The sequence below is a fragment of the Ambystoma mexicanum genome, chromosome 3p (genome assembly GCF_040938575.1).
Source record: "Ambystoma mexicanum isolate Mex_15411 chromosome 3p, UKY_AmexF1_1, whole genome shotgun sequence".
Classification (NCBI taxonomy): Eukaryota; Metazoa; Chordata; class Amphibia; order Caudata; family Ambystomatidae; genus Ambystoma; species Ambystoma mexicanum.
The window spans coordinates 567,879,836-567,951,924 of record NC_090925.1 but is presented as its reverse complement, the minus strand read 5'-3'; the positions used below and the strand labels follow the sequence as shown (position 1 = coordinate 567,951,924).

At 47.6% G+C, this 72,089-nt stretch overlaps 1 long non-coding RNA gene across 1 annotated transcript; it reads left to right on the top strand.

The window, feature by feature from the left end:
- The first annotated feature begins 59,351 nt into the window (after window positions 1-59,351).
- Window positions 59,352-71,116, top strand: LOC138579569 (uncharacterized). The gene is made up of 4 exons (XR_011304078.1): window positions 59,352-59,428; window positions 67,027-67,323; window positions 70,287-70,472; window positions 70,738-71,116. It is a non-coding gene; the product is annotated as an uncharacterized lncRNA (long non-coding RNA).
- The last annotated feature ends 973 nt before the right edge of the window (window positions 71,117-72,089 follow it).

Below are 72,089 nucleotides of genomic sequence, written 5' to 3'. Positions count from 1 at the left end.
ATCTAATCCAGTGGGTATTCCGGCACCCTGCAGCCGCTCCGAACTCGTACCAGCAAAATAAAAAGACAGTTAGAGCGCATCGTGAAGCAGGCAACAAGCGCTTACTCACGTGCTTCCAGGCGCTTCTATTCATCACACGGGCTCCATCTTCAACTCACTTCAGCCCGTCATCCGCCATCGCCGGAACCCTGCAAAACAAGAAACATAATTACTAAAGACTTTAAAAAGACATTTGAATGACTCGAAACTTACCGTTCGTGCAGTAAATGACGGACAGCAGTCCTCTGAAGTCAAGAGGCCTGCGCTACCTATCCAGTGAAGAAACTGGCTACAGCACCCTGCCCCGAGGCAGATGGAGAGCTCGGCATTCACTTACCTAAGACATCTTACTCTACACGTCAGGCATACAGTGCACAGAGGTCCAGCCCAAAGAGCCAACCGGGTGCTACACATCACCTTTGAAGATACGGTAGTCGCCCAGTCAAGACCGGCGCCTCTGCGAGAATCAGGTGAGCGTTACAGTTATAATGACCGTGAGCCTCATTACGCGGTAGGAGGTAGCCATGGTGCTATTAGCACCATGGCTACCCCTTACCGCATACCGGGTCCGGGTTCTCAGAATGGGTACTTACTGGGTCATTCCAACCTTGGAGGACCCGGTAAGTCCCCATTCTGAGAACCATTCCCCATTCCCATTTGAGCCCGCATAGGGCTCAATGGGAATGAGGGAGTAGCAATTTGCGGTACCGTTATCAGCTCTGAAGTCCCTTAGCGGGTCCCGTCCTTAACACCTGGTCAGACCAGTCGTTAAGGAAGGGACCCGCTAAGGGACCTCGGAATATGGAGCTAAGGGATTACCGGCACCAGCACCCTTACCGGTGCCAGTAATCCCTTACCTCCTACCGCGTAATGAGGCCCCTTATCTCCATCTCCTTGAATGTCCCTATTCCTTCTCTCAAGTTTCTGTTTCTTCCCCACTTCATGTTGTGTTCATTGTTTGTCTCTCACCTACCTCCCATCAGAAAATGATCTCCCCCTTCACAAAAAATGTACATGGTCTATGTTACTTTTTCAATATTATAATTTGGGTAAAACATCCCAGAATCTTTCCCTTGACAAAGGGAAGCCTTTTCTCTACTGTCTGGGAATCGGCAATATACACATGTATGGAGAAAGGAAACATTGTTACTTGTCTCCATCTCTTCTTTTCTTGCTCGCCCCATCTCTACACTACTTTTCTGTCTCATCCAACACTTTCACATCCTCATTCATTTTATAGTGTATATCATTTTTGCTCCATTACCTGCCACCATACTTGTTCTATACCACCTATTCTTTTCTTTTTCTTATTTCCTACATTTACCCCCACAATCTTTTTCTACCTGTCATTACTGCCTGTCACTCTTTTGTTGTCTCTTTAGATGTCTGATAGTCCAAAACAAAAGTCTGTCTGTGTCTAAACCTATTCTTGCTCTTACTCTTTGCAAAATGTGACAGAATTAGGCAACAAGCCTGTACTGCAAAGCGCGGAAGTGGGCAAGCAACAGATGCACATGAGAACGATGCGAAACACCTGACCCCCAAAACATGTCACCTCTCCACATCTACAATACACCACATACGTTCATCAGACATGGATGCAACATACCAAACATCACAATTACATGAAGCATGCAGACATGTCCCCCAGAAAACAGCACAGTACCAACATGACCCACAGAGTGTGCCCAAAACCCACATGACAGGCATAGGACATACTCACTTGGAGAACATGTTCAACGAAAAGGTGCACATAGACAGTGAGACAGCAACTGGTGTGGTTGAATGATAACATCAAAATGTATTGAATATAAACAATGTGTTTTGGTGTTTTGTCCACACTGGTTTTCATGTAGGGTGTTTAATTTGAATCTGTCTTCACAGCAGAGCTGAAAATTGACCAGTAAATTTGTGAGACAATGGGCCCAATTCATAGAAAGTTTTGTGTGGCGCAAAGGGAAAAGGTACACTTTGCGCAGCGCAAAACTTATGTTGCCGATTCATGTATCGGATTTTGCACTGGTCTTTACTTACTTTGCGTTGTGCTGAATGCTTTGCGCGGCACACAGCGCAAAGCGTGGGAATGGCCAGCACAAAGAAATAAATAGGGGCAGAACATGTATAGTCCCCATTGTTTGCTCAAAATGAGGAAGGATGAGGAATAATGTGGGCATGTTGTGGGACGCACTACGCAAGCACCAAACACGCCTAATCAAGCGCAAGGAAAGCCCTATTCATGGATTTAATTACTCAAATGCCTGGAGCTTAAAGGAGAGCGCACATCTTGCAATCTCCACATGATACGTGTCGCAAAGAGAAAATGGCGAAGAAAACGTAAGTATAAAAGCATGCAATGCAATCCCATTCAAAATAGGGCTACCACGGATGTCATACCACGCTTTGGTGGCACTGATCATACATCATGGAAGAAGGAGGAGGAGGATGTTGAGGAGGGCCCAAATCTTTCACCCTCGAACATCATTATTTGGAATGCCAGACAAGGAGGTGTATGGAAGATACAGATTTCCTCCCCATGTCATCCTCAACATGGTCAGGGAGTGGAAGAATGATCTTGCATCACCCACCATCTGCTCTCATGCACTGACACCCCTGCAGAAGTTGCTCTCAGCCCTACATTTCCTGACAACAGGATTAGTCCAGCGCACCTCAGCTAATGTCGGTGACATGTCGCAGACCACGCAATCCCAGTGCCTACACCAGGTATTGTGCTGCATAATAGCACATGTGCGTAGGCACATATACATGCCATGCACACTGAAAGCAAGGCAAAGAGTGTACCAGTCTTTCTATGCCATTGCACAGTTTCCAAAGATCCTGGGAGCCATCGACTGCACCCAGGTAGCACTCCAGCCCCCCAAGAGATCAAGCACATCTTCTGCCACAGTAAACATTGGCGCTCCATTAATGTGCAGGTCATCTGTGATGCCAAAGGCCACATCATGCATGTGAATGCCAACTTCCCAGAAAGCATGCATGATAGCTACATTTACTGCTATTCTTCCCTATACAAAGCTCTGGCATTGAGAATCTTTGGGAACACCTGGCTCATCAGTGAGTATTAAGTATCACACGCATACAAGCAGTCACATGGCGCACAGAAAAACAGGCCATGACAATCAATACTAATAAGAACCATTTCCACATTTGCAGGGGACAGTGCCTACCCGCTCTCACCATCCATTCCTGCTCACACCCTTCAGGATTCCTGTCACCCCAGGTGAGGTAATGTACACCGAAGCACACAAAGCCACTAGGGGCATAGTGGAGCATACTTTCAGGATGCACACATCACGCTTCCGCTCCCTTGGCCACTCCAGTGGCGTACTGCTGTATGCCCCATCAGTAGAATGCCAGATCATCATGGCATGTTGTGTCCTGCACAATATTGCCACACGTTGTGGCATAGCAGTAGAGCTGCATGAGGGACAAAGCCCTCATCCAGTGGCACAACCCATCCCCTGGGCAGGCCAAAGGGCACAGAGACAAGAGACACACAATCAGGTTGTACAAATATACTTCACCTGAATTACAGCCCTTATAGAACACACACAGAGAAGCGACATCCCTTCAATGATGAAATAGGGCTAATCCACCTTGCCCATAACAACACCCTGAGAATGTGCATCTGGGAGAGGAATTCTTTGTGTGTCCAAATCCATCAAATCAAGTGCACAAACCACTGACACAGACATTGTAAGTGGAAACAACTGTATCCTTGTTGCTGACACAAAATCACACAACACAATCAAAACATCCTGTTGCCAGTTTGTCCTGCTCCCCACCAATAATTGTGCACTTAGGCACCCAATAAGACACAGGAGACCAGAAGTAAAAATGCACAGCATACAATGTAACCAGGAACCAACGCCTGGGAGGACTGCTTTGCCCACTCTAGGTATGTCTCACCTAATATACAGGTGGAGTGGCTACTCTATTCTCTGACAATAATACATCTAATAAAACATAAATCCATATAAAGAGAGATACAGACAGAAAAAAGTGAAAGTTGCATTGAACAAGAATGTCCTTGTCATGTGCCAGCTTTTGCCCTTGAAAGGCTTCTCCAGCTGCCATGTAGAAATGTACTTCTCTGGAGGGGCCAAAACTAACCCAGACTGCCAGAGGCATGGTATGCAGGCATTCCACAGCTCTGTGGCTTTGCTCAGCAGCAACCGTCTCCCCTTGTAGAATGCCTCAGAAGAAAGGGAAACACAAGGTTAGAGCATGATATACATCCCTGTACTCAGTAACCCCATACTGTGTGCTCCCCTGAGTGTCATGCAACAAGACCACGAAATGACAACTGACTCACATCTTCATCTGGGTTTGCTAAATAGCCTTGTCAGTAAGACATGTAGTGCATGAAACAAAAACAACTGGACAGCCTTGAGGTGTCTCGTACGGAACAAGGAATCTTGACAGCTATGGTCTACCAGCAATGGTGGGGTTGAATCCCTGGCTATCAGGGGCCCTGCCGTTGATGCTTTTCAGTTTTGTTCTCCAGAGCAAGCTGCGTCCCCCATGAGGAACAACGCTGAGTAATGTGGCTGGTGCACTGCTTCCGAGTCTGGTGCACAATGGCGGTGGTCAGTCATAATGTAGAAAGCAATAATGTAGAAAGTCAAAATGTCTAAAATTTTTTTTTAGAAAACAATAATGTCGAAAAACAATAATGTCGAATTTTTTCTACATTTTTTCGAATTTTTCAAAAAAATAAAATAAATATATATATAATTAAAATGTGTTGAGTATGAGGTGTGAGAGGGTGGTGGAGGGGTGGAGGGTGGCCGGGGGGTGTTGGGTGAGGTGGGTTGCGGGGGGACCCCCCTAGTAAATGATACTCTTCTTGTTTATTTATTTATTGATAGTGCTAATTGTCATTTTTTTCGACCTTTTTTTTCTAAAAATTGACTCTTTTCATTATATGTATAGGTTTTCGACATTATTGTTTTCTACATTTTTTTTTCTACATTTTTGTAAGTCGACATTCTTTTTTCTACATTATGACTATAAACCCACAATGGCTGGATCAGCACCCATGGACGCCTGGGGCACTGGCTGGAACACCGATGAGCCATGCCCTCTGGATAGGCCTGGGCCCCCTGACTGCCTGGCCCAGCCCCAGTAGCACTTCCTTGAGATACCTATCAGATCCTGGCACCCACCTCGGCATTCAGCTTCTGGGCCTGCTTAGCCTTTCCTTCTGTGGCCAGGTCTATTGGTCAACACCTGCACTGTAGACCCAGTCTGAGCATGGAGGAGCCTGTCCAGCTCCCGTGAAATATATCTGTTCCAGAGGGAGAACATACCCATCTACTCTGGTCCGCCTGCTGCAGCCATATGGCAAGTTGGGCACAGCCAAAAGCCCAGATAGCCCGGGATAGTCCTCTTCGAACACATGGCTGTGTAGCTATGAGGTCATGCCTGCCATAAGGCCACCGTCTAGGGTCTGGGGCTTAAGCTGCCATCCGCAACCAAGGTCCAGCCTCTCTTCCCTGATTCCCACGGGCTGGATCCTGCCACTCTGCCGCTGGCTGGGCTCAGCGGAAAGAGAGAAGAGGGTTTATCACTCAGCCTGCATCACCGCAGGTGCGCCCAGGGTGTGTGGGAGTTTCCCGTGCACACTGTGGTGCAGCAGGAGGAGCAAGTATACAGGCCCTTGTAGCACGGTGTCTCAGCGGATGACTCCCAAAAGTTGCCATCACAGTTAACGGGGGCATACAGACTTAAAGACATTCAGTCATAATCCCACATATGGCTGCTTCATACAATTGGCTCCTCAGCCATATAAAGACTGATAATAGTTTTAGATTGGTTTGGCCACAAGACCTCTCATCCTTTGACTCACCACATTAAATTGGGCTATCCGAGAACCAGCTATCCTGAGTGAAATGTCAGAGGCAACAAGACACTATATAGTGTGATTGGTCGTCTGCCCTCATACATAGATAAGACAAATGATTAGCATGGCAGAACCGCTATGGACCTCCACCACAGTACCCTCTGGTTTCACCCTGCCCAGGCGTACTGTACCATATCTCAGGAACTATCCCACACGCTCATGCAACACCTCCCCTACAGAGTGGACGAAAGTTGCTTGTGGTGTTCACGGTGCAATGTGATCACATCTCTGCTGGTGTTTGTCGGCTCTCATCCCCCATAGTGCCGCAGGCTTTGGTTTGGCTCTTCAACTCGTACACATTGGTTTGTATCACAAGATAGGTTGGTTGGGTAACTGACACCACCGTAGACCCCTGGCACCCTTTGTGGGCCTCCCCACCTGGCAGTGCATGGGTAAACGGTGGGCAGTCCATCCCAGTTCACAGTTGCACTGGGAGCAGGTGGCTCTGTCCCCTGTCTCTGCCTCAATGACCCCCGAGAGATGCTGGGATGGTTGTCAGAGGAGGGTGCTCAATATCCCTTGGCCACATGAACATGTTGAAACTGTAGCTGCGGGGTCAGTAACACTCTTCACCAGAGTGTAGAGTTACCTACCCCATGGAGCATTCCCAGCTGACCTGGAGCCAGTTGTGGTGCACCACTACATAGGGAATGCACCCTTTGTGGGGTGGATGTTCTTGCGTGGCAGTCCTGTAGGGGATCCACTTTTTGGGCTGACCAAACTGCCCACAGTGTAAAATCCCTACCGGTTTACCTCTCGATGCTATCATGCTCTCTTTAACTCACTATTCAAAGTGCACTTCATCTTTCACTTACGGTACTTGTTGCCTATCAGTCTCACCAACTTACTCATCCTTGGATGGAGTCCGCTTTGTGTTGCATTCCCAAGTACCTGACTCAGGGAAGACCTGATCCCACAATGCTGTGGGATGCTACCAGCCTGGCACCATCCATTTGGTCTGCACGGAAAAGGACTCAGGCCCCCTTTGTGATGTTGAGGATTAATTCTATGGTACGCCACATTTCCTTCACCCGTCACTGGACATGGATGCAGCGCTGGGTTTTCCTCTCTACATGTGCTGTTACTGAATCCTGGCTAGTTACTTCACCTCCGCTTAGTGAAATTATATAATTCAGCGGCTCGCCACATCTGATCTGAGGCCATATTGAGAAGGCCAAACTCTGGTGGCTGGGCTTGGGCCCGGACCAGTTAGGGTGTTTACCCAGTATGGCACCTCTGGTGTAGTCAAGTGTGCGCTGTCTGATCTGCAACAAAGACCACCTGTGGAGTGGTTGCCTGATGGACGTTGTTGCGAGGCATGTGCCCCAGGCCCACCCCGTGCTGGCAGCTATGGAACACCATGGACAGCCACTCGTGGCACAGCCAGCTGCCCTGCGGCAGGGGAATGTGCATGGGGTGTTCATCCTACCAGCACCACCACCACAAGTTGAATGCTATGTGCCTGGCTCACCTGACCCCACGAGGTGTGAAACGGGGAGGCCAGGAGGCATCTTAAAAAAGTAATTGCATCAGGTCCATAGATCTAGCAATGGTCCTGATTGAGGTCTGACCTTAAGTGGACAAAGGGAACGGGGACCCTATGACAGCCCCAGTTGCACTCCAGGAAGGGTCCTGGGGAATTGATGTTAAAGCGACCCTCAGACAGGCATAGCCTCAGGAGGAGGCCAGAGCTGCAACCTGAGATTGAAGTGATGATGATCAATGTGTACCACAAATCACACCAATAAATTGCAGCTAGCTGCGTTCTTCATTGACGTGTGAGCTGAGTGATCCATCGACAAGAGTCACAGACAACTGTCATCCATTCAGATGTCGACCTGAACCTGCTGGTGCAGAAGAGGCTGGGGGAGGCAGCACCACCTGTCCTTCCCACATGGCGAAATGGACCCATGCCCCTTTTGGCATCCCAACATTGGAGTTGACAAGACCACTGCGGAGTATAACAAATGGGTTTCCGGTGCAGAGTCCATTAGGTCTGCCTGATGTCCTCAGTGGCAGCATGACAGGCCTTCACATGGTGACAGTGGCAAGGGCTGGTACAGGCTTTTGCGTGCCTCATGCCAGACCACCAGCTCGATCACAAAATCCAACTATGAGAAATTCTAAGTGCAGCAACTATGACATACGCATTTGGAGCTGGAATTACTATGGGTGTTTCCACCAGACTTGCCCTGTGATCATTCCTACTTAAAGGATGTGAAGTGTACACATTCCAATCACAGTGCCTCGAAAGAGTCCTGTGACATAATGTAGGTCACTACCTCCCCAAATTGGGAATGTGTAATTTGCATGCCTGCTGCTTTCCATGGATGGTGTAGCTGTTTCTATGGCTCACTCTCTGGATTTGAATCCTGATTCACCCTTACCTGTGATCACCATGGTAGTCACAGGAATTTGGCAGGGCAGACATCACAATGTATGTTTGCTGTCAGAGGGAGGTAAAAACTGAGCAAGTGTAGCTATAATCACCAAAGTGGCAGTGCTACACCATGATACGATATGATATATTTTATTTGTATCATGCTCATACACACGTGTTTCAGAGCGCGACAAGGCAAGGGAGGGGAACAGTGGAAAACAAAACAACGATCTTACTAGGCCCAGTGACATTGAGAACTCGCAAGTGCATGGGAAAGGGAAAGGGGAAAAGTGCATGGAAGGGGGAGAGTGGAGAGTGCGTGGCAGAGGAGAAACAGATAAATAATAATACATAAATAAAAATAAATAGATAGATAATTGAGGCACTAAACAGTGGTAGTGCAGGCAGCAAGTGGCAAGTGCTGTGTTTATGGTAGCAGACTGGGTAAGTCTGATAAGTGCAGAAAAAGAAGAAATGGGGGGGTGGGGGACTGTATGGGTACAGATACAGACCCCAGTGCGAGGGGTGGCCAGGAGGCAGTGCATGAAGATGGTAGGGTGAGCAGGTACCTGGGCCCAGGGGGCAGAGGGTGGCCTGGCCCACAGTGCCAAGAGAACAGATCCGCAGGGGAGAAGGGGAGTGAAGGCAGAAGCAAAGAGGAGAGTCTTGAGATGCTTCCAGAACCGGAGATGGTCAGCCTCAAATTGTAGAGTGGCAAGGAGGCTATTCCAGAGGGAGGCCCCAGCCGAGGACAGAGATCTGCCCCCTGCTTGTTTCTTTGAAAAATGACTGACCCTGAGGGAGCTACGGGTAGAGGAGCAAAGAGCTCGCAAGGGGAGGTATTTGTGGAGGGATAGCTGAAGATATTTTGGACCCAGGACCCAGTATGCCTTGTGGACAATGCAGAGGGTTTTGAATGTAATCCTTGCATGCACTGGGAGCCAATGGAAAGATTTCAGAGCTGGAGAGATACAATCCCAGGGCTTGAGGCCAAGGACAAGTTTTGCAGTCCTGTTCTGGATTAGTTGCAGAAGGTGGAGAGTAGAGGCAGGTAGATTTAGAAAGAGGCTGTTACAATAGTCCAACCTAGAGAGAACCAAAGCTTGGAAGACAGTGAGCTTCTGGGGGAAGGAGAGGAAAGGCAGAGTACCTCTGAGGAGGTGCAGTAGGAAGTTTGACTTTTTAGAGACCTCAGAGATGTGGGCAGAGAAGGAAAGTATGGAGTCAAAGATGACCCTGAGGTTCTTAGCCTCGCAGGTGGGGTTAGGAGGAGGGCCAAGGTAGGCTGGCCGGAGAGTGAGGGGAAAGGATGGTCAAGGTGTGCCGTTGAGAAGGATCTCTGTCTTGCTGGCATTCAGACAAAGATCATTGGCGGCACACCAATCTTGAATGGCAGTAAGGCAATCAGAGATGAGAGAGGGTGAGGAGGTGGCCGAGGGCAGCCTGAATATGAGTTGAGTGTCGTCACATAGCACTGGAAATTTCAGCAGAAAATGGCAATGCAGTGGGCGAGAGTTGCCAGGTATTGGTTAAAAAGCCAGGGCGAGAGGTTAGACCTATGGGGAACACCACAGGTAGAGAGGAAAATAGATGGTAGGAAGGACCCAAGTTGGACCTGGGAGGGTCGATCAGAGAGGAAAGAGGTTAGCCAGGCCAGAGCCTGATCAATGATATCCAGGTTATCACAGAGACGGTTGAGCAGATGGTATGGTTGACTGTGTCGAAGGCAGACGAAAGATCGAGTAGGATGAGGACAGAGGGAACGTAAAAGTCAAGGTTGGAGAGCAGATCTTCATGGATGTTCAGGAGAGCTGTTTCTGTGCTTCTGGCAGCTCTGAAGCCAGACTGATGGTCATGGAGACAGACAGCCAACAGAATCGGAATTAAGGTTAACCTGAGAGATGGCTAGCTTTTCCAGGAGTTTGCCCATAAAGGGAGTAATGGAAATTGGGCGATAGTTACTTGAGAAGAGGATGCACAAGGCAGTGCTTCAGAGGGGAGGGGAAGGATCCTGAGGCAAAGGAATGGTTGCAAAAATCGACAAGGGTTGGAACGAGGGTGTCAATGTGGTCCTTGATGGTTTTAGAGGAACATGGATGAGCCTGTTTTGACCAGGCTTCCATAGATCGGAATTGTCTAGTGACCTCATCAGGGGAGAAAAGAGGAAAAGTGGAGAAGGAGGTTCGAGGGGTGGTGAAGGGGGCTCAGCTAGCACAGACTGAGAGGGAATAGGAGAGGTAAGGGGAGGGGAGGAGAGGGTTGACTGGCTGTCCTGGGTTTTTTAGATAAATTGAGATGCAAGGGCATTGCAGAGAGCCTGGGAGGCAATAGGAGGGGTAGAGACTGCAGCAGGTTTAGCCAGCTCCTTGCAGATTTTATAGAGTTCAGCCGAGTTGTTAGATGCCGCAGAGACACAGGCTTGAATGTGTAGTCTCTTCTTGGTGCGGGCAGAGAGTCGGTATTGCCTTTGGAGCAGGCGACAGGTCAGTTTGTCAGAGGATGAGCAAGAAGCCCTCCATTTCTTCTCAGCCACCCTACACTTACGTTTAAGTGTAGCTAGGTCTGAGTCATACCAGGAATTGCACTTGGTTTTGGACTTCAAGCAAATCCTCATGACAGGGGCAAGAGCATCAAGAGTATCAGAAATAGGGCAGGGCATGGCCAACAACGAAATTCGGTAGACATGCGCTGCTGGAGCTCCCGCTGCCGCGGCCTAACATCCTGTTATAAACGACTACTTAAGACCATCTGGTGACTCCCAAAATACGATCTCCGCTGTGTGATATCCCAGGGCACGTCTGGGGCGAATTCCAGCCTGAAACGTGCCGGGGCGGCAGAGGTGGGAGCCCGGGAAGGAGACGCCGGTGAAGCCTGACGATGAACCAAGATGGCCACCGGAGCAGTGGGCGCGCTTTGAGTGGGGACCGGACCACCCATGCACTCTGAGGTGGCTGCCAGTCGGAGTCGGGGACGGAGCTCCGGAAGACCCCCAGGGGCCAGGAGTCACGGCGTGGCCCCGTGGGATCCCAACTGGATGAATCGGCTGGCCGGACTCTGAACGCTTCGCCCGGACGAGGAAAGACAGGCACGGCCAGTTGGTCGTCGTGACGAAGACCCGCATACAGCAGTGAGTGCCCGGCCACGGACATGGGGAAAGACAAAGCTAGACAACCCACCATGCAAAACAGAATCGAACAGTACACAATCCCTCCAACGCAGTCCCCCGACTCCCAACCGCTGCCGTCGGTAGAGGAGGACTCAGCACCGGGACTCTTCCTGAGGGACGTTATGGCAGCCGTAGCAGACTCCCACACATCGATGGAGCAGAAGATGGATGGAATCAGCCTGGACGTGTCCCTCCTCCGACACGACCTACAGAAATTGTCAGCACGAACGGGCGAGGCGGAACAGCGTATTTTCAACACGGAGGATGGCCTGCACACAGTGCAGCAACAGCTTCAAGGGGTCACCGCCAAACTCAAAACTCTGGAAGCCAGAGTCGAAGAAGGAGAGGGCAGGTCCAGGCGCAACAACATTCGGATTTTAGATATAAAGGGAAAGTTATAGGGAGTTTTTTGTTACCCTGGGAGCAACGCGTCACTGCAAACTCCAGGGTTTGTTGAGGTTCATGGGAAGACGAGGCCACAGATGGAACAAACAGTACAAAACCATTTACCCTGGGTAGGCACTGCAATACACCACCACTGACGGGGACAACCTCCTCAGGAATCACCCGTCCAATCTCTTATCCTGATTATCGGATGGCATCCATACAACCCCAGTCGAGCCCGACTGAACGCCCCAAATCTTTTAAGGTACTCACCTGGAACGTAAATGGGATGGGCTCCGCGATCAAAAGGCGCCTGATTAAGCAACTACTTAGCAGACACTCTCCCAACGTGGCCCAGGTATCCGAAGCACACCTTGCGGGGTCACACTGTGCCCATTTCCAACGCACAAACTACAGGGTGGCCTTCCATGCGGGTTACACAATGTGATCCAGGGGCACCCTCATTCTTGTACACAAGCGCATTCCTTTTTCTATTCAGAGCCTTGAACAGGACCCTAGGGGCCGCTATGTGCTGATTCTGGGAACACTTTGGGAGGAGAGGGTCACTTTTGCTTCAGTGTACTCCCCAACTGGGTTGGGGCAGGAGCTGCTGGAGGACTTGACGGCCCTCATTGGAAAATATCAACCTGATAAGCTGTTTCTGGGGGGAAATTTTAATGATGTCATGTGCAATCCCACTGACCGTACGCACCTCAGACACTGCAACCCAGATACCCCTATGACATTGTATAACTTTGCATCTGCTTTGGGTTTGGGTGATGTATAGCGAGTGTTACACCCGGACACCAGAGGGTACTCCTTTCATTCTCCAGGATCGAATATCGGAGCCCACGGCTCCCTCTCCAGGATCAACTATCTCTTTTTCCCATGCACAGATCTTTACAGGGCACGAGCGGCCGAATTCCTTCCCCGGGGATCTCAGACCACTCACCCCTACTTGTGGAAATTCGCACACAGGGTCCCCCCTCCCAGAACATGGAGATTGAACAATTGGATTTCCCCGAGCTAGTTGACCACCTTACGGAAGTCTCCACCGAATACTTTGAGTTTAATGATACCGGAGAACAGGACCCAGTTGTCATGATCTCTGCTTCCAAAAGATCAGGACTTGCCCGACTCCCTTGGAAGCAGACCCATAACCCCGGTTCCGAGTGCCAGCCAGTCCCAATTGGGACCTTTTGGACCCTGTCCTGGCGCCAGTGGCACCAGGCTCATAAAGATGCCCAGTCCCAGCGCTGGAAGCGCCGGGCTCATAATGCTTGGGTGGACTTACCTGCAGCAGACCATGCTGCTTACTTACCTGCCAGTTGAACCCCTGATCCTCTTCTGTTTGGGACTACTTTTCCTGTTGGGTGGGGCAGGAGCCACTCCCTAGGTTCAGAACACTGGAACTCTTCTGGAAAGCAGGAACTCTTTTCTTACCTAGGCGTGGATGTGGAAGGAGACATCAAAGCACTACAGGAGGCTATTTAAACCACACCCGATGGATGAATCTTGCTTTGCGTTATTCTGCATTCTCTGCAGCAGAACGCTCATCGTGTCTTCTGCTTCTGATCCTGGGCCTAAGGGAACAAAGGCTTACCATCCTGGAATCCAGTCTTCAGCGGCACCTGTAAAGACAAAGAAAGAACAGGTTAGCACTACGGTCTTCAGTGGCAGCGCATCTCTTACCTGGTCCTTCGGCTGTCACCAACGCCTCGCGCTGCATTCCGGCATCTGAAAGACAAAGGCTTACCTACTCTTCGCATGCTCCGGAGGTCTTCGCACTGCATTCCGGCATCTGAAAGACAAAAGCTTACCAGCTCTTTGCACGCTCCGGAGGCCTTCGGCGCTGCATCCTGAATCTGAAAGACAAAAGAAGGTGCGTTTAAAGACATTGGGCAACTTTATTACTCACGTGCCATTACTCCTTCCCACGCCGAATCCAGTGGGTATTCCAGCACCCTTCAGCTTCTCTAAAGCTCCGAACTTGTACCTGCAAGATAAAAGGGACAGTTAGTGCGCATCGTGAAGCAGCCTACAAGCGCTTATTTACGTGCTTCCAGGCGCTTCTATTCCTCACGCGGGTTCGATCCTCAACTCTCATCAGCCCACCATCCACCATCGCCGGAACCCTGCAAAACAAGAGATATCATTACAAAAGACTTTTAAGACATTTGAAGTGCCCAGAACTTACCATTCGCGCAGTTAACGACGGACAGCAGTCCTCTGAGGTCAAGAGGCCTGCACCCTTATCCAGTGAAGAAACTGGTTACGGCACCCTGCCCCGAGGCAGATGGAGAGCTCGGCGTTCACTTACCTAAGGTGAGGGCGTTAACCTTTGGGGTGCTACAGGAGAAGAGAAAGGGAAGAGGAGAGAGGCACCCAATAACCCCAGTTCATTAATCCCATATTTTCTATCTGCAGACATCTTACTATTCGAGTCAGACATACAGTGCACAGAGGTCCAGCCCAAAGAGCCAACCCTGTGTTACACATCACCTTTGAAGATACGGCATTCACCCAGTCAAGACCAGCGCCTCTGCGGGAATCAGGTGAGCGTTACACCAGTGGTGGTATGGGAGGCCTATAAAACAGTCTTGCGGGGTGCCATAATCTCCTGGGTGGCAAATAGGAGGCGGGTGAGACTCCAAGACATAGCAACAACAGAGGGCGAATAGGCCCGACGCGAGAGCAAACACATTCTTGACCCATCCCCACAGACCCAACTCTCCCTTAAACGAGCCACTGAGCGGCTCTGAAACCTCTTATTGGATAATGCTAAACAAGCCCATTGGGACTCTCGAGCCACAATTTATGAACAAGGGGACAAGGCCGGCAGAATGCTAGCTTGGCTGGAGAAAAGGGATGAGGGACAATGTTGCGTTCGTGAGATAGTCACCTCAAGGGGTGAAAGGTGCACATCGGACGCTGAGATAGCCGAGGCCTTCGCCCAATTCTATGAAACACTCTATCAGGCCCGACCCTGCAGATGGACCCAACTCTCCTTAGTGACATACCACTCCCAACTCTCTCAGCACAGCAAAGGGCGAGTCTCGACTCTGTCCTCTCGGAGACCGAGGTTGCCGAAGCACTAGCGCAATTGCAAACCGGGAAGACACCGGGACCGAATGGGTTTCCAGCTGAAACCTGGCGGAAGCTGGGGGAGGGCAACATTACATCTTCCTTCCATAAAACGTTTTTGACAGTCCGGGAACAGGGCACCCTCCCGCAGGACCTCTGCAAGGCCACCATTGTGGTCATCCCTAAACCTGACAAGCCCCAGGATCAGTGCACCTCCTATAGGCCAATCTCGCTAATCAATGGCGAGGCTAAGGTCCTTGCCAAACTCCTAGCCAACAGGTTACAACCGGTGGCTGAGGCCCTAATACACCCGGATCAATGTGGCTTTATGCCACACAACTCGACCCGTATGAACCTGCGCCGACTCCACTTGGTGTTAGAGAGGGCTCCCACCATTAACAACCCGCTTGCTCTTCTAGCGATTGATTTTGAGAAGGCCTTTGATTCGGTCCGATGGGATGGCCTCTGGGAGATCATGGAAGGCATGGGCTTCGGTGAGGGATTCCTGGGATGGGTGAAACTGCTGTACACAAATGTCCGGGTGGAGGTCAGGATGAATGGGTGGACCTCTCGCTCTTTCCGACTGGGCAGGGGTACAAGACAGGGGTACCCCCTTTACTCCCTTCTCTTCGCTCTCGCGATAGAACCATTGGCCATATGGCTTTCTCCAGAGCACATCCTGGATAGGATTCAGGTGGCCAGATGGACACGAAGACCGGATATCCCTATACGCAGACGACCTCCTGATTTACCTGGGAGATCCTGTCCGAACCTGCCCCGTGGTGACCCGGATGCTTGTCCAATACGGGGAATTTAGCAGTATAAGGATCAATTGGAAGAAATCGGTCTTATTCCCGGTGAAGGGTAGGGGTCAGCCTGATCCACCTGACTGTCCATACCACATAGAACAATTTGGCTTTCGATACCTCGGAATCTGGATAACAACAGATCTTACCAGTCATACCATGCACAATATCAAACCGATCATGGACCGATTCTCCAACGATGTACAACACTGGAAGCTTCTCCCCCTGACCCTCATGGGTAGAGCCGCCCTTTTTAAAATGTTAGCCCTCCCGCGGTTCCTTTACGTCCTTCAAAACACCCCGCTGCAGATCTCGGGGGCGGAATTTGGCCGGGTGGAGACCCACCTCAGCGAGCTCCTGTGGGGCGGAGGACAAGCACGTATAGCCCTGGCCACACTCCAGAGGTCGGTCTGGGAGGGTGGGATCGGAGTGCCCCGCCTTCAGACCTACTATTGGGCCTCCCAATTGGTGGTGGTAAATGACCTTCTGCACGGAGACCGGGAATTACCCCATATAAAAGCCGAGGTGGGAACTATGCTCAACACCGACCCATTGCAACTACTGTACCAAACCCCTCCCAGAACTTCCCCACTAACAATGAAGGCACAGATCATTACCACCTGGAGGAGCGTCCACAAGTTTGTGGGGTGGGAGAACAAACTATCACCGGTGCAACCCCTGTGGCGTAACGCCAACCTGAAAGAAATTGCAAAGCTCAAGCCCTGGCCGTGCTGGGTGAGGGCTGGGAATCTTGCCCCATTTGTGGACCTACAATGCAGGTTCCAGCTCCCAGACAATGAGAGATATCATCATATGCAAATGTCCCATGCCCTGAGAGTCCATATATCCACAGAGGACAATATCCCGGAATGTTCGCCTCTAGGACGCAACATTTTACCCGAATATATCCCCTCCAAATGCATATCCATTCTCTTCAACGCCATCACCTCCTTCGCAACCCCTGGCTAAAGGCCAAGTGGGAAATAGATGTAGGGGAGATTGACCCTGAGGAATGTATCCGGGTACTAATGCACCCACGGGAAGCTGCCATTTCCTCGAGACTTAGACTGGTGCAACTGAAAATACTGCATAGAGTGTATTATCCCAGAACTGCTATGTTTGGGTGGGGGAAAGCAACAAAATCGAACTGCCTCAGGTGCGGGGAGGAGGAGGGGACCTTCTTTCATATCCTCTGGTCCTGTCCCCGGAACCGTACTTTCTGGGAAGCCTGCTGTCAGGAACTGACCCGGATACTCTCCAAAACTATAGACATGGACCCGAAGGTCCTAATCCTGGGAGCACCGGAAGAGCACGAACTGAACAAATGGGAAGAATTGCTATTGCATACAGCAGCAGCCCTAATCAAGCGCAATATTGCACAGAAACGCTTCATATGTCGGATGTCCGAGAAGGTAGGTGGCAGTGTTGGGGTGGGCTTGGCTAGGTGGGAAGAGAGTGAGAGATGAGAGGAGAGAAGGCAATGGTCACTCCACGAGAGAGGAGTGGTAAGAGGGATAGAGAGAGGGAGGCCAGAGGAGATCAATACATCACACTGCATGAAAATCATGGTTTACAAATTTGGTAAACTGCATGCAAACCTATGCAAACTATAAGTTTACAAAGGTTTACGAGTGTTTGAAACCTTTTCTGTAAACCTTTGGTTTACATTGCGTTTACACATAAGTAAACCAATGTAGTTATGCAAGTCCATTTGGACTTTATGTTCCAGCGATTTGTAAACCCTAAGTTTGCCCTGGTTTACAAATTATGAATACTTTGTAAACCCTAAGTTTGCCATGGTTTGCACATCATGAATACTTTGTAAACCCTAAGTTCTGCCATGGTTTACAAATCATGAATACTTTGTAAACTCTAAGTTTTACCATGATTTACAAAGCATGAAAGTCTCTGAAATTGGCTGGAAATGAAGACAATTCTCAGACATTTCGCTCTGGCCACCCACCGAAACACACCGCCAACAATACATGGCCTACCTTCCCGCGTCCCCACACGTGTCCCAATAAAAACGGTACCTCACATGTGTGGGTGCACCTACCGGGGGCGCAAAAGGAAAAGGGTAACCCGCTGGTAACCCCAAGCCTTTCGCCACTTACCATTTTGTTCCTGTGGGCAACCGACAAATTTGGGCCTAGGGTGTCGAAGCCAGCAAGGAATACAGGGAACCCCATGCATTTCCCAAAAGAGGATAACCGTGGGAATCCACACATGGCCAAATTGGAGGGGCGGCCCATCTCATGTAGCCCTTCCCAGGGGCAGATAAGGGGGGGGCTGTCCTGCATTCCTCCCTGGGCTCAGGCGTCCGTTCCTAGGAGCAGATATCTGGTCCCAGGGAGGGCTGCATGACATGGCACCCACTCCATTGCTGCTGGGGGGAGGGTTCAACGCCCCATCCCATTAGAAAATTTCCAGACCCTTTGGGGTGCCCTACAGCCCCCCCCCCTAAAATGCGTTCCACCATTTTCACTTTTTTCCTTTGGTAACCCAACTCCCCTTGGTGCAGAGAGGCACATTGATGTGCCATTCTGGCGCCGGGGTGCCCAAACCTTACTGCCCCATCTATTGGGGGGCCTGTCCCACCATTTGTGGTGGCCCTCTCTTCACCCATTACGAACGGAGGGGGGGCACATCATGCAGCCCTTCCTAGGAGACTCAGGGAGGGCTGCATGAGGTGTCCCCCCCAGCCATTTGGGGTGGGGGGGAGAGGGCCACCACAAAAGGTGGGGCAGGACTCCCAATAGATGGGGCAGTAGGGTTTGTGCACCCTGGGGGCAGATTGGCACAATAATGTGGCCATCTGCGCCAAGCGAAGTTGGGTAAACAAAAAAAAAATAATACAAAATCGTAGGCTGCTTTTTAGGGGGGCTGAGGGCACCCTACATTGCCGGCAAATGTTCTACTGGAAAGGGAGGTGACCCTCCCCCCACCCCAAATGGAGGGCCCCACCTCATGCATCCCTCCCTGGTGTCAGATAGGGGGGCCCCACCTCATGCATCCCTCCCTGGGGTCATATGCCCCTTCCTAGGAGCAGATATCTGTCCCCAGGGAGGGTTACAAGGGGTGCCCCCCTTTCTACCTTGGTTGGGGGGGCCACCCCCCCTTTCATTCAGTAAAAAATCCATGGTGGCTAGTGGCCCCCCACCCCTACCCCTACCCCTATCATTTCATTTTTTTACATTCCCTGGGGGCAGATGGTCAGCCATCTTCCCCAGGGTTCACATGCATGTGCCCCCATGCTTTGGGGGCTGGGAGGGGGGAGAGGGCTGCTTACTTGAAGCAGCCCCACTCACCCCAACTCACAAACAGTCCATGGTGGTCCAGTGGGTTGCTGGTTACGGATCAGCGCCCTGTTCTGATCCGTGACCAGCAATGCCTCATGTAGATGGTGTCCTTGGAAAGGGGAGAACCTCCCCTTTCCAAGGACACCACTTTTTGCCATTTCCCTGGTGGTCTAGCGGGCCCCAGGGTCCCAAACCCCCTCCCACCTCCCCCCTTCCCTCGATTTTTTTTTTTCACCCCTGGGGGCAGTGATCATCTGCCCTCAGGGGTCTCTGGCACTGTGGCCCCATGCTTTGGGGCCACGGGGGGAAGGGGTCCGCTTGCCTAGTAAGCAGCCCCTCCTCCTCCCGCATCACAAACGGATCTGTATTGATCCGGTGACATTGCTGCCCGCGGATCGCGCGCCCTGCGCCCGATCCGCGGGCAGCAATGCCACACAATGGGTATCGTTGCAAAGGGGAGAATCTCCCCTTTCCAACGATACCCGCCTCGATCTCCGGCTTGAAATACAGCCGGAGATCGAGGCGGAGCAAGAAGGTCTCTTACCTTCTCTCTTCACCGCAGAAGCCGAAAATGGCTGCTGCGGTGAATTTTACTTTCAGTTTCACGCCGACGTGCTTTACGCATGCCGACGTGAAACTGAAGGTAATCCAGCCCCCTGGCAGTGAGGCGTTGCAGGGATCGAGCAAAACAGAGTGCCAAAACAGACGAGCCGGCTCGTCGGTGGCAACCTGAAGCGCTTTCCACTGACGATCCGGCTCGTCAGTGGCACTTAAACAAACCATTGTAAACAAAAGGTTTTGCACATAGTTTATATTGTTGTAAAATGTTTGCAAACATAGTGTCCGCTCATTCAAATGTTGTGTAAACTGCAAGTAGACATTATGTTTGCAAATCGTTTACAATAGCTGTGTAAACTGTTGCAAAGTGGAGGTTACGCAATGGTTTACCAATCTGAGAACATTTGTAAACTATCATGTTCATGCAGTGTCAAGTGTGTTTCCTGCAGAGTGTGTCGGGTCAGAGGGGAGGATAGAGAGGGAAAGGGGAATCGCAGAGGTCGCGAAAGAGCAGAGATGAAAGACAGGGAGAATCGAAGTGGATGTTGAGGTCACCAAGGAGGAGGAGTTTAGTGGTTGAGGCCAGTAGGGAGGAGGAGAGGTCAGCCCACTCAGAAAGAAAAGAGGTGATTTGACCAGGGGGCCGGTAGAGAGTGGCAACAGTAATAGAGTGACGAGGAGAGATTGAGAGCCTGCAGGCAAGGCATTCGAAAGAGGAGTAGATCTGAGTGGGAATGATAGTGGCAGGAATCCACTCAGGAAAGATCCGGGCTACACTCCCTCCAGGCTGAGTGGATCTGGGTGCGGAGAGGATCTTGTAGCCATCAGGGAGGAGAGTGTCAAAGCTTGTGACAGAGCTGGCCATGAACCATGTCTCCGTAAGACCATTTGTGAGCTGCCCTTAGTACAACTTGTTGTTTCTCTATTTGTGTATAGTCGGGCTCCTGTGCCTTTATGAATTTTTGAATTTTCTTATTGTGGCGGGTGCCTTTCCCGCAATCAATTGTCTCAAATTAGGTCCCGCTTGTCCGGGTTGTCTCTCTAATTATCACTGCAACTCGTGTGACTCAGGATTGCCTTACAAGGCCATCTTTGTGATTTTTTCCCCCCCTCTCTTTTATTTACATAGAGAACGTGAGAGCTGTGGTGGTTTTTTCGACTCCCAAAAGACCATCGTGTTAATGAACAGAACCATTGGAGGACTGACATCTTCCTTCAAAAATTCTCTCTATTCTGCAGCGAGTCAGTCACTGTAGGGTAAGATTGATTGGGTTCTTTAGGCAATTTAGGATAAATCAAGACCTAGATGCGATAGAGATCAAAATACTCTATCTAATACATTTTTTTCAATTGTTACAGATTGGACAATCACCATAATTTGGCTGACAGCCATGCAGGCCAGATTTTTCGGGACACTGCATATTGGTGCAGCAGTTCTTCCTGTTACTTATATCAGGAACTTCCAGCTGTTTTTCTTTGCTTTGAAGGTTAGTGATCTAAATTAGGCCCACGGTTTGCTCACTTTATAGAGCATACTGCTCTAATCCGGACCAATCCCTCCTGGTTCAAAGACATAGGTTGTGTCTTCCACCTTGTTTACAGGACCTTAATGCACTGGCACTTTAAACTAAATAGGCCTTCACGTCGACTATGATGGGTGGGTTCTCTCTTGCACTATGGGACACCAATTATAATGGTAGCACTTTTTGAAGCATGCAAAGACCCCCCTTGTAGTCACGGAACAAGGATGGGGGCAGGCTGTTTTTCTTGTTGTTCTTTTTTTAAATTATTTTTAGTAAATATCAATTGGTTGACAATTGGGGGTTCTCCCCACTTGGTGACTCTATGATGGGGTCTCATGCATGTATGTCTCCCTGTCTTTTCAGAGTGTAATTGCTTATCTCCTGATGAAGACGCAACTCAATTAAAGTTAAATACGTCGAAACCGGTTGAGAAACCAGAGATGAGGTCGAATTTGGACACCGACGTGACCCATCCCAACCCATGACCACCTGGGCAATTTGTTGTGGTCTCTTATATATTGATTATATATTTCTCTTCTTTTTAATGAAGACAATAAGTAATCGATTGTTATGACTATTTTAGGATAAAGTTTTAGCTTATATTTGTCATTGTTGTGTATGTATGAATGGCTAATGGACGCTTGTGTATGAATGAGATGAATTGTATGTAAAATCATGTGTTCTTAAATTCTTTCCTGCGATGTAAAATTGTTATGAGTGCTATGATTAAATCATGATTAAAATTCTGATATCTAAATAATGGATCAGGTCTAATTAAATTCCTTGATTCCCTTGTTTTCAAAATTGTATCCTCTGGATCCTTTTTTCCGAGATTAGTAGTATACTAATACCCTGACCCAGAGAGTGGGGTCCCCTGTGACTTTCAGATAAATATATCCGTAAGACCAAGGACATCAAGGTCCAGTTCTCCAAGCAGGTGGCAGATATCAGAAGAGTGTTTGACGGCAGAGCGGGAGTTGAGAGTGGCAAGATGAAGAAGGTTGCAGGCCTTAAAGACTTTCCCGGGAGGGTTACAAATCAGAGGTACGCCCTGCGGAGTACTGGCGGTAGCCTGAAGAGGGGCAGAAGAAGGAAGAGTGGGCAAGCTAGCCGAGGAATGAGAGCAGGGAACAGCCGGAGAAGAAAGGAAGTTGATGAGGCGAGGGAACCGCCTATCGAAGCAGAGGAGTTTGGCCTGAGGACCTTGGACCATGACGGTGCAATTTAGGTAGACATTAAGGATGATTCTGGAAAAGTCGAAAGAAGCCATTAGGACATCCCAATGAGTGCCACCATTTATGAGAGAGGAGGAGACAGGACAGAGCCCAGAGATCATATGGGGGTGTCCATAGATCCGGCGAAAGAACAAAAAAGAGGATGTTGGTAAGGGTCTGTCTGGAAGAGGCGCTGGTATAGGTATCAGCAATAGGGAGATCAGGTTTGAAAGCCAAGATATCCTTTTTAAATTTCTTCTTTCCAGACTTAGTGAGAAGGGAAGGATAGTTGATAGAGAAGCAGTTGGAATAGATGGGAGAAACAGAAAGTGCCATGAGTGTGGAGAGAGGCGACAGAGGGAGGAGAAAGCAAGTACAGCGGTACAGAACAGTCACTGGTCTGGCAGGTTACAATCAATGGACAAAGTTAAATGCAAGATACACCCATGTTTGACTTATTGGTATAGGTCTGATTAATGCAAGCATCCAAGGAGGTCAGCGTTTGCCGGCATGTATTTGCTCTACATTGACCTCAGTAATCCAAGTAACAGATGCAGCAATCAAATGGAACATCACTAACTCAATGAGCCAGTGTCAGTTTACTGGCCATGTTTACAAACACGTGTATGGCTCAATCTTTCAGACAAGCACATGCCACTGGCAGGATCTACCTGGTAGCTGCACCTCCTGGAGAGTAGAAATGGGGGAGACTTGCACCTGCCTCGGCCTGATCTTCATGTACTGGTGGGTCATCTGTGGGGTGGGACAGAAGCAACAGAATGTGTACACTTGGGTGGTGAACAGGCTACCCACACAGGCACCTGCAGGTCAGCCTGCTCTGGGGGTGGTGGTGGAAGGGGATAGGCTGGGCTCAGGCACAACTAAAAGCGTGAGGAGTTATTGCATACCTCACCCCCTGTGTGGTGACAGTTGAGGTAGGCATCTCACAGAATGGTTGTTCTGAACCACCGCACGTACATGCTCAGTGGAAAAGGGTGAACAGCATGGCAGAAGGAGCCCACACTGGGGCTAGCACCACCCAACCACGTCCGGTCTGATCTGAGCACCAGTGAGCTGGCAGGATGCTCAGCCTTTGCTCTGCTTGGAGGGTGGAGCCACCCACGTAGGGAGGCCCATCCGAAGGGGGCTGTGAGACATCAAGAGTAAGACTCAGAGACAGTGGCATTTTAGGTGATTTGAATTACTTTTCTTAACGGAAAATGAGGGGTTGGGGAAATCCTATCTGTCCCTAACTCTATGAGGGGTTTCCATACCTGAACAAAGATAATGAATGTCTGTGTCAGGATGTCAAAATACTAAGAGTTCTCTGTCCTGTGTCCAGAATCATGAGGTGACCCTCACACACTAAACACAATATAACATGACAGGGGAGTGTCTTTGAGCTGTACACCAACAGCTTCTTCCCAAGGTTCCGAACATGAAGACTTGAGGGTGAAGTAACAAAAAGAATGAGAAGGAAGAGGACTCAGCCTGTGAATCCTCCCGTCCCCTGCACACTTTCAAATGTTTGGACAAGTCCACTACTGTTATGTAAATCAAGGTATAAGGAGATAATGTAAATACTATTTGTAACAAATATAAACAGACACAGTTCTATAAGACCAAAGATATTTATATCAAAGCAATGCAGTTCAATTCTTTCCAAAAAATTATTTACAAAACAAAGAAGCAAGAAAGCAAGATAGTATCAATAGATGACACCAAATTTGAAGAAATAGTGAAGTCCAATTCAATTGGCGACGGGTTTCGAGGTTGTTTTCCTCTTCTTCATATGGCCAGAGTTGGACTCTTAATGCAAAGAAAATACATAGATTCAGAAACTTATTTTTGTGTGTTGACACAAACTGTAATCTATATACAACATCTTCTACATGTTCAATTTAAATATCGGTTTCCCATTTGTGTTTAAACAGTTCCTCCTACCCTCTGATATAAGGACACAGGTTCAACATACTTTCATGTATATTGTCATCAATTTATGGATGTATGCCTTTTGGACAACCAAAGCATCTATTTTCAAAGATATGCAAAGTTACCAGGTAGTTCCCACTCTGTAGGTTTGACAACGTAAGGTCCCAATTGCTGCTCTTTAGTTCACAGGCTCAATTTATCTAATAGACAAGTAAATTGCAAATGCTAATTGCAAACATTAGATCTAAAGGATTCTTATTAGTACAAAGACTCTACTACTCTAGTGCGCAAGTAGGGGACAATATGAATAAATATAGTTACCATTAAGGATATATAATCTAAGTCACGTGGTGCAGAAGAGGTGAGAAAAAGTAGCAAGCTTTTCAATAAACACCCGGAGGTGCATTCCTCAATGCTGAAAGCATACGTACATAGTTTCTATAAAATCAAATGAAACATGTCCTAAGAAAGATGAAGGCACTCAACTTAATAAATAATGATTATTGCAGGTAGTGAAATACATAAATAAAATCAGAGTAACGTACCTAACGTGCATCTATATAATTGTAGATGGTGGGGTGATCATATCAAAGTGATGGATGGAGACTTTTAGTTCCCGTCTCAAGCCTGCTATAGGTGATAGCACTCGTTAATCCAGCATGGGGGCAGAGACTGATATAGAAACAAAAGTTGGATCGGAGTGTAAGCAATGATCTGAAGCCGTACAATGTTACACGCACAGCAAGATGGCAAAAGGCCAGTCAAAGTCAGTGGTTGTGTTGCAAATACAATCAGACACGCGAACACAAGAACGCCGGTCTTCGTGTCATTACAACTGTGAAGTGAAAAGAAGAGAAAGAACGGCTTAGAATAGGATACTATCTACCAAGTTCCTACCAAAGGGGTGATGCGAACTTGCAAGCGCTTACCTGCAGCGTGAGGGGACAGCTCTTCACAGGGTCTGTTACATGGCTCTGCGTCTTCCACTGAAACCATGGAAACGCCACGCGCCCTATTGAGTCTAATTATAGAATAGAGTCCAGGAAACAAAATAGAAAAAGGACTTAGGAACAAGGGCCGAAAATCAGCCATCTTTCAGTGGTTTATGCAAACATAGCCGTGATATATAATTGGAGCCATGAGAGGAGGTAGTTTAAGAATGAAGTACAAAAATTAAAGGAGGATCAAAATGAATCAAATATATAGATTAGGGGCAGTCTAGATAGATCTAGATGATGCATAATATTCCCATTGGTTTAAAAAATGATCATCAATGGTAACTGAAAGGCTATAGCATATTGAGTCAAGGAGTAAGCAAGAACATCTGTATGTCTGTGTTGTCAAACCGTCAGAGTGGAGAACACTGAGGCTACTAGTTAGCCACAATTATGGCAGCATTAAGCTTCAGAATTCTTATTAAGCAAGATTCAGTAAGTCTTGTTGTAAAACATACAGTAACAGTGACTCTGAGTCATACACATCTTATATGTAACATAGTGCAACGGTTCTTTTTAAGTATATACATATGATTAAACATATAGTGAATTGATATCAGGGGAAGTACTGTTGTTACATTCATTTCATAAGGCGACATACAGATGTACACATTTTGAAGGAAACTTAATCATACAAGGAAACATTTAACTCTCCCTAACATTACAAGTCTGACACTAGCATTGTGTTTTACATTCTATTCTTTTGACATCAGATGATCCCTGTTGAATACTTCACGATCACAAGAAGCAATTTAAGGTAAAGTCCTCATTTAGCCCTAAGGCTGTAGAGAGCCCATTTTGTCAATCCAGTCTGCCTCTCTTTATAGTAGGAGGGATTGGTAATCACCTCCTCTTGTGGGTCATTTGACAACTTCAAGTACCTGGAATTTTAATTGTGCATTTGAATGCTTCTGAGAGTTAAAGTGGCCAGCCACTGGTGAATATTGGTTGTTGCATCTTCTGTTTGACTTGTGTTCAGTCAATCTCAATTTTATGGGTCTTTTCGTCTGACCTACATATACTTTACTACAGGGGCACTTCAACAGATAAATTACTCCCATGCACCACCTGACGTGATGCCCGGATCTCCTCCCGAGTTGCCTGCATCTCAGCTGAGAGCGAACGTGTGAGCCGCTCCAGCTACTGTTCTGTCCTCAAGTTAGTGGAAGCCTCAAGGTCAACAAGAGTCTCCCTGAGGTGATGGAGTTCTACCCTCAGGGCTTCCCTGTGGCCCTGGCACTCTATTGATATCGATTGGCGTAGAGTCTCCAGTGCCGCCCGTCTGTCCCTGTTGGACGCCAACATGTCCTCCCTGTGTGATTGGCAAATGGAGTCTGTTGCCTGCTGTAGTTGCTCCATCTACCTTTCAGGGGGGACAATGGCAGTGGCCACCTTCTCCATTGCTTGAGCCATCATCTCAACTGATGCTGCCTGTTGGGTTGCCATACCGTACATGGATTGTTCCCATGTGGTATTGCCTGGTGGCGTATGGCCACAGCGTCGGCGGGCACCACACCTGTTTGGGGCAAGGCGATCTGCGCCTTGCTGTGCCGGCACTGCCTGAGGCTGCAGGACTGCATTCCCCCTCTGATCTGCTGGCCCAGGAACAGGATCAGATGTTGTGGAGTGTGACCCTGCATCCGTAACCGCCAAAGGCGGACTTACCAACACTGACATGCCCATAGAGGGTTCTACCCCTGGTGCAGGTGGGTTGGACAGAACAGAATCCCTGCCAGAAACACTTACCTGCAACGGCACATAGGTCTCATCATCCGAATCAGCACCTGAATGGAGGTCTGGGGAGGTGGACCAAGAGACACCCCTGGACAGAATGGTCTGCATCAAGATTGGGTTCTCACCCACCACCAATGTTCCCTCTAATTATTTTTCCCTAAGTGCAGAAATGATAAGCTTTTGTGCGCACATTATTTTCCATGTGCGCAACTGAATACCGATGTAAGCCACTTTGTGAGCATGTGTAGTTAGTGAGTGAACGGGCCTCATTCCAAATTGGGCGGTAAGGATTAACGGTCACCGTTAAGGAGACCGGTGCCGTTGAACCCTTACCGCCCAAGTTCGAGGTCCAGCCGTTCTTAGTGGGACCCGTTAAGGGACCTTGGAGCTAATAACGGCCCCGCGATTTGCGGGACCGTTATTAGCGCCTTCCCCAATCCCATTGAGCCCTATAGGGGCTCAAATGGGAATGGGGAATGGTCCGCACAGGTCGGAATGTCCCGGTAAGTCTCCATTCAACCAGACTGGACCCGGAGCCGGGTTTGGAGGCAGCCATGGCGCTAATAGCCCCATGGCTGCCTCCAAACTCGTAGTGACCCCCAACATCTCAAAGAGTTTGGAAGGAAATGTCACCTTCCCAAACACTGCAATTCTTTACAAATCAGTGTAAAAGGAGCATCTTAAAACTATTTTCCCAAACATATAGGCTAAAAAATCAAATATTTGATATGTGATTAAGTAGAGCTCATAAACCAGTCCAGGATTTCAAGATATGCCATGTACCTGCCAAAAGTAATCCTGCGCAGAGAGAAAAACGTGTATGCACAAAAAACTGCATGCTCAGGATAAACAGTAGGTTTAGTTGTGGCTATTCATTTGTCAACACTATTCAGAGACAATGCAGAAAGTGTTTAGTGCCATTGGGAAAAAAAACTGCATTTTTTGCAAATGGAATAATTGCAACTGAAAGGAATGTGTCAGATAACATGCCAATAGGAGTTCATGTGCCACTTTAATGGAGTAATTCAAGGGCCAGGAGAAAATACCTCTCACAATTTATGTATAGTTGCATCAGAATAACTGCATCACAGAATATGATGATATGAATTCCTGGTCTTCTGCTTACTATCCACATTATGTTCTGCGAGTTGTGACATTTACTCAAAATCAGCTTTACAGCAGGGAGACATATACTATTTTACTAAAACAGGGCAATGTACCCAACAAAAATGGGAAACCATGAACATATAGGAATCTACCCCCTGCTTCTAACCACAAAGGTCCACTGATCTATTTTCGAATCAGTGACCAGCAGAGCAGTGTCATTGGTAGGAACTTGAATAATATTACTTCCGATCTCAAGATGAATTTTAAGGGGAAAGAACATATTTCAATAAGCGTGAAATATCCCTACAGGCAAAGCCAATTACTATCTTACTCCCTGAAAAACTCTTTTGATTCCAAGTATGGAGTAAAATCCTATCGGAGCCCTGATTGTAACACTGACATAGGAAGTGAAATTACAGGGCACATAATGCAGCCTATGGTTGTGCCCACCCTTGATCACCACAGTGTAGACAAATATCAAAAAGGATTCTTTTGGCACCCCGTTGAATATAATCACATATATTTGCCCTTTAAGTCAACAGCAGAAATGCTCAGTTACAACATATTGAGTACCTTCTTCTTTAACTAGGGTCCCCTCTTCTGAAATTCAATGATATTAGTTGAACAAGATGCATGGGGATGCTAGAAGCAATAATCACAAACCAATTAACATATTGAAAAGTCCTGAGCATCAGAGCATACAAAGAAATAGAGGGTGCCATTTCCTAGGCTATTACTATAGTTTCCTAGCCTTGAGCAAACACTTTTACTTCACTGTACAGTAGTGCCAAAACCTCTGATTTGTTTTGTGAAAGTTGCTGATTTGTTCTTTACCCCGAAGGAGTGTTCCCCTGTTCCCTTCCACCAGTTCCCCTCGGCTCCTGTGCTAGCCTCCAATATTAGTTGACAGGGCTCTGTAAAAAGCGAGGGACTGTAGAAGTAAAACTAACTGGCATATGTGCATGCCGACAGTACTTTGCAAGCAAACACAATTTAAAGCCTCATGACGATATTATGTGCAGTTTAAGAAAATGTCATAAATCTGCATGTGCACAATTACTTTGAAGTGCATACAAGATTGTTTGCAACATACCCCACCTTTTAATTGTTGAGTAGGTTTCGACAAGTGCTCAGTGAAACCATTTTTGCATAGCTGATGGTTAACATATAATTTGTTAAGGTCTATGCCCCATGAAACTGAACATTTTGAAAGGTTGCAGATTGTGTGAAAAGCATTTTAGTTATCTCGATATTGTTGCCCTAATTTTATACATGAATAATGCCAGGCAGAGTCCCCACCAATTATCCCCTGCAGGCCAACTAAATGATATTGCAAAGTTGCTCTCCACTCATAGGGTAATGTTAGCAATGCTAAAGTAGGAGACGCTGAGCATGACATTTGCCTACTCAAAATCTTTAGAGGGCAAATTTATATTTTTGTTTTATAATGCGTTAATGTGCAATGTGGGATCTTCAAAGTGCTTGTGTGACACATGTACAAATAATAGGAAGTATGGGATGAAGTTAAACATCCCAGTAGTTTGCTTAATTACAGTCCGTACCCGATATTAGAGTTGACAATCTGGTTTCATAATGTGGGTAATGCTTTTACTAAGGCACCAGGAGTACCAGATATTTTTGTGCTTGAACGTCATTCATATTATAATTTAAACCAACACTTCTATGGCAACTTTTTGCTGAGCTAAGGTAGGCAGAGTCAAGGTTGTCTGGTAATATCTAAATGTGACCTGGAGCGGGGTTCGAGTCAGACAGTATAAGTGTGGTAGAGTCAAGAATATTTTTGATTTTGATAGGTTTTTTATAACGCGCTTAATACCCATAGGTTTTTAAGCACCGACCCGGGGATCAAACATATGTTGCTCCGTGTCGTCTTGCTTTCAAGGCGAGCACATTGCCGCTAGGCTATCCTCCCGGGACAGGGTAGGGAGGGAAGATCATTTAGTTCATGTGTGCAGGCATATCTTACTTATATCTTCTGTTCATGGAGCCACTTTTCATATTCATTTTTAACCATGTGCGGGTGTATTCTATTTTTAGAGATGTTAGGTTTTTAAGATCAAGCTTGCACAGTGGGGCAATGTCAATAGGTTACACCAGAATATCAAGAATAGTTAATATAATTTAGCTTCATTTTGAGAGAAAGCAAATATTAGGTACCTGTTGTGCCTTGTGCCTTATTAAATCTTATTTGAATAGGTGGGAATTGTCTGTGTGCGCTGCTACAATTCTTCTGAGCGGCATCCAGAAGGAAGCTGGTCAAGCGCCCATGTGCACAGCTTAGGGGGAACATTGCCCACCACCACACCACATCCCCCACTGGTGCCCGGTCGTGCCTGAGATCCCTCCTGGGTCTGCACCATCTCCTCAAACTCAACAGCATCAAGTGCGTCATCCCCTGCAAAAACATGAAAGACAGAAAATGGAAACAGGCATTAGCACCATAGCACACAAATAGGCCTGACAAGCTATAGAACCAGTACATGATTTACACATGTCCCACATGACTATAACCCTCCCATGCATGCACTGTCACTGAGTTGGAAGGGGAGGCAAAAGGCAGACACTGATGACACCAAGATGGAAGAGCAACACATTTGCTGCATGCTGGGTAGCACTGCCATCACACATTGGCCTGTGAGTGGCATGTCCAATACACATACATGACACATGCCATCACACAGATGGCATGTACCATAGCCATGGTACATTCCACAAGTACATCCATATGTCAGTGAATGAATACTGTCAGCCATCCATGTGATATGTACATGATGAGATGAAAAATGCTACATAGTGTGACAAAATAGGCATGTGCCACACACTGCAAGACATCCAGTGTACAAAAATACAGTGATTGCAGGCCGATGTACACATCAATGGTTGTGCACTTCAACATGACAGGAAACAACTAACATGTTCCACATTCAAACAGGCCCCAAAAATGTATGTGATCAGGCCAATACTCAATCAGCCTGAATGGTCAAATCATTCACCTAACAAGGTAACACATGTGGGCCAATGTGGGGTTCATCAATGACAGAAGCATGTCACAAATGTGACAATAGGGCTGAGGAATGCATAGCAAAAATCGGAGAACTGAAACAATCATCCTGAACGAACACTGAAAAATACAAGCAATGTTGTTGCAAGATGCCACTTCAAGGGCAACTGCCGTAATGTTGTGCTAAATTACTACTGTGGGCAGAAGGGATACTGTCACACCCAAATCCAAGGCCGCTGAATGTTTTGGATGAAGCACATGGGTGACCCATACCACTCAGGCACACACCTGGCACTCAATCAGAACCCGTCACCCAAACAACACACACATGCATCATAATCAGGTAGTTCTCCCACACCTTGGACCTGTTCCTCTGTGACGAAGGCCCCAGCAACAGACTCATGTTCAGTGAGTTCGTTGTCCTCTTGTGGAGACCCACCGCCAGTCACCAGAGTAGCGGCATGATTTGAGGCCAGCTTGTTCTTTGCTCTGCGTTTCAGGTCATTCCACCGCTTGTAGCAATCATCAGCTGTGCACCTCACAAATCCAAGGGCACTTATGCGGTCCGCGATGGTCTGCCAGTGTGCCCTACGTTGACCAGGTGTGGTCTTGCACCCTGCAGTCACCACCATTTCGAGCTATGTGCTGACACATAGGCCACAAGTGCATCAAGTTCCAGATCATTAAAGCTAGGCTTCCTTGAGGTAACGGAGTGTGTAGCCGTGTCTGGGGTCTCAGCCTGTCGTGCTAGAGCACCCTTCTTCCTCTTCTTTAAAGGTGGAGCAGAGCCAGAGTGGCTTACGCCGCTCTGGTCAGTAGGGGCAGAATCACCGGTGGACTGGGTAGTAGGAGTGTGGGAATGTACAATGACCATAGGTCTTGATGCAGGCATTGGTTTCAGGGTAATGTTGACAGGGGGAACGTCAGTTTGATGGACCTGGACTGACACTGTCCTGGCTGGGAGAGTCAGAGCAGGGGCGGATGGAGCTGCAGCTGCCCCTGCAGCCTCCCCACCCTGCATACTTGGGGCAGCAGATGACATAGCTGCCCCAGATCCACGTGGCTTGGTGACAACAACTTGCACCGCCACACGTGGCCTAGACTTGCTGACCTGGAAGTCAGCCAGGGAGTCATCCTGTGACAGGTCAGGTGCCACAATGGGCTGGTCCAACAGGGGCTGAGCTGGGATGGTGTCAGCCAAGTTTCCCTCAACCATGGGGGGGCATGGGTGTCCCTGATTGTTCCTCCACACATGGGGGTATAGGGGCACCCTGCAAATCCCGGCCACGTCCCCTACCGCGCCCACCACACCCACCTTTTGAAGGTCGGCCACCTTTGCCTCCCTTACCGCTTGGTCGCCTCCCAACCATGGCACTGATGTTGTTGTGCGTATGGGAGTTGCAGTAAACTATTGTCCTGGGCAATTGGGGGTCAAAGGGGTAGGATACTAGATGGAATTCGTACCCTAGTGCTCTAACAAGGCTGTCTGTGACCCCTGGGGGAAGATGACGGGTCACGCAACACACAGGCAGCCCAAAATCAAAAATTAATGTGCACGCAACCCCTCGTAGACCACGTGCGTGAAAAAATGAACCTGCACTATGCTGTGGCACCCAGAAACACAAAAATAAGCGTACGCGTAATACACGCAGCCTACAATGACCTCTGAAGGGGAACGCGGCACACGGGGCAAGCACAGTTGCTAAGTACGTGCGGAACTCACCGTCTGCCTGGAAAAAGAACATGAAAAATACGCGCGTGTGCTCGTTGGCAACACCCCCGCCAAAAGAAGAATTGTACGCTGTTTGAGGAAACAGGCCCAACACAAATTCAGAAAAGAGCTGTCAGAGGTAACAGGGAGTACGAACTAGAAACGCTGTGAAGTAATCGCATGTGAACCGACAAGAAGTACAGATTTCACCCACTCGCTCTCCACGAAAAGCACGTACAAGGAAATGGCGTCCTACACATAGCTTTTAAACTGGCCCACACGTACACATCAGATACGCGTGTACCCGGGCGCTTTCCTCCAATTACACACAATGACACTCGGACTTGCAGTTTTTCCACGTGTGCTCTGTCATCATGTGCTATGAAGGAAACGCCCGCGCGCGTAATGTAACTTACGCGCTTACGTGCTAAGGGCCTTTGGTCCAATGAAATCGTGTGCGTGTGCTGATGCGCTTACGTGCTAAGGCCCTTTCCTCGAATTACAGGCTGACGTGCAATTTTTTCACGTGCCAAATCACTCCGTATCAAGCAGGCCACGCAAAAACACACGGAAAACCACGCTCTTTCCCAGAAGGCCGAATTACTGCCCCCCAGACCCCCAAGCATGCTCCCACCTGCCAACTGCTGCTGTCTGACTGCCTGCTGGCCACGTGCCCTGCCATTTGCTGCCTGCACATCAGCCAGGGGTGTAGTTGCTGTGACCACCCCTGCTGGAACCGAAGACTCCCGACTGGGATTCCATCGCTCCACAGCCCAGCCCCAGGACCCAGTTGCCCACCTACTCCTGCCTCTCGGGTTGCCATGTCCAGCCCAACACCATCTGGCAGCACTGGCAGCCCCCAGCCAGAGAGGCAGAGGGCCACCAGCTTCACTGCCACCGAAGTTGGTGTTCTGGTGGAGCAAGTCCTGGGGCAGTATGATGCCCTCTTTGGAAGTTTGCACACTGACAATGAAGGACGGACCAGGATCTGGATGGACATCGTGACTGCCATCAACGCGGAGGGGGTGGCAGTCCGCGACTTACATCATGTCAAGAAGCGCTGGGAGGACTTCAGGTCCAGGACCCTTAAAAAGGCCTGGCGCCTCGCTAAGGCAGCGGATGCCAAGGGGCGCCGGGGCCAGCTGTCGAACCATCAAATGTGGGTCCTGGAACGCATATGCCCAGCGCTCTACGTCCAGATCCATGAGAGGCAGACCCGTCTGGAGTCGAGCGGTAAGTGTACATGCATGTTGATAGTACGCTGTGCGTGTCATGGTGTGCCAGTAGTGTGTAGGTTGAACATGTGTTTATGTAGGGCCATGCAGGGATGTGTATGAACATGAGCATGTGGCTGCCACATGTGAGTCCTCTCAGTTGTGAGACACATTGATGGTGTATGTGTTGGTAAGCATGCTGGGCAAATGCAGGTGTGGGAGCACACATGTTTGAATTTCTGTGTATGTACATTGGCATGGTTGTGGCATGGATGGTGGTTCATAATGCATGTATCTGCACTGTGTACATGTGCATGTATGTGTATCTGACAAGTGTGCAACTGTGATGCAACATGGATGCACGTGACACTGATATGTAGAAGGATGAATGGCAGATGTGACATGTATGGTGATCTCATCACTGCAATAGTTGGAGGAGATGTAGACATGCATGTAAGTGTGGTGGCATGTCCAGTGCACTCCTTGTGTTTCATGTGATGTCAGGCTCACCTTTGGCTGTTCATGCTGTTGTATGTGTATGGATGGTGCTGCCTGGTGCAATATTGCTGTTGAAATGTTCATGTGTGTGAGTTAAAATGACATGTGTCTCATGGAGTGTGATGCCGTGTCTGAAGTTAAACATTGCCACTCATGTGCAACTGATATGTGTGTATCAGTCCATTGTACAGTGCCCTGATGCCTGTGTTTTATCTCTCCCTGTCTGCAGCGTCAACTGAAGAAGAGGGCGGAGAGGGTGCTGTGGAGCACAGCGGCAGGGATCGTCCTGCCAGCCGGAGATGCAAGGCCCGGCTCCCCTCCCAGATTGTCATCTCGTCGGGGAGTGAGGAGTCTGGTGCCACATCCCAGGCCGCAGCTGCCGAGGGTAGGTCCAAGAGGCGGAGGTTGGAGGTGGACTCCTCAGCAGCAGAAGGGGCAGCTGAGACCCCACAGGGTCAGACGGAAGAAGATGGCATGGAGTCATCCAGGTTGGTGGGGGGTTTGGTGGAGGAGGAGGCCGTGGAAGGGACACACACGGGGTCTGGAGGTGGGGATTCTACTGTTGCTAGTGGTGCAGTGCAGGACCAGGGACAGGAGGCAGCACAGGCCGCTGCGGAGGTGCCTGTGTGCAATCCTGTCCCTGATCCTGTCACTGCATCATCTGGCACCAGCAGGGATGCCTACGTCCAGACCCGTTTTCAGGGAGGGGATGAGCGCACAACAACTGGCCTTCCTCTCCCTGCGGACGTGGCTATCCGGGACTGTGTTGAGCCTGTCCTGGCCGGAATAGCGTGGCGTCAACGGGGCATGCGAGGTGACGTGCAGTTTTTTCGTGAAGAGACTGCACGTCATCTCAGGTGCCTCTTTGACCGCGTTGACCTGCTGGGACGGGTCACCAGTTCTGGATTCCTCCGTGTGCTGGACCTCCTTGCGACCCCCTCCTAACCTGAACCCTCTACGCGCCAGTCGTCCTCCATGCCATCTTCCCACCCATGTAGCACCTGGGTACCCTGTGGAGCTGCCTCTGACCCTGCGGCCAGGCTGGTGGAGGACACATCCCTGCCACAGTCGGGAGTCGGATGTCCAGCAGGTGTGGCCACCTCAACAACTGCACCCCAGCCGGAGGAGGATGTGCAGGCAGCAAGAGCCAGGGCACAGGCAGAGGCACAGCAGCAGCAGCAACAAGGTGGGAGCCATCATGGCTCGGGGCCTTCAACATCGGAGGAGTAGACATCGGCCATAGGGCAGGAGGACCCAGGACTGAAAGTGTCTTCCATGTGGCAGCGGTTAGGCCATGCTATAGATGCGGAGCGGCAGCGGACAGAAGAGGCACGGCTCACAATGGTCAGGGCGGAGAACTCCATGCGGAGGGCCCTGAGGCGGGCCAAGTGCCTTGAGGCAATTCGCAGGGAGTTGGAGGAGAACATGTGGTCATCCCTGCAAACCCTCGGGCCATGGAAGAGGACCGCCTCCAGGACATTGAGCAGGAGTTTGATGATTCCCTGGCCCGGGACATCCAAAAGTGAGCCGTCGGACTAGCCCGCTGCCCTTGTAAATAGTTTTTAGAGTTAGGTTTATTTGTGGTCAATGGACAATGCCACACAAATTTGAATATAGTTATATTTTTAGGTAGTTTGTTAGGTAGGTTTCATTTGTTTGGATGGGATCATGGACCCTTTTCATCCTTGGACAATGGATTGTATATAGTTTCATCATGTATCCATTTTTTTTTTTGCATTATGGACATGAAGCAATGGATTTATTTTTTCCAGACAATGGATTGTAAATAGTTGGACTATGGATTGATTTCTCTTTTTTTTTTATTATGAACATGAAGCAATGGAGTTTTTTTTACATTTCCTTTGGATTTGCGTTGTTGGAGGGTGACTTTGGACTGTTTTTCTTTCTATTTTTTTTGGATTGGTTATCATTTTCATTCAATCATCTTTTTCACATGCTTTTCATTTCATGTTTCATATTTTGGTATGCTTTCATTTCATTTTTGATTTTATGTACATAATACATTTTCATTTTTTAGTTCCATGTGTGGGATTCGCTCATTGGGTTGATGCATGTGAAAATGTGGGTTTACACAAGCAATGCCAACCAGTGTATGTGTGTGACGGACATGTGTTGATGTACATAGTTGACTTTTGGTTTGTGTCATGAGATCGGCATTTCACTGCTGGGGGGTGGGGGTGCAGGGGGACATGAGTGGGGGCCTGCTGGCAGGTGCCCCACAGTGGTGGAGGGTGGGGGTTCAGGAGGACATAAGTGGGACATGAGTGGGGGCCTGCTGGCAGGTGCCCATCAGTGCTCGGGGGTGGGGGTGCAAGGGGACATGAGTGGGGGCCTGCTGGCAGGTGCCCCTCAGTGCTGGGGGGTGAGGGTGCAGGGGGTCATGAGTGGGACATGAGTGGGGGCCTGCTGGCAGGTGCCCCACAGTGCTGGGGTTGGGGTTCAGGGGGACATGAGTGGGGGCCTGATGGCAGGTGCCCCTCAGTGCTGGGGGTGGGGGTTCAAGGGGACAAGAGTGGGGGCCTGCTGGCAGGTGCCCCTCAGTGCTGGGGGGTGGGGGTGCAGGGGGACAAGAGTGGGACATGAGTGGGGGCCTGCTGGAAGGTGCCCCACAGTGCTGGGGGTGGGAGTGCAGGGGGACATGAGTGGGGGCCTGTTGGAAGGTGCCCCTCAGTGCTGGGGGGTGGGGGTGCAGGGGGACATGTGTTGGACATGAGTGGGGGCCTGCTGGCAGGTGCACCTCAGTGCTGGGGGGCGGGGTGCAGGGGGACATGAGTGGGACATGAGTGGGGGCCTGCTGGCGGGTGCCCCTCAGTGCTGGGGAGTGGGGGTGCAAGGGGACATGAGTTGGTGATCAGTAGTGCAAGGTGACATGTGGCTTGGCTGGGGGCATGCCCATGGTGGATGGGCTGCCTGCGAGACATGACTAGGGGTGCAGGGTAGTTCCCTGTGGTGTGGGCTGCCTGCAGGGGCCGTGGAGGGTGTAGAGGGAACACCTGAGAGGATCCACACTGCCAATTCACATGTAGGACTCCCCGCGCACCCCCAAAATTCACGTACCCCGCTCTGACAGCAAAATCGCATGTGAAACTTCCCGCGCACCCCAGGAATACACGTACCCGGCTCCAATTGCGTGTGAGAGTTCCCGAGAACCCCAGTTATACACGTACCCCACTCACACAGGGCCAATCGCGTGTGAAACTTCCCGCGCACCCCAGGAATAGACGTACCCGGCGCCAATCGCGTGTGAGACTTCCCGCGAACCCCAGTTATACACGTACCCGACTCGCACAGGGCCAATCGCGTGTGAAACTTCCTGCGCACCCCCGAAATACACATACCCTGCTCCAATCGCGTGTGAAACTTCCCGCGAACCCCAGTAATACACGTACCCCACTCGCACAGGGCCAATCGCATGTGAAACTTCTCGCGCACCCCCGAAATACACGTACCCTGCTCCAATCGCGTGTGAAACTTCCCGCGAACCCCAGTAATACAATGTACCCAACTCGCACAGGGCCAATCGCATGTGAAACTTCCCGCGCACCCCCGAAATACATGTCCCCTGCTCCAATCGCGTGTGAGACTTCCCGCGAACCCCAGTAATACCCATACCCCACTCGCACAGGCCCTTTCGCGTGTGAAACTTCCTGCGAAACCTAGTAATACACGTACCCCACTCGCACAGGGCCAATCGCGTGTGAAACTTCCTGCGAACCCCAGTAATACGCATACCCCACTCGCACAGGGCAAATCGCGTGTGAAACTTCCCGCGCACCCCAGGAATACAGGTACCCGTTTTCAATAGCGTATGAGACTTCCCGCGAACCCCCAAAATCACGTACCCCACTTGCACAGGCCCTTTTGCATATGAAACTTCCCACGAACCCCAGTAATACATGTACCCCACTCACACAGGGCCAATCGCGCGTGAAACTTCCCGCGCACCCCCGAAATTTCGTACCCTGCTCCAATCACGTGTGAAACTTCCTGCAAACCCCAGTATTACACGTACCCCACTCGCACAGGGCCAATCGCATGTGAAACTTCCCGCGCACACCCGAAATAGACATACTCTGCTCCAATCGCTTGTGAAACTTCCCGTGAACCCCAGTAATACACGTACCCCACTCGCACAGGGCCAATCGCATGTGAAACTTCCCGCGAACCCCAGTTATACACGTACCCCACTTGCACAGGGCCAATCGCGTGTGAAACTTCCTGCGCTCCCCCGAAATTCATGTACCCTGCTCCAATCGTGTGTGAAACTTCCCGCGAACCCCAGTAATACAGGTACCCCACTCGCACAGGGCCAATCGCGTGTGAAACTTCCCACACACCCCCGAAATACATGTACCCTGCTCCAATCGCATGTGAAACTTCCCGCGAACCCCAGTAATACACGTACCCCACTCGCACAGGGCCTATCGCGTGTGAAACTTCCTGCGAACCCCAGTAATACACGTTCCCTGCTTGCCGTGCTGGTACAGGGTTAGTGCAGCCCTTTACACTGGATTGGGGATTTTGATGGCTTTTCCCTGCGCGAGGGGCGTTCTTGGGGGCGTAACTGGCGCTGCTGCAGGGTCGCTGCGCCACTGTGCGCCACGTCTGGTTTTTGTAGCTAAAATCCATGAATAGGCTGTGCGCGGAAATGGATTTAAGTGCGCGGCTGGCACAGAGATTCGCACGCGCACACTGTGCGCCAGCTGCGTGCGCCACTTGTGCGTGAATTTCTATGAATTACCCCCTATATATCACGGCTATTTTTGCATAAACCACTGAAAGATGGCCGATTTTCGGCCCATGTTCCTAAATCCTTTTTCTATTTCGTTTCCTGGACTCTATTTTAATTAGACTCAATAGGGCTCGTGGTGTTTCCATGGTTTCAGTGGAAGACGTGAAGCCGTGTAACAGTCCCTGTGAAGAGCTGTCCCCTCGCGCTGCAGGTAAGCCCTTGCAAGTTCGCATCACCCCTTTGGTAGGAACTTGGTAGATAGTATCCTATTCTAAGCCGTTCTTTCTCTTCTCTTCACTTCACAGTTGTAATGACACGCAGACCAGCGTTCTTGTGTTCGCGTGTCTGATTGTATTTGCAACACAACCACTGACTTTGACTGGCCTTTTGCCATCTTGCTGTGCGTGTAACATTGTTAAGGTAACTTTTACGGCTTTTTTATATTTAACCATTTCATAATATTTAGATTCAGATCATTGCTTACAATCAGATCTTTATTTCTATATCAGTCTATACCCGCTTGCTGGATTAACGAGTGCCGTCGCCTATAGCAGGCTTGAGACGGGAACTAAAAGTCTCCATCCATCACTTTGATATAATCACCCCACCATGTACAATTATATAGATGCACATTAGGTACGTTACTTTGATTTTATTTATGTATTTCACTACCTACAATTATCATTATTTATTAAGTTGAGTGTCTTCATCTTTCTTAGGACATGTTTCCTTTGATTTTATAGAAACTATGTACGTATGCTTTCAGCATTGAGGAATGCACCTCCGGGTGTTCATTGAAACGCTTGCTACTTTTTCTCACCTCTTCTGCACCACGTGACTTGGATTATAATTCCTTAATGGTAACTATATTTATTCATATTGTCCCCTACTTGCACACTAGAGTAGTAGAGTCTGTGTACTAATAGGAATCCTTTAGATCTAATGTTTGCAATTAGCATTTGCAATTTACTTGTCTATTAGATAAATTGAGCATGTGAACTAAAGAGCAGCAATTGGGACCTTACGTTGTCAAGCCTACAGAGTGGGAACTACCTGGTAACTTTGCATATCTTTGAACATAGATGCTTTGGTTGTCCAAAAGGCGTACATCCATAAATTGATGACAATATACATGAAAATATGTTGAACCTGTGTTCTTATATCAGAGGGTAGGAGGAACTGTTTAAACACAAATAGGAATCAGCTATTTAAATTGAACATGTAGAAGATGTTGTATATAGATTACAGTTTGTGTCAACACACAAAAATAAGTTTCTGAATATATGTCTTTTCTTTGCATTAAGAGTCCAACTCTGGCCATATGAAGAAGAGGAAAACATCCTCGAAACGCATCGCCAATTGAATTGGACTTCACTATTTCTTCAAATTTGGTGCCATCTATTGATACTATCTTGCTTTCTTGCTTCTTTGTTTTGTAAATAATGTTTTGGAAAGAATTGAACTACATTGCTTTGATATAAATATCTTTGGTCTTATAGAACTGTGTCTGTTTATATTTGTTACAAATAGTTTTTACATTATCTCCTTATACCTTGATTTAAATAACAGTAGTGGACTTGTCCAAACATTTGAAAGTGTGCGGGGGACGGGAGGATTCCCAGGCTGAATCATCTTCCTTCTCATTCTTCAGTGTAGGGGTTTTGTGCCATGACCCCAGTTCCTCCCCCGCACCTAAAATTGACTAGAATTAATCCTTGAATTGTCCATCAATTTTCTATGAATTAGAGGTGTGCGCCTATATCCAACCTTTTGAAGTAACGAAAAGAAAACCGTGTTCCAGAGAGAGAGGGGTTTTACCCTTCACCTAGAGCCTTTCTGGCTTTTCAGAATGTTTGCAAAACACTTTCTCTGTGTCTTTCTGAATATTTACAATATCACAATCCCAACCAGGATGGCATTTCCCGTGGGGTTGTTTTCATTCACACAATACTCTTGCTGTGGTTTTCTAAGTGTTCACAATGGGCATCATTAAAATTTCGGTGGTCTGGAAATAAGGGTGCCGGCACCCTTCCCGGACCGACAAAGCTATGAATCTTCCGGCAGGGGCATGGTACTCCTGGCAGGCCTGACCTGCTGGGAGTTTAGGCCCCAAGCAGCAGTGTTTTCACTGATGCACCGGCACCAGTAGCAACGGTGCCGGGGCTTCAGTAACCCCATTCCCATGGAGTCCCATGGGACTCTACGGGAATGGAGATTTACCGTTCCGCTGCCGCTCATGAAATCCCAGTAGCACCGGGATATCAGGCAGTGGAAATGGTGTTACGGGGTCAGCGGTAGCCCACCGCTTACCAGCGGGTTCTACCGCCAACCTCGCAATGAGGCCCAATCTCATTCCATAGATCCAAGGAAGAGGGTTTTCTCCTTAGATACTCTCTGAACACATCAATTATTCACAATGTCACTTATAGATATATTTCACAGTTCTTTCTTTGGCTTTCTGATATTTTGTTACAGAAAAATGGGGTATGGCTCTTCTCTTATGATTCACAAAAATACAAGGTGGGGGGATCTCTTCCCCAGTTCTTCCAGCTTTTCACAATATCAAAAAAGAGGTGGGGGGTCTCTGCCATGGTTCTCCAGTTTCTGGTTTACTCTCCTGCCAGGGTTTTTTCTTTGCTTTCTTGGGTTTGAGACCCATACTCACTGTGTGCCTGGTTTACTCTCCTGCCAAGGCTTTTGCTGCCCTACTTAGGTGCAAGTCCCAGACTTGCTGAGTGCCTGTTTTCCTCTCCTGCCAGGGCTATTTCAAACCATTTAATATTTGCATGCAAATGCCAGGTGTCATCTCTTTACTTGCTTTTGCTTGTTCTTGTATCAAAGTAATTCTTCTTATACTTTGAGTCATCAACCCTTCTCCAGTTAAGCTAAATGTTCCAATTCCCCTCTAAGTGATTTTGTTTGCTGCTAATGGTATGCAGTATTCAGCCTGAAGCGCCTCAGTAACCCACTCTCCTTTTCTGGGCTTACCGGTTGTCTTTGAAAGCTTCAGCGTCTCTCGCGTCTCTCCGGTTTCTTTGCGGTCCATCTGCTGTCTGGGAGCGCATCTCGTCAGCCTTTCTGTGTTCACCTCGCCTTCTCCTTCACTTGGTGGTTCCTACTAGTCCTACTGGCAATGCATTGAATACTTCTCAGCTCAACCTCTCTGGATGCCATCTTCTTCCATTTCCTTGCCTCGGACTGCCTTGCTTCCTCCTATGTCCCAACCAGCATTGGGAGGCTCAGATCTCTCATGTTGCTCATGTGTTCTCCTTTTGAATGTTCTGGCACCTGTTATAACTTCCAACAACTAGACCGCAGCGTCGTTTTGCCGCTCTTGGCAATCTTCATTACTCCATTCCTCTTCCTCATCTCAGTGTTGTAAAAGAGGGTGTGCATACCTAGGTCTCAGTGTTTGTTGTTCTAATATTGGTAAAGGGAGAGGAATGTATTTGAGTCTTAGCATTTGCTGTTCTAGGATTACCAATGGGAGGGGAATGTTGATAGGTCCCTGTACTTGATGTTTTATTTTTATTCAAGGGGTTAGGATGGACATAAATCCCAATACTTGATAACATCCATAAGTCCCAATACTTGTTAATATCCTCCTTTGACTAAAAGTTGGTGCCTTGCTTCCAACGGTATTAACTCCTCCATCCCTCCTCCTGGACAAATAGGTGTCATCAAGGAATCCAGGCAAGGAATATTTTGGTCCAATGTTTTTTCACCACCTCCCTGGAGCTTATCCTCTCCCATGTGGACCTCTTGCAGATAGCCACCTCCACGGTCAGAGTTAGGTAGCTTCTGCCTTTCCCTGGCCACATGGGAAGAGACTTTTCCCAGGGAGGGAGTGATGATATTGCCAGAATTATCACAGGGTACATCCTTAACAAGGTCCTAAGGCGGGTGGGAGCCAATTGCTCAAAACAGCAACTGGTGGTTGTGGGAAGCATGCCAAAATGTGGAATGCCATGTAGGAAACCCCAGGCCGAGCCACAGTTTTGGACCAAGCATCAACAGACCCAGTTAGGGTGTGTTGTATGTGCAGGCTGGACTGCCCCCCCACCCCTTTGGCATTAACTGGCAGGTTACACAAAAGAGTGCGAGCACCAAAGAAGACACCAAAATCAGAACTCAGGAAAAGATGAATTAAATTAAACACATTGCTGGCAGAGTACATTAGGCACACTGGACACAGAAATGTGCCTGCTGTGCACTGCAGGCACAGGTCGGGGCATTGATGGCAGGCATACAAGTTCGGCACACCCACAGGACCTGGGGACCTGTGCAGTACCCTTAGAGGCAGGGGAGGGAAACTGACACCAAGGGAGGAGGGGAAGGGTTGGAGAGGTAATGTTTGAGTGGGAGGCCACTGGAAGGAGGTATGAGGGCAACAGAGGAGAGAAAGGAAAGAATGGCCAGCAGGGGAGCGGGGAGAGAGAGAGAGGGAGTGGGGAGTGAGGAGAGGATTAGCTGGTGGCTGGTGGAGAGATGAGGGGAGAGAAGGGGTCTAGGAATAGGAAGTAACGAAAGAGAGAAACAGAAGGAGAGCAGGAGAGAGAGAGATAGAGAAAAAGAGTGAAGGAAGCAGAGGCAGAGAGGCCGGAAGGGCCTACTGATGGAAAAATAGAGCAGTTTGGGGGTGAATGAGGACAAAAGGGGGATTGGATGAAAGGCAGACAGTGAAAACAAGGGTAACTGCTAAAGGGGTCTCCCCAGATTCTCTGCTACCAACCGACATGTTCAGCACACCACAGCAGGCAACCCAGAAAGAGGACAGGTCCTTGTTCCCCATGCATATAATACTGTGGATCCCCCACTCCATAGTCCTGTCCCTTACCCCCAATTGACACAATAGTTCAGAGACAGGACCTCTCTCCCTAGCTGTCGCTACCCCCTCCTTCAGAGCCCATCGCCAGGAGGAGCTGTTCCCAGGAAGGGAGCGGGAAGAGGGTGTACTTCAAACACATGTAGGGGCAACAGATGCTGTGGGGAGAGGAGGAACTTTCTAAGGCATGGACCCACAATATACAGTCACATGCAGTACAGTCACTAACAGTGCAAGATGAGAAAAACATTTGGAAAAGGAAAAGTCATGCAATACATTGAAGAAGAAAAAACATACAGAAAAACTAATCGTAAACAAGTGACATATATGTGAAACACAGGCAAAGGCTGTCAGGGGTCCACATGTGCCAAGCAGTCCAAACCTAGATGATCAAAGTGTGCAAAATCGGTCCAGTGGAGTGCAGGTGGACATATGGGTAGGCCACCATGCCATCCATGTGAAAGTCAGCTGAGGTGCTACTTTTGGCCAGGCACTCTGCTGGCCAAAAAAAAGCAGGAAGCCTCTGTAAACCACCTCAGGCATTACATAAACTACAGCACTGCCATGGGCCGGCAGGGTGCCCCCAGCAGGGCAAGCTGTGCTAGGACATTGCGTGGGGTGTGGCCTTTGTCTGGCTTGGCGAAGGGAAGAGACAGGTTGTGAGTGCCTTCCGGAAGGAAAGGTGGTTCTCTGTGCGGCAGATGCTGAGTGGGATGGAATTCCATAGGGTGGCAGCTCAGACTGAGAAAGAGGATGCTCCCATTCTAGTGGAATTGAAGGAATGGATCACATGGAGGAGTGCAGAGCCTCATGTATGGTTTCTATTGCGTTGCTAGCCTGTGAGTCAGTGTTGGAGGAAGCCAGTGCCTTTCTCATTGAGGGTACAGTGGCTAATGCACATGGCCTTGAAGGTGGCACATTGGCCGATGGGAAGCCAGTTGAGCACCTGGAGGGCAGGAGTGATGTGGCAAAGAGGAACCTAGCTAAAGCATTCTGGATCCATTGGAGCTCTCTAAGCTGATAGGCAGGGACACCCAAATAAAGGGAATTAGTGTAGTCTAGGTGAGAGGGGATGATAGCAACATTGGCATGACTCAGTGAGGGTAGGAGAGGTAAGGGAAGATTCATCTAAGGATGCAGAGGTGTAGATGGCAGGATATACATACAGTGTTGATGCAGTAGAGAGTGTTCTGTCAGAATCCATGGTCCATCCCAGGTTCTTTACTGAGCTGGATGCTGTGGGTGGAGGTACTAGGGTGGGTCGGTGGAAGAATGTTGTTTTACTGCAGAACAGGATTTCAGATTTACCAGGTTTAAGGAGGAGATGATTAGTTGTCATGCAGTGGTTGATTTCTGTGAGGCACCAGGTGAGGTTAGGATGGGGAGAAGCCAGGTTCTTGGAGATATTAAAGCTGATCTGGGTATCATCTGTGTGGTTGTAGCAGGTTAGGTCATGTGAGTGGATAAGGGCAGGGAGGGGGCTCAGGTAGAGGTCAAATAGTAGAGGAGAGAGGGAGTCCCCTGTTGGACCCCATTGGAGAGGGTGGGGGGGTGAGGAGAAGTGTGGTGGGATGGTGATTTATGAATGGTCAGCGAGGAAAGAGGAGATCCATCTTAATGCAGAGTCCCTGGATGCCTAGAGAGTGAAGTCTGTCAGTGAGGATGCTGTGGTTGATACTTTCTTTTTATTCTTTTTTATTTGTTTCCCAAAACTGATTGGTTTTACAAAGGAGAAGATGTTCTCTGTAGTTGCGTATTGGGCTCTTATATTTACTCAATTTTCTGCGATCCTTCCTTTTCTTTTTCTATTTCTGCTAAAGCAATTTGCAGAATGTTTACTGTAGCAATTGCGCAAGAAGTTTTTTGTCCACTTATCAGATGTGGCCACCAAGTCGCCTCCTCGCGATCCAAGATGGTCTATAGGATCGAGGATAGGTTGTTTTTTCTGATTTTTTGCATTGCCGGGCAAGACGTCAGTAGATGGCGAACTGATTCGACTTCCTCAGCCTTTTTACATAACCTGCAGGAGTTTGTATTTGTCAAGCCTCTGATATACAGGATTTCGTTAGTCGGTAGTAAATTCAGTCTTGCTCTTAGGAAGAACTGTCTTGACGGTCTGCTAGGGAATTTTTTGTAGATTTCCGCTAGGTCATTTACTTTTCTTGGGAGTATTGGCAGGTGGCTTAGGAGTTTGTTCTTTTCCGCCCTCTCTGAGGTGATTATCCAGTCTAGTTCTTCTAGTTTTGTATTTATTCTGAGAGGATTGTGTTGTAGCTCATCCTGTGTACATGCAATTGACTCCAGTTGGTCCCTTTTTTTTGGCAGCCCATGAAGATAGCATTTTTGATCTGCATGTCTTGATTTCTGTATTTATCAATTTGTACAGGGGCGATGACTCCGGTAACAGGATGTTCCTGTAAAGTGACATACTGCTATTTTCCGCTGTGGCTTTTAGAGAGATGAGGCCCAGCTCTCTCCTAATGGCCAGCAGTGAGGTTGATTTAGGGAGGGACAACGCGGACCTCCAAAAGAAACCTTCAATCCTTTCCCAGATCTCATCCGGTATCCGGTGCCTCTGCACCGTATATCAAGCACAGGACCACTTTCGCTTTATAGTACTTGAGTAGGGGGATCAGAGAGAAGCAGCCAAATTTGTTGCCCAACATGCGGGTTGTGTTGTCAGTGTTCTCACTTTTGTCCAGATGAACCTTTGCATGCTCGCTTCTGAGCAAGTGTTGTCCAGCATGACCCCCAGATATTTGAATTCGGACACTACTTCAATATTGATGTTTTCCAATTGCCATGATATGCAGTTGGCCCGTTTATTTTTTCCCTCCAGAATCATTATCTTGTTTTATTTTTTGTTGATTTGCAGCTTGTTGGTTTCTATGTAGTCTGATAAGTTGGTTAGTTGATGCTGAAGGCCAATCAGTGTTTGGTCAAGCAAGGTGATATCATCAGCGTAGAGCATTCTTTGGATCAGTGTCTCCCCAATTTCTGGTGGAAATGGTTTCACGGTTGTTGTCGAGTCTTTATAGTCACCTATAAAGGCTGTGAACAGCGCCGGTGCCAGGGGGCAGCCCTGCTTCACCTCTCTTGTTGTAGGGATTTTGCCTGATAGTGTACCGTTTCTGTTCAGCTTCACCCGCATCGATGTTCCCGAGTAGAGGGCATTTATAGGCTCCAAGATCTTCTTTGGGTAGTTGGCGGCCAAGAGTTTTGCCCATAGTAATGGTCTATCTACCATGTCAAACGCTTGGGTGAGGTCTATGTATGCTAGGTACAACTGTGTAGTCCCCTCTTGAGTTTTGCTTTTGAGGATACTCAGGATCATAATGTTGACGATGGTCTCAGAATTTTTTTGAAATCCAGCTTGAAATGGGTCATTGAGAGGGGCAGATTTGACCCAGGATTGAAAATCCCGTAAAAGGTGCGAGCTGAACACTTTTCCGATCGTGTCAAGGAGTGCGATTGGTCGATAGTTTCACGGATTTGCCCTATCTCCCTTTTTGAAGATTGGGACTACCACCGAGTGGGCCATGACCTCGGTAGCGATCTGTCGGCGGCACATTTTTTGAAAACCATGCTGATGAATGTGGACCATTCTTCTGGAAGGTTTTTGAGGTCGATATTTGTCACTCAATCCGGACGCGGGGCCCGCAAAGCTTTTAATTTGCATATGACTTCTGAGAAGCCGTGCAGGTAGGAGAGGACAGGAGCCTTCTCTACCCCTTACCAGCACCCCTGACGAGAGCTAGACTGCAAGGTGGGGGCAAAAATTATTTTCTCTGATAGCGCTACCACAATTATTCTATTGGGCCTACTATCACAATAAATGGACTCGCTTGCCATTTCGGAACCCACATCACTGGCCAGGCATTCATCCGGCAATCGTCCTCCATTGAATCCAACGCGGTCAATGGCCGCACTTCCTGGCAACATCTGAGCCGCTCCTGCATCGATCAGCAGCTGCCCCAGCCTCGGATTGGCTGCAGCACCCTACACCCGCCCCCTGGCTTCACCGATAGGCGTAAGTCGAAGGGCGAGCCAAAGGGCCTGTCTTTCCTGTCTGCGACGTAACGCGGCCGGACGAGCGGCCCCCACCTCCCTGTAAGTACTCTGACTCACTGTGACTTTGTCCGCCACAGGTACAAAGTTGGACCCACACTCTGACCTGAGAATACTACTATAGACATTTAAAGCGTATCCTTGGCAATCAAACATGCACGACAAACTCTGCATATTGTGTGAGCATTGCAGGCTCGCCTCCGTATATGCAGTGCATACCTCACATAGCCACCCAAGAAATGTTAGGACAGCTTGCTCCACTAGCTGCACTATTGGAAGCATACTGTTCTAAACATAGTTTGCCACCCCACGATATCGAAGGGCAGTTTATTGTATTCAGTATATTGCGCCTCCCACTGGTACTGTAAACTCTGTGTGTGTGTACACCCTCATTGCGATATTTCATTGTCATACTCGAATTTAGATGGCGTCCCATGCATTTTTAGCCTCATTGCCATACTTCATTGCCATATTCGAATTTAGATGGTGTTCTATGTACTTTAGCCCGCCTGCCTCATTTGAACTTAGATGGTGCTTTATTCATTCTAGCCTCATTGCCATATTTCTAATTTAGTTGGCGTTCCATGTATTTTTAGCCTCATTGCCATATTTCGAATTTAGATCGTGTTCCATGTCTTTTCAGCCTCATTGCCATATCTCAAATTTAGATGGTTCCATGTCTTTTTAGCCTCATTGCCATATTACGAATTTAGATGGTGTTCCATGTACTTTAGACCTCCTGCCTCATTTGAACTTAGATGGTGTTTTACGCATCTTAGCCTCATTGTTATACTTCGAACTTAGATGGTGTTCTATGCATTTCAGCCAGGTGTTACACACTGCTGCTAGCCACACTGCTTTACTTTATTTAGGTGACACCATAATCATCTCTAGCAACTTAGCCTTGTATCTCTAATCTAGGTGGTACTCTAGGCATTCTAGTTATATCACCCACCTCATACTCAAAGGGCCTCATTACAACCCTGGCATTAAGAGGTTAACGGCGCCGTAAAAGGCTGCGGCGCCGTTAAACCCTTAACGCCAGATTCCCACTTTAACACCTGCTTTTTGTAGGCGTTAAAGTCCAAGGCGCTAAGCGACCTTGGTGCTAATTACGGCACCGTAATTTACGGTGCCGTAATTAGCGCCTTCCCCATCCCCATTGAGCCCTATGGGGCAAAAATGGGAATGGGGAAGGGGCAATGGTGAATGGGGATTTACCGCCCCGCCAACCTTGGAATGTGGCGGTAAATCCACCATCCACCATGGCGGAATCCGGCATGGACCATGGTGCTAATAGGGTCCTCATCTTCCTAAACACTGTAATACAGCTTAAGATGGATCCACATCTACCCAACATGCCTTCTCCAACCACGCTTAACAATCAGGCGCCATACTTAGACAAAAACAACACTCAGTTGCTACCCACCAGTCTCCCTCGTACTACCACAGATAGTAACCTAGGACTTAGAGCTAGACTAGCTAAAATCTATGAGCCTCTCGCCCGCTCACTGCCCACCTCACAGAATTCCAAAGAGCAGCTGCTTCGATCTAGTTCTTCCACTAAAACTTCTAATCCACCCTACAACCTCATCCCCAGACCCCCTCACAACCTTCCCAGGCAGGGCACTCTCGAATCAACACAGGACAAATGTCAAATTGACTACTACTAAAAACACAGACAGCCCTAAGATCAAGGGAGCCCTGATCAACGCCAGACCGTTAGTAGCTCATGCCACAGAAATCGCAGACCTGATCCTTAAAGAAGATCTTGATTTCCTTGCTATTACTGAGACTTGGCTACACCCTGCAGCAGGCCCCATGCTCATGTTAGCAGTCCCAGATAACTACTCGATCCTGAGGCAAGATCGCCCCAACTCCAGAGGAGGGGGTGTCGCCATTATACACAAATGTAGTCTGACCATGAGACTAGCAACTTCCACCAATGTCCTCTCATGCGAAACACTATCAGTCTAAGTCCCACAGTCTAAGTCCCACTTACTAATACCCAAACCCTCAATATCCATTTGATTTACCGCCCGCCAGGCCCCATCGGCACCTTTGATGAAGACCTCAATGCCATTCTATCCAGTAATCTTAAAAGCTCGTCTCAAGTTCTCACCCGGCAGACCAAATAGCCAGCACTATAGTTAACACTCTTACTGAACTAGGCTTTGTGCAAAGAAGTATGGCACCCACTCACTCGAAAGGTAGAATACTTGATTGGGTGGCCAACCATAACTGCCTAGCTAACATCACAAATATCTCACCACTAGTTTGGACCGACCACCGCCTGGTATCGTTCTTGTTGTTCACTGACAGACCTCCACCTCCACCCATGACTACGCCCCCCCCACTCTCACCAGAAACAAGAAGAACATTACATCAGAAAGACTCATCCCGTATCTACTTCCCACACTTAACACACTCCCCGATAACTTGGACCCAGAGATCCTGGTTGAAGAATACAACAAGGTCATGGCTACTTCGTTGGACCTCATCGCCCAACTTAAACTCAGACCCAGTAAACCAAAAACGCACCTTAACAAATGGTACACACCATTCCTCAAAAACCTAAGGCAGCAAAAAAGAAACTGCGAGGCCACCTGGAAAAAATCCCCCTCAGCCGCAAACAAACTCAAACTTTCCAAAATAGCCACATTTTATAAAAAAGAAATTCACCTGGCTAAACGAACCTCCTTTGACTCTTGCATATCCCAAGCTAAATCTAATATGAAAGAACTCTTCTCTATACTTAAAGAAGTAGAAACCCCCATACTACCCCCTGATACTTGCACCAAAGATAAAACCTGGTGTTCAGAAATTCAAAATGCCTTGGCAAATAAGATCGTGACCCTTCAAAGCAAACTTTCTAGCAAAAAAGCTGCCCTAAAAGACACTCTCCCATCCAAAACTCTGGACAAGCTCACGACCACAGATCTCATCCGCTTCAAATTTTCTAAAGTCAACACTCTTGACGTAGAAAAAATTATCCTGTCCTTGAAACCATCCAATTGCCAGGGAGATCTGTGCCCAGCACAGCTCATCAAAGATGCCGCCCGCGACCTCTCCCCCTTCATCACTAAACTGATCAATGCCTCCTTCCCCACTAGCTCCATCCCCACCAATCTAAAACAATCCTGGATACTTCCATTACTAAAAAAACCCACTCTTGGCCCAGCCATACCGACAAATTACCGACCCATAACGACTGTTCCCTTCCTACTAAAAATCTTAGACAAGGTTGCCTATGTACAAATACAGAAGCACCTGGAAGAACACCACCTCCTAGGATCCAGGCAATCAGGGTTCCGTCCTCAACACGGGACTGAAACTACACTCATTGACCTGAAAGCCCAGCTTGATACACTCAGGGACAAGGGGCAAGTTGCCTTACTCCTCCTCCTTGACCTATCTGCAGCTTTCGAATTTGGTTGACCATTCTGCCTTATGATCACACCTCCATACAGCAGCACACTTCTCTCCCGAGGCCATTACCTGGATCACCTCATTCCTTAACGGAAGAACTATGAGGGTCTTCTCTCCTACTGCTGCAGCAGACCCCATAACCATCACTTGTGGTGTCTCACAGGGCTCCTGCGTCTCCCCCACACTGTACAACATATTTACCAAGCCCCTTTTCGATAATTTGGATCATCTCCGTATCACCTACACTAATTACGCAGATGATACCCAGAACCTTCTTCCGCTTTCTGGAGATTATGGATTTGGCCTTGCTAAATCGGGTGTATATCATCATTCAGGCATGGATGGCCACTCACAGACTATGCTTGAATGATGAGAAAACGGAGCTTATCGTCCTGGGCACCACGTCCAGTTTAAAGAAACTTAGCCCGGCCTACAACTCCTTCATGATAGATGGAAACAACATCAAAGTTGGACAGGAGGTCAAAACACTGGGATTCTACTTGGATTCTAACTTTTCCTTCAAAAGACAACTGAGTTCCCTGGCATCCTCATCTGCATACACGTGCAAATTAATCCGTGCAGCCAAACCATTTCTGTCAGACACTAGCTGCCTCACACTCGCTAGAGCCCTTATACTATCCCGCCTTCATTATTGCAATGCCCTTTACCTGGGAACCTCCAAGGCTACCACCAGCAAGCTACAAACCCTCCAGAATAACGCCCTGAGAGCAGCCCTAGGCATCCCCAGAAGAGAGCACATCTCGGGGATTTAGCCAACAGAACAATTGGCTCTCCACTAGAGACAAAATTCTCCTAAAAACGGCATCACTTACCTACAAATCTCTTAACAATGCCTCCCCGATCTAATTGATTAACAGATTCCATAGACAAGCTTCCTCGAGACCACTCAAAACTGCATAAAAGACTGCCTCTCTGTCCCAAACTTCAAACTTGCCACCATAGGGTGTAACGCCTTCCCGGTAAAAGCAGCCAAACTGTGGAACTCCTCCGCCTCCCAACCTTAGAGTAGACATGCCCTACCTGAATTTCCGATCCAAGGTAGTTTCATGGATGAAATCGAAGGACCACCAAGATAGCTAAGTGCCAAGGCTATCCCTTCATGCTATCCACACTCATTGTAACCACGTGTGCCTACTTTGTACTCTTGTATATACTGTATACATTGCCTGTTTCCCTCATTATGCTTTGTATATATTCCCATTGTCAATATGTACATTTTATATTTTGTAACTAAGCTTCGCATATTCTTGTAAATGCTGCACCCTGATACCCCTGGGTACATCTGCGCATTATAAATAATAAAACAAAACAAACTTCTTGAATGTCCTCTTTATTTGCATGGCCAATCCGCCCAGCGTTGCTCTCAGTGTTGTAGATGTGTCCCGTCTCTGATGGTCCTTTGAAGAGTGCCGTGAAGTGATCTATCCAGCTGGCTTCACTCACACTGTTCGACTGGGAAGGCTCGGTGTGTGCTCCTGGTGACTTAATCAGAGTCCAGAAATCTCCGTCATTCTTGCCCCCCATTTTTTTCAGCATTTCTTCAGAGTCTATTTGGTATAGGGTGATTCGCTGGTTTCTTAACCATGTTTTATAAGACTTTGCTTCTTTGTTTAGTTCCCTTTGCGCCGCTGGTAAGTTTGTGATTTTTGCCTTCCTTCTTAAGCATCTTAAGCGTCTTAAGCGTCTCAAGACGGCTCTTTCTGCTACCAGCTGCTTGTCGTAATGATGCAAAATGGGGTCCCTCAGTGCGGGTTTATTCCTTATCTTAGTCTTGTATGGGCTCAATAGCGGTTGGTAGTCCGGTTCTATCTCAGCTAGCAAATTATTGCCAGTCAGGTGCTTGTGGTAGTTGAGTGTTAACTCTTTTATTCTTGGCTCTGTTAGTTTTAGTTGCGTCCCTCGGAGGTTGCACTCGATTTGTGGTTCGCTCCTCAGTGCTGCTCGATTTGACATCACCCAGGTCACTTTGAGCAGGTTGTGATCGCTTGCAGCAGTTTTTATGTCTTCAAAAGAGGTCGCCAGCTTCAGCATATTTTCAGATACGAATATGTAATCGATTGTCGCGCTTGTGATATCTCTTTCCCACATTTGCCAGTGATTTGGGTTAGGGAAAGCTTGTCCAAAGTTGAAGCAGTCCTGTGACTCCATCAGCTCCAACCATCGTGCTCCTCTTTTTTCCGATTGCGTAGTTCCTTGCTTCGGTACTTCCGATGGTAAGGGGCACCTGGCGTTCAGGTCTCCACAAATTATGATATGAGACACGTCGATTTCAGCGTAGAGCGAGTCAACTGTCTTTTCGATGGTTTTTAAGAAGCATTCATCCGTTATAGTTTTGGGGTTCCAGTAAACGATGATAATTGCAACCGATAGCTCTTTTTCTCGATTGCTTTTAAGAGTTAACATGGTCCAGCTTGTCAGCAGGGGATGTACAACGTAAATTGGCCCAACGTGAAATTTTATGGATTGAACTTTTGGACTCATTGAGCCCTCGAGGTATGAACACTGAGTTGGACCTAATATGCTTTCTGTAAACCTCATCAAGTAATCTCTGAGACTGGTATTTTACTAATCACTATCCTTGGCTGTGTATTAGTCCTCACCATATCGCTGTAAACATGCTGTAATGGAATGGAGTTAACAGCATGTAACTGATTAATTGAATAATGTTGGTAATTCATTGAGTTTTAACTGTTTTGTTCGAATTGATGTTTGGGCTCATTGTTTTTCTGGGTTTTTTGAGATTGTTGTTAACAGGCATACATGTAAGTTGTTTTTGTATTGACACTGTATCCCAAGTTGGAATTTTCATGTTAATCTATCATTTGATTTTGAATGCTAGACCCGCGATTTACCTCTTTTCACCCTTAGCAGCGGCATCAACACGGCCCAACCTATACCCCTTAGTTTAAAAATCTAATTTCGATGCGTGATGGGGGCACCCCGCGGATTCTTATGAGCGGCGGTTGTGCCCCCACTCGCATCACTTACGACAAATTACAGCTTCTACTACTCACCCTAGTGAGCCGGGGAACCCGCTTTCCCTACGTGTTCCTTCTGCTCTGCAAAAGACAATTAAGATTGAGGTTGAGCAGTACACCGATACCTGCCAAGATTTTGTTTACATCACCTTGAGAACGGCGCTCTCGCCGTACGCCTCCACCAAGATGGCCGACACTCGACGGCCCCGTGCGCATGCGCCGGGTTGCCGAGACAACTATGAGTGCCAAACAGAATTGCGCCACGCTCACAGCAGCGGTAGGCGCACACGGAGTGTCTTTAACATTTGGTGAGTACGCCAAGTAGTAGAGCGAGTGAACCAGATTACTGGCTCCCTGTTAGCCATATGAAGTGTCCCTCAATTTCTGATGAGACACACGAATTCCCAAATTTTAATAACCCACGGATGGCTACGTGCTATTTTACAACTTCAGGCAGGTGTTTTACCCATTGCCTGACAATTTGTAAATGGGCGCACTGAACCTTTAACTGAACTAGAACATTCCACTTTTTTAGGGCCCTGCTGACTTTGCCTTGCTGCCTTCCTAGTCTCCAGAGATCTTCATTTGAAGACTGGGTGAGTTTATGGGTCTAGATCACTGAAAGCAACGTAAATGTGAACGATTTACCTGTATAGCAGAACACACTTACCTGAGTGAATTTCCTCTCTTTGGCAGGTTACAATTCGGAATCCAACTATTCCCCGTAAGAGGTTAGTGATGCCAGCCTCCTTTGAGATTTTAGCCAGTTAACTAAGTTTAATGAATGGTTACAACTTAATAGTTGTCCTTTTTGAATTTTCCACAGGGAATGAATTTAGGAGATTATTCATCTCCAATAACTCTTCGTATGTAGGAAGAAAGAAGTCCCACCTTCAAGATGGATCATTAGATCCGAAACGCGTTGGTCACTTATATAACCAAAGGACTTCCCTGGATAGGGTTGACTGAGTATTTAACCCGTAAAAGGCCCCCCTAGAGGGAGTTGATCACCCCACGAGACTTTTGTCTCTGATGATTGTTATGCAAACACTGTAACAATTGGATGATTTTGGTTATGCCTATGTTATGCCTTTATGTTGTTTGATTAAGACAATTCTGTTAGAGATCTTCTTTTTCTGAAATATATTGATTGGTTTATTAAAATGTATCAAAGTTCAAAATATTCGAGTAGATAATGATCTATATGTTTGGTCTATTGAAATGTACATTTTGCATTGAATGATTAAACCCTAATAGGATGTAATAATGCTTTGAGAATTGATTCTGAAAAAGACTAATTTAGTTTACTCTTATTAATTAGTAAAAATGTATGTATGTGTCAATCACTAACTATTTGAGCTTTGGCTCCATTTGGCGTGCATTTGGGCTTTCTGCGCAGCAATACACAGTTTAGGTTTTGTACAAGCTTGTCAGCACTGCCAGATGGTTCAAAGAGACTGACAGTGTCCGTTGGATGCTGATGCCTCTTCCTGAGCAGACCGCCAGTAGAATTCCTGCTGATGGACGACCCAAGGCGCTTTTTTTCACTGGCGAGATTACTATGCTGAACCCGTCAAGATATGGTGTTTCAGATAGCCACGTTTCTTGGAGGGCCAAGATATCGAAGTCGTTCAGATTTACACCTCGTTTTTGCATCAAGTGCTGATGTCCACGCGTGTTCCATGAGCCCAGGTGTAGTGTAGTAGTCGACTGAGAAGGATCTTCTAGCGTCCCCGACGGTTTTACCTCTATGCCGTCGGTAGCAAATTGCTTTTTTTTGTTCTGCGACGCCAACGTTTTTGGCAGCCAGGCCCACAGTTGTTTCATTGGTGAGAGCAGCACTTTTTTTGCAGCAGACTTTGATGGTTTGACTGAAGTGGTGTCTAAGTTGTCTAGGCATTTTACTATGGGTGAATCAGCTGTTGTGCCAAAGGCCCCATTCTGGGGGGTGTTGTTTGTTGGCGGTGACATCTGTAGCGCCCTCAGTGACGGTTTTATTTGGCACCCTGTCCCCCCTTGGAACAGGCTTAGTTGAGAAGGTTGATATTCTGTTGCCCAGTTGCCTAGACTCTGTCGGCTTAACCATGTGTCGAGGCATTCTGTTGGTGTTATACAGATCTTCCGTTTTGGAATTATAGTGGCTGTTGCTGGATGTTTGCTGCTGCCTATGTCACCGGTCGGACGAAGCTCGGCTAGATTTTGCCAGTATTGACAGATAGAAGCCGCGTAGGGACAATTCGTCTAGAGTTTTTTGATTGAAGGCGGCAGGGCGGCGGCTCCTACGTGTATGTAAGATTTCGCAATCGTCCCTCTGTGGTGTGGTTCGACCCTTGCGTAGCCCTCTGATTTTAGACTTTTCAGAATGGTGATTTTACTGAAGATGTGTCTCACTGCTCTTCTATTGAGCACAATATCCTCATTGTTCCTTGAGGTTTGTTCTAATTTCAGGGTCAGCGTCGCCGACCTTGGTTCTGATATTTCATGTCTGGGTCGTCTGTCTCGAGCAGTAGACTTTTCAGTCCTCTGATATCTTTCTTTTGGGCCGCCCCCGGATCGACCGGAGTTGCTGTTTCTTGAAGGCTCCCGATTGAAGTTCTTCTCTGCAGTTTTCTTCTTTTGCTTGTCATATTTTGGAGTGCTTTTTTTTTCACTTAGGTGGCGACCGCTGGGCGATTCTGCCTGTGAGGCTCGTGCCTCTGCTACTCTCATTTTTTCACTGGTTTCTCCTACTGTATGAGGCGTCATCCTGAGGTTTTCTTTGTCTCTCTGAACTATGTGTTTTTATGGATTGTACCTTTTCAATCTGGGACATTTGTGTGTCTTTGTTGGTTGTCTGTGCCATTGCTGTCCTCTCTTGGGCTTCTTCGGAGACGTCATTCAGATGCTGTGAAATATTCATGGAGGACGTATCAGCAAGGAATTTGTCTGCCATTCTTGAGGATTTCATAGCAGGGTTCAGCGGCTGTTTTTCCGTTGTGAGCCCTTTTAGGTCTGCCCTGGATTGCGGCTTTTCTTTTTCTTTCCTTAACCCCGGTTTATTGTGTTTTTCTGGCAATATTCCCGGGCAAAATTTCCCTACGTGCCTCATTTGAGTGCCTGTTGGATCATGTAATTTTAGAAGCGCTTGCTTTTTCTGCATTTGAGGTTCTTGTGTCCTTTGGTTTTTTTCGATAGGGCTTTTGCCACTGTTAGACACATCGGTTCTTTGCCTCTCGGTAGTGTCCACCTTCTGGGCCTTTGCCTTTGTGGTGCATTTTCTTGGTGAACTTTCTTTAAAAAAGAAGACCTCCGGTAGTGTGGAGCTTCCTGCCGGGTTATTGCCATGCTGGGAGTTGAATATGCTAACATTTTCCCAATGTAGGCCCTTCTTTGTTGCCGACTGCTGTTTTTCCTGCTCAGTTTGGGTGCTTTGGGCTATGTAAGTGGTCGTTTTGAATTACCTTTTTTGCTACCTGGGTCTTTGATGTTTCTTAGGTCTCCCGAGTCATTTTCGTTGGGCGAGGAGCAGTTGGTGTCTTTATTAAAGGTGATGATCTTTTTTTCCATCGCGAGGATGTATATTTCTAAATATATTAGTTTTGTGTGCATCATCACAGCCATCGTTCAGTGATCTTTCAAGTTATCATTTATGGCCTCATATAGCTTGCAGAAGGGGGCCAGCGCGATGGTGATGGCTGACATGACCGTAGTCATGTCAGGTTTTTTCATAGGAGTGTCCTTTTGTATTGATGGCCAATGATTTCCGAGACTCTGACGCCTATGTAATGTGTTTGGCGAAGAGACCTGATTGGCTCGCCCTGGAGGTGACAGATGGTTAGAAATGTTGCGGCTGCTCCTGCGAGACGGTATTGAAGGTTTGTCGTGAGAATGGGGGCTGATGATGACATATGGCTTTTCCGAGTCCCCCATCAGGTGTTGGAAGTTGTTTCTGCCTGAAGCTGGCCGTGGGGGCCTCTCGTTTGGGTCTGGCTGCTCCACCACTCTTTCTTTCAGCGAGGACCCTTTTCTTGGTAATATCTCTTTAGTAGTGATCCCCTGAGCTGTATCTGAGTCATCTGCCGTGTTATCCTTTTCTTGATCGTTTGATCGCGATTCCTTAAATTGTATGCTTTCCTCTCTGGTCAAGCTGGCAGGGTGTGTTGGCTCTGCAGGAGGTTTATCCTTAGTGACAGAGCTACATGAGTTCTCAGCTGAATGCGTCGCCGTGTCTATGAATCTCTGCATCAGAGAGTTTGTCCAAGTGATCGTGATTTCTCTTCCCCTGTTTTTTGAAAAAGTCTTTCAGGGAATTTAGTTGCGCTATTTTTGCAAAAGTCTTTTTTGTATGATTATTTGTGGTTTTCTTTGAAGTCTCCCCCTCCTGTGGGCTGGAATTATTTTACCAGGCACTGGATGGTAGGTACCCGATTTGTCTAGGAGCTGGAGTTCGCTTGGTGGTTGCTCATTAGCCTTGGCTTTTGCTATGCTACTCTCCGCTTCTTGGTCGCCTGTTTTTCCCTTTGACAAATGAGGCCGATCAGCTGCAGTGTTTATGAGTTGGTTTTTAGCCGTAGTCGGTGGTCCGCCAGCGGCACCAACTGCCTGCAGTGGGTCCTGTTCAATTTGCGTTTCTGCATTGTAAATGCATACGTTTCTGTGGGCCTTGCCGCCGTCTACAGCCCCGCCCCCAGTGGATGAGTCGCTGTCGTATGCGGCACCCGCTGCCTGCAGCTCAGTGCAGGGGGAGAGATCCTCCTGATCCTGTGTGCCGCGGAAAGGGAAGCAGGTAAGTGGCGAATTTCCTGGTTTGTGTACTGTTTCTTCTGAGTTCCCTGGATGTTGGGGGGGACTCTCGACGTTTGTGTTTACCGCTGATGGGTTAGCAGTGGGCAGAGAGACCAGGGCGGAGACCTTGTCTGGGTCCCTGATTGCGCTGCACGCTTCCTCGCTCCTTGAGGCAACAGCCAGTAGTTTGGCGGGGGCAAGCCTTGCCTCCGGCGGCCCTGCAGCCCCCGGAGTGAAAGGTGTGTCTGCAGCCTGACTCAGCTGACGGTCTTTCATGGAGGGGGTATCATCTGACGGTCTTTCATGGAGGGGGTATCATCTGCGTGACTTTGATCCTTTGCATGGATTGCTTCTTCGCCCCCAGGCGTCTGTGTATTGTTCTCATTTGGCGGCCCTGCAGTATGCGTGTGAATGTTTGGAGGTGGCAGAGCAGATGCGGCTATTACTATGTCTCTATGTGCCAGGAGCTGTTTGCATAACTTCGGCGGTGCCGACTGCAGGTGGCTTCTTTGTGGAGTTAGGCTCACTAGCGTATCCTTTCTCCCAGATTGAGCCTTTGAGCTCCGTAGACATCTTTTCTCACCCTCTCCTTCCCATTGTTGGTCAGCATAGGTGCTAATCGCAGGAGGGGGCGGGGCATGTCTGCTGGTCCTGCAGTCCTGACACGGACTGCAAAGACTGCTCCTACCTCTGCGACTTGCTCTGTTGCCGCTCCGTGGCCTGAGGCAGTTCTTATGGGTCCTCCCACAAGCGGCAATGAAGCTAGTAGACAGACTGTAGAGTCTCTGGATACTGGATCACACAGAAGGTAGCGACCTGCACAGACTGCTCCTACTTCTGCGACTAGCTCCGCGGTTGCTCCGCGGCCTGAGGCAGCACTTATGGGTCCTCCCACAAGTAGCAATGAAGCTGGTAGACAGACTGTAGAGTCTCTGGATACTGGAGCATACAGAAGGTAGCGACCTGCAGAGACTGCTCCTACCTCTGCAACTAGCTCTGCGGCCGCTCCACGGCCTGCAGCAGTTTTCTATGGGTCCTCCCACAAGCAGCAATGAAGCTGGTAGACAGACTGTAGTATTTCTGGATACTGGAGCACACAGAAGGTAGCGCCCTGCACAGACTGCTCCTACCTCTGTGACTAGCTCCGCGGCCGCTCTGCGGCCTGAGGCAGTTCTTATGGGTCCGCCCACAAGCAGCAATGAAGCTGGTAGACACACTGTAGAGTCTCTGGATACTGGAGCACACAGAAGGTAGTGACCTGCACAGACTGCTCCTACCTCTGCGACTAGCTCCGCGGCCGCTTAGCGGCCTGAGGCAGTTCTTATGGGTCCTCCCACAAGTGGCAATGAAGCTGGTAGACAGACTGCAGAGTCTCTGGATACTGGAGCACACAGAGGGTAGCGGCCTGCACAGACTGATCCTACCTCTGCAACTAACTCCGCGGCCGCTCTGCGGCCTGAGGAAGTTCTTATGGGTCCTCCCACAAGCGGCAATGAAGCTGGTAGACAGACTGTAGAGTCTCTGGATACTGGAGCACACAGAGGGTAGCGACCTGCACAGACTGATCCTACCTCTGCGACTAGCTCCTAGATACTTTCAAATGCTGCTGATCGGTCAAGGAGTATAGCACAGCCTTCTGAGTCTGCAGTTCTTTGGGGATGTGTGACCAGAAACCCAAAGCACATACTTGGCTGATCAAGACAAGAGACATGCACACACACAGATATGTGAACCAACTCACATCTTCAGCAGCAATGACCATCACACAAACATCACCAAATCACATCATCCATGCAAACCCTACGTGTGCCACTGCATGCCATTATTGGGATGAAAACGTTACCAGCCTTGAACATGATTGACAGTGCACAACCTTACCTGCTGGTACAGCTGTTCTGCTGTGATTCCCTCACCACTGTGGAAGTGCACTGGGGCATGCAGGGGCAGTGTCCAGCAGAGGGAATGGGAACTGGGGTGGAAAAAGGGTACTGGGTGGACCTGTCTGGGATTGCAGGCACTGGATGAGGCAAGATAACTGTAACAACATAGGACATTGTTTTGAACCAGCTAAAGGGGTCAGTCATACAGACTGTACATATGAGAATCAATATAGATTGTAATCTGCACCTGTATGTGCTAGGATGTAGCAGTCACAAAACCATGGCCGTTAACTCCACTGTGCAAGAGGCGCATGTCCAGTCCTCCAACTCCAAATGGCCTCCAGGGGGCAATGGCCCATGACATGAGTTAACCAGATAAAAAAGGAAAAGGAGTCCATCTTGGACAGGGGTCAAAATCAAATAAAGTCCACCCTGGACGAGGACAGAAAAAATGAAAAATAGCTCATCTTGGACAGAGGTACAAAGCAAATTGATTCCAGTTTGGACGGCAACATAAAGAATGGAAAAAGGTCCTTTTTGGACGGGGGCAAACAATTCAAATAATTCCTCCCTGGAGGATGGGGTGGGGTTCCACATATTTGAACCAAAAATGTATATAAAGAAAACATCATACCCCCTCAACGGGGTCAAGGACACCGGGGCACAGGTAGAAGAAGTAGCATGGTTCCGCTGGGACTGTTATCCTGTGGTGGATCCTGTGTTGTTGCACTTTGATCATGCACTGCCAAAGCCTGCTCTTCATTGGCTATGGCCACTCATGAGACAGATGCATTCAGGAGGGACCCAATTGCAACAAGGTTCTGATTATGTTCATCACAAGTTGATACAGAGTCATTATGTGTGCTCACTCATGACGTCTCCAACTGCAGGACAAGAGTTTGTCTCAGGGTGGCCATCTCTTGGTGGTGGATGTCCCTTGTGGCAAACATCTCATCATGCAGAGACTTCTTCAAGGTGTCCATGTCTTGATGATGGAATGTCCTAGATGCCAACATCTCAAACTGCAGACTTTTTCTCTAGCCTACGGCATCTCTATGAAGGGATTCTGTCAGAAACACCATATCTGCATGCAGGCTTTTGATGTGGGCTACTGCATCTTGACGGTGGGAGAGCCTCCAGGACTCCATCTCTGCATGCAGTGTTTCCTTCAAGGTGTCCATCAACTGCCACTGATGGTCCCTGTAGACCAAATACTCCATCCGTGTAGCTGTTGTGGAGATGACAAGATTAGTCAGGCGATGGAGATTGCTGGCCATCTCGTGCAGGACCTCGCCATGTTGGGTACTCGCTTGCAGCATTTGCTGCTCCCACCCAGAAGTAGTGGAATTATTTTCCCTGCTCGCCTGCACCATTCCACACAAACCCCATCACACCCCAGCCCTCCCAGGCACAATACAAACAGGCACAATACAAACTCCAAAACACATGTGCCTGCTGTTTAGGGGAACGTTCAGTGCAGTGCACTGTAAGTCCAAGTTTCAACTTCTTCCTAAAGTTTTATTTTAAAATGAAACCATTCCGGGAACAGTTTCTTTTTTAAATAAAAGTATAGTAACAGTAATACTTAATTAAAAAAGTAGAGGAGCACCTCTCCCGACCGCTCCCGCCCACTTCGACATGTAAGTGATTTCAATCCAGCACACACGCAGGTCAATGCCTAGCGTGTAATGCACAACTGAAATCCTTATTTATTTATGTCTAAAAGTTATTTTATTCTGAACGATGTACCACTCATATCACGCCCCTTTCCTGGAACCCCCCCCCCCGGTCACACTGAACCAGGAATCAGACTTGTTTGCAAAGTAAAAATATTTATTTATGTATTTACACTTTAATCACACTATGTTTTGATGGGTATACAATAATCACCAATGGGGTGATATCACACTGAATGATCCCTTTAATACACAAGGAGTAATAATGAGCAAAACAATTCAGCACAGAAATAATACTTTTGTGTGTGTGTGTAGATCAAATAGCACGGTTGTTAAAGGTTCCCCCTGCACACCCCTCACCCCCCAATAGACAATGTAACGAGATAGGAGGAGAGAGCAGGTATTGAGGAATGGCAGAATTCGAACAAAATGACAATCCCACTTTCCCCCAGCAAACACAAGAGAAACCAGAATTGACTGTCAAGCAGTCTGAATGGCTTTTAAAGTTATCTTGAGAATGGATTGGGCAAAAACACCAAATATGCTTTAAATTGCTGAAATTGTTATGGAAGCCACTTTCGATAGTTGCACACAAACACTAGCAATGACTTGATACCAATACACAATTTGAAATCTGAAAATTGAGGATGGGAGCAATCATAAGCTGTTTTACATGTGTAAGAATTTCCCTAAAACTAAGTTTGCAGCAAAATTTTCACTGCACGATAATCGTGATAACGGGAATACTGTATGGATTTGGGATGCGGTTTTAGATGCGATTTAAAGCTGTGGTTGTTAGCTACAAGCACAAGTTGAAATTGAGGATATTATGGACGTTTTAGTGGAGGTTGTTTTTTTCGAGATAGGCGCAAGAATGGAGAACAGGAATGCACTTTTAAATTGACAAAACGGATTTATTACACTAGAGGATAAGTATGAAGACAATGAATCCCACACAGGAACACAGCCACTTGATCAGGGCGACTGCCTGCAATGCTCTGCCTTCTTCAGATGGAAAAGATCAGCGCAGAGATATTTTTAACAAAACTAGCACAGGAGGAAGATAGGAGGGATTGGATAGAGAGTTCATGCAATTCAAAAATATTTCTAACAACACAGGCTCTGAAGACAAGATAGGATGGATTTAAGACAGGAATGAACTAAGCAAGGTACATAGGCTAGTGACACACTTCTATCTATAGATACTCACTAGATAGTGTATAATGTTTCATATTTCTAGCAGAAATACATTTGGTGTAAAATCACATTTTCTGCTGTTTCCCTCCAAATTATGTCACACGATTTTGCCACCTCTTGAAATGTGCAGCCAAAAATTAGATTTACAATGATGTTATTTTTGTGTTTTGACAATTTTAAGTGGCAGTTTATATGTATTTAAACAAAATGTTCTTTGTGAATTTTTAGCCACAGATGGTTGTTTGTCTCCACCTCTTTTTGTCTCCCTTCAGTTCAGGAGCAATCTCCTCCCTGTTCTCTTGGCAGAGGCCATTTTATGACGGTCCTTACACTTAGCCTTTCCTGCTTTGCAGCTGTTCATTGTTTCCTTCCCCACTGCAGCCCAGGTTCGTCCCACACCCTATAATTATCATTTAGGTGTGATTTCCTGGTGGAGGAAGCTGGAGGGGGAGGCCTTGCCTCTGTGAGGAAAGCTGTCATTCCAGTTTGGTTGCTTTAGCCATGCTGAAATTTAAATGTTAATTCTGTTGAATTTTCCCTTAGCATACAACAAACCTGTGGGATCAAATCACAGCTAAATACTTCTTCAAGATTTTAAACCATGGAATCAAACAATTACAAGATGGGTTACTCTCAATAACAGGCCCTTTAGCTTGCAAACATTAGATTTTAGTTTATACATGTTTAAAGTTTTAATCCTGAAGGCCCCTGACAGCTGTCATTCAGGCGGCCGTGGGTATTGCGCCCAGATTTTGACAGATCCACAGAGCCACTTTTGCTGTGGAAATTCCTTGATGCTTTCAGCTTTTCAGGACATTGTAAGTTCACAATAGTTTCTCGCACTAAGTGAATTGTAGCACCCAGCAAGAATTCTGGATGTTTGAGGGTGTTCTGTACCGACATTCTGCAGTTTCAGCAACAAAGAAAAAAGGATTTTAAGCAAGATTTTGGGTTTCATCCAGAAAGGCCTTTCCTTCTGTACTCCATCTTCACATGCTTTGGAGCCCAGTGACATGTTTCAGGAGTGGGATCTCTGTTGCACAACTGACAACATGAATGACAGATTGGGCAGCCATCTTTTTGGGCATTGCAAAGCGCGATTTTCAGAGGTTTTGGCGCGCACACGGGTTTTGCAGACATTTTGATGTTTCCGGTACCATCAGAACAAAGTGATGCCGCATGGCGGAGCCAAAGTGGGTTGAATCATCCCACAGACCACTGGATGCCAGAGCCCAGGCCCGTCGCAGTCATTGACTGGCAGTCTGCAACCCTCCATTGGACACCAGCCCCTGCTGCTGCTTCCATCATGGGCAAAGGCAATCGTGCAGATGACGTATCCATCGTTGACACAGGGCTTCCCACTGCTGTGCCCAGGGTCTCCTGGCTCTCCTCTGACTCAGCAGCCGCAAGGAACTCTTGGAGCTCCATGGCATCCGAACTACCTATTGGGGAACCCTGCATGTCCCTCAGTATGTCTGCCACATCAGATTCAGCAGCACCATCTGAAGAGTCTGCAGTCGTGCTGAGGACAGACTGCAGCAGGAGGGGATTCTCACCGGGCACCAAAGCCCAGGTTGCACTGGTGGATGGTTGTGCATCCTCCTCCCCCTACCTCCCCGCCTCCTCCTCATCTGCCGCGTCATCACCTGTACAAAAACAGAAAACAACATAAAGAGATATGAGTACCTGACACAACATGCATATTGTTGAGGGAGAGGTGGTATTCTCCCACCCCACTCGCCATCCCTGCATGGGTGGATCCTGCTTATGCTGGATGGGGAGAAGTCCCCCTTCCCACATACACGTGATCTGCATTATCTCCCTTTCATTGCTAACAAAAGAATCATGTAACCAAGCCTTATTGAAGCTGAAAGACCTATTCTTGTAACACACCAGGCGCCATCTTTTACTAGGCCCGAAATTGATCTCTAGAAACCTATCTCTCCACCTGCCCAGCGCCTCGCACAAACAGCCCATGCCACCCCCACCTCCTGCCAGCTCTAAACGAACTCTGTTCTCATGGAAGACCAGCCATTTATTGTTGCAATACTTAGTATTGCCCAGATGGAAGATGAGCTCACTGCACTGTGTGAGACAGGAGCAGGCCCCTGCCCTTGTGAATATGCATCTCCACCAACCTGCCTGTGCTCCCTCGAACCCCACCCTGCTTTGCCATAACCCGCTGGGCCCAGGCCCCTCTGATCATTGATACAGATACACATCTGACCCCTCACAGTGACCAGAGGAGAACACACCCCATAGCCCTAATCCCAAACACCAATATATTCTTCCTAAAACTAACACGTCTATCTGTATCATGAGGCATCAGGTAGATCAAAACCCCCCAAAACGGGCACCTGGGTCAGGGTATTAGGTTTATGGGTGCCAAGGTGCAAAGGGTACAATGTAGATATATAACCTGTTAGTGAGCTTTGAAATTACTCCTATTCGGGCCAAACGTTTATGATGGTTATTTGTCTCATGCCCTCAGATCCTGTTATTCTAGTTTAGGCAGTCAGGAAATGTATCACTTTACCGGCATGGCCTTCACCCCGCGTAGATGAGCCCAGCTGACCCACGTGCTGAGGGAGTGACACCCAAGCAACCGCCAATCCAACCTGGCCAGCACCTAAGAAGGCTTATTGTACTAATGTGCCTCACCAATGATATTGTAGCATTGTGTACTTATAGCTTGGCGTCATCAGTGACATGTTTTCATCTTATAATGTGCTGCCCATGTAATGTTTGGCAAGCGCTCTCTGGGCAGCAGAGTTCTCTGCATGCACAATTAATCTTATATAAAACTGTGTTCCACTTGCAATTTATCACCTGGTCTTATTCCCTAGCGGGGTGTGTCCATTATTCGAGGTTTCGGATATTGTGTCGGGGAATGGGTGCCTTCATTTGGTGACTGTCAGATGTGATGTTCCTCGACATCCCCCGTACTGCGGCGAGAGCTGGTGCTTTCCCAGAAGGGCCGACCCCCATCTACGGCTGACCAGGCTCAAACAAAAATGCATATTCAGTGAAGAAGGTGTTGTGGATCCTGGATTGGCGAATACCCAACTGCTCGCTGGAGCCGGGCAGGGCCACGACAGGGAGGCCCCCACTTGTGGCGGAGGCTCTTGGAATACCACGGGCATGTGAGTATTGATTACCAGGGGAAATAAAGGAGGGAAAGGGGAAGGTATGGAGCAGATTAATTAAGGGTAACACGCAAGGGTTGGGTTGAGAGTGATTGAATGGAGTGATTGTTGAAAACGAAGCACCTTCCTCTTTTCATGGCCCTTAGGTTTTTATAAAAGAGTATAGTGAGAAAATAAGAAGAGATACTGGAACCTAGCTCCGAAAGAGGGTAGAAGGCGGCGCTGTGAAGCACTGCCCCGGCCAGTGCTGGAAATAAGTGAGGAAAAATAATAAAGTAGGAGCCTGGTATATTTAGTAGGCTCAGGAAATAGCAGTATTTATTATCTTTACCATTCTATAACTCTTGTGGAGGTAGGCCCAGGAGGGGCAGGGGTGTTGTGAGTGTTGAGTGTGCGAGAAGATAAACCACAGTTGAGTATAAAGGGGATTAGGGGCATATGGGTTCATTTTAGAGTGTTTCATGTTCTTTTTTGATGTTGTCAATATATTCGTTGGTTTATCCTCTGAAGATGTTCAATAATTTATGTTTCATGTATCTGACATGACAATGCATAAGTAGTGTTTTAAAGTAAACAATTGAAAAACTGTGATTCATACGTTGGAGGTTGAAGTGTCACGGTAGAGAGGAATCAGGACAGAGGATAGAAAGAAAAGGCCCTTTTACAAATATGGGTCTAGACATGCCACTTTTGCACATTTGTAAGCACCTCCCCTTGTACAGTGACCAAACAAAAAAGTACCATGGGCAATGGGTAACTGAAATCAAGGGCGGGGAGTCACCTCATATCGGGCCAGAAGAAGTGTCTTTTGACAAAGGGATATTGGACCATGCAGCAACTTACTTAATGGCAAAATACAAAGGGAAAGAACTCCCTACTTGAGCCGATATCTAAGTATATTGACTTTTTTTTAAAACCTTTGGCCATGGCAACTCCCACTTTCTTACTTGATTCACGCAATGTAATTAATCTTGTCGAATTCAGACCATTTCATCCAACCACACAAATATTGGTTCCGTAGATATTGAGGCTTAATACACTAATATACCTCAAGACAGAGCAATCCTCAGCTTACGAACAATGTTAAATAGGCGACTGCCACCACATGCTGTCCCTACAGAATTTTTGTGTAAAGCGGATCTATTGGTCTTGACCAATAGTTTTTTCAAATTTAAGGAAGACTTTTTTCTACAATGCAAGGGTACGGCCATGGGATGTACCTTTGCACCAAACCTGGCAATAATCTTTATGGCCTTACTTGAGGCAGAAAAAGTCCTGCATAGTTCCAATCCGTTTAGAGCACAAATCAAGATATATCGTCGATATATTTATGATTTGGGAGGGAACCTTGGAAACACTGTTGTTATTTGTGGAATGGCTGAACAATGTAGATGTGGATATTCATTTCACCTTTGAGTATTCTACCTCCAGAACTGCTTTTCTGGATTTATCTATCTTTTCTGAAGAAGGTTGCCTCCACACTGAACTACACAGAAAAGCAACTGAAAGTAATACCACTCTTAAATATGAAAGCCAACATCCGGCCAGCCTCCCAGTCAATTTTGCATATGGCATGTTTCTGCGGCTTCGCCGCAACTGTACAGATATTAATAACTTTACAAAACATGCCACAATTTTGGAAAAAAGACTCATGGAACGTGGATATCCGAGAAAGCTTATAAAGCAGTCTAGAAAAAGAGCCCGCTTTACAAATAGAGAGGCTTTATTGCTACCCAAACCCCAGATAGAAAAAAAGGAAGAACTAGTTTGTGTGTCAACTTTTTGGCAACACAGTGAAGCCATCAAGGGAATTACACTAAAAAATTGGCACATTCTTACTGCATCAGGAACCACCTTGCCTAAACCTCTTTTTGCATTCAAAAAGAGTACGAATTTGAAACACAAAATTACTTGTGCCAGTAGAAGTTATTCCAAACCACCCACTGTACGTGACATCAATCAGAACCCTGTTACTGGGCATTACCCCTGCAGTACCTGTGTGGCCTGTACATTTTCTAAAAAAACAACCTCTTTCTTCATACAAAATAAAAACTGGGACCTTCGTACCTTTACGACCTGCAAGAGGAAAAATGTCATTTACGTAATTCTGTGCCCTTGTCAGAAAATGTACATTGGTAAAACCACAAGGGAAGTCAGTACTCGTATCAATGAGCATCGCTCAAAGATAAAAACCTGTAACTTAAATGCCCCCATGGTGATCCATTATGTCCAACTTCTAAAACACTTAGCTCATAAGGAAGAATTATGGATCTTTAACTTAAAGACACTGACACAGGGGCTGAATACTCTGGAGCCTTTGCACTCGGGTATATAAACATTCTCAATTGTTTAACCCTTGGATGTACCCTTGGACATACCATCTATTCATATGTTGCACATATATTGTATATCCATATGATGCATATATGAACTGGGTTATATTTTTTGCTAACAAGCACACTTTTTGCTGGGACACACTGCACATTGTCTTCTCCCAAAAGACCCTGATACAGGGTTTGAATAGTTTGGAGCCTTGGTCTCTAGGTACACATATAATTACACTTGGAAAACCCCTAATAGACCATTAAGATGTACTATCTATTCATATATTGCACATATGTTTTATTATTAATTCATATGGTGCTGATATGAATTAGCCCACATCATTTGCCAATAAGTAATTATCCTCAGCCAGGTCGCACTGCACATTCTGCATTTTCAGAGGTGATTGCTTAATAAGTGTGGTTACCACGGCAGCACGTTTCGTTTATGCGTTGCAGGCGTCATCCATGAGGACGGATGGGCTTGCAGTGCGAGCGTGTGAGTGGGTTGATTGTGGTGTGTGCGCACACCAATGGTCATGTGGTGTGGATACGCTGTTGCGGCCCCCCGAGCAAGTTCGAGTGTTGTGCTTGGCAAGCACTGCTACCATGGCATCATGTCTCGTTTACGTTTTGCAGTCGCCGTCCAAGAGGACGCGTCAGCTCGCGACGCAATTGCGGTCACGTGATTGGGCTGTACGTGTTATTTGGGCGCACCAACCTCTCATGGTGTGTGGATGCGCTGTAACAGTCCCCCGAGGAAGTCTGAGTGCTACGTTCTACCCGCGGACCTTCTGCAATCTTTTCGGCGGTAGTCAGCTCCAGGTAAGCGGCCTCACATAATGCCTTTTCAAGCTAAGGCTTTTTATGCCATGTCACGGCACCAATATGTAGATATGAGTCTTGGTGCTCATACATTTAATTTTAGATAATAATATCAGGTCCTTGTGGAATCTTACCAATATTTGGGGGAATTGTCTGTTTTAGCATTTGCACTCCTCTTCCTTCTTTTTCTTTCTTAATTGCTTCTAAGTTACCCACTTTATTTACATAGGGAACTTATGGTTTTATGCCTTTCTTTCTTCTTTAGAAAACTATTTGTAATCTCCTGATGAAGACGTAACACAAATCACGTTAATACGTTAATACGTTAATACGTCGAAACCGGTAGAGATATCTGGGATAAGGCCGCTTGTGAAGATCTTTTTGACCTATCCCGATTGTTGACCACCTACAAAACCCATTGTGGCTGTGCACTTTGTTTTGCACAAAATACTTTTTGTATAACAATTGAATTGCTGATGAATTGATATATATTTACTATAGGTTTTTATCTTGTACCTATTGATGTTTTTTATGAGTGGATTGATGTATGTTGTATGGATGTGGATGAATGCGTGAATGATTTAATAGTATGCTTTTTATGGAACTAATGTGATTTTAAATTTTGTCCTGCTATGTTAATTAATTGCCTGAGCGCAGATTAAAATTGTGATTAAACTCACACAGTAATAAATGTATCAGGTATAATAAAACCCTTGATACTGCATTTCCAAATTGTTTCCTCTGGATTTTCTTTTCAAGAGGAACTATCATGTATCTTGCATGACAATGCACAAGTAGTGTTTTAAAGTAAACTGAAAAACTGTGATTCATACGTTGGAGGTTGAAGTGTCACGGTAGAGAGGAATCAGGACAGAGGATAGAAAGAAAAGGCCCTTTGACAAATATGGGTCTAGACACGCCACTTTTGCACATTTGTAAGCACCTCCCCTTGTACAGTGACCGAACAAAAAAGTACCATGGGCAATGGGTAACTGAAATCAAGGGGGTGGGGTCACCTCATATAGGGCCAGAAGAAGTGTCTTTTGACAAAGGGATATTGGACCATGCAGCAACTTACTTAATGGCAAAATGCAAAGGGAAAGAACTCCAGAATAGACGAGAAGTGCTAGATTTGTGGAGTATGTTCGAGGAAACACCCCCTGCAAATAAACAGGAAAAAGAAATAGAGCCCACAGCCATGCCAAATGATGAAGGAGGATGTAAGGGGAAAGAATGGGAGGAACCAAAGAAAATATACCCATTGTTTACAAGATCTGCAGAAGGGTACGCAGACCCTGTGTATGTGCCAGCGTCAAGTACACCAGTAACAGCGGTCACTGCACCACCTCCTCCGTATGTTCCATCAAACACGACTCCTGCGCCCACAGGGCCCATCACTCGAGATCTAGAAATAGTGTTAACATCCACCCAGGCAGAACTGGCTCGATTACGAACACTGTGCGAAACAACGCTGCACTTGTCCGAGGGTGGGCAACCACCATTACAACCCCCACTAACGAGTAACTCCACATTACCAGAAGACAAATGGAAATCTGAGGGTTTCCTTTTTAGAATAGACAGCACCCCAATAAAAGCAGTGCGGGTAGAACGAGAAGG